Source organism: Glycine soja, chromosome 1, assembly GCF_004193775.1.
Source record: "Glycine soja cultivar W05 chromosome 1, ASM419377v2, whole genome shotgun sequence".
Classification (NCBI taxonomy): Eukaryota; Viridiplantae; Streptophyta; class Magnoliopsida; order Fabales; family Fabaceae; genus Glycine; species Glycine soja.
In genome coordinates, this window is record NC_041002.1 from 11,751,117 (window position 1) to 11,823,205 (window position 72,089).

At 35.9% G+C, this 72,089-nt stretch overlaps 1 protein-coding gene and 2 long non-coding RNA genes across 3 annotated transcripts; 1 reads left to right on the plus strand and 2 right to left on the minus strand.

Annotated features, from left to right (window-relative positions):
- Positions 1-20,602: 20,602 nt before the first annotated feature.
- LOC114407336 (LEAF RUST 10 DISEASE-RESISTANCE LOCUS RECEPTOR-LIKE PROTEIN KINASE-like 1.1) lies at positions 20,603-21,318 on the plus strand. The gene is made up of 2 exons (XM_028370437.1): positions 20,603-20,688; positions 20,760-21,318. The coding sequence occupies exons 1-2, from the start codon at positions 20,603-20,605 to the stop codon at positions 21,316-21,318; spliced, it is 645 nt and encodes a 214-aa protein (XP_028226238.1).
- A 1,651-nt stretch (positions 21,319-22,969) lies between these two features.
- LOC114403543 lies at positions 22,970-23,783 on the minus strand. The gene is made up of 2 exons (XR_003664666.1): positions 23,482-23,783; positions 22,970-23,199 (listed from the first exon to the last, which is right to left on the minus strand). It is a non-coding gene; the product is annotated as an uncharacterized LOC114403543 (long non-coding RNA).
- A 1,841-nt stretch (positions 23,784-25,624) lies between these two features.
- LOC114403588 lies at positions 25,625-26,183 on the minus strand. The gene is made up of 2 exons (XR_003664680.1): positions 26,012-26,183; positions 25,625-25,933 (listed from the first exon to the last, which is right to left on the minus strand). It is a non-coding gene; the product is annotated as an uncharacterized LOC114403588 (long non-coding RNA).
- Between the last annotated feature and the right edge of the window lie 45,906 nt (positions 26,184-72,089).

Sequence of the window (72,089 nt, forward strand, 5' to 3'; positions counted from 1 at the left end):
GATCCGTGAATCAAAGAAGATGGGAGGGTGAAGCTAAATGAGGAATCCCAACCCCACCAGTTGGACAAGTGACCTATCTTGGAACTCATTGGAAGGAAAAAGAGAAGTTGCTTATAATTCAAGTTTAGATATAAATGTTGATTTGTTTGCATGGTCAAAGACCGATATTCTTGACATAGATCCCAATTACCATTGTCACTAGCTATCGATATGCCAAGATGTCGAACTAATAACACAAAAGAAGAGAAAAATGGATGGAGAAAGGCGAAAAGCCATTCAAGAAGAGGTTGCAAACTTGCTTGTAGCTATCGAATGATGTGATGGTTAAGAAATCAAATGGTAAATGGATGATATGTATTGATACACCAACATCAATAAAGCATGCCCAAAAGATGCTTACCCTTTACCCACTATAGATCGAATAGAGGACGAGGCGACATGACATTGCTTACTTAGTTTTCTAGGTACGTACTCAGGATTCAATCAAATCCAAATGCATCCTAGAGATGAAGGAAAACAACTTTTATAGTCAAATCCGCCAATTATTGCTTCTAGGTTATACCTTTCGACCTAAAAAATGTAGGAACCACATACTAGTGTTTAATGGACAAGGTTTTCAAATATCAAATTAAAAGAAACATGGAGGTATATGTTGATGATATGGTGGTCAAGTCCAATAAACCTGATTCCTATGCTCAAGATCTTGAAGAACTATTTGCTCAAATCTGAAAACATAGCATGCAACTCAATCCAAAGAAGTGTGTGTTAGGAGTGAGAAGAAGGAATTCTTAGGATTCGTGCTCTCACATAAGGGAATACAAGACAACTTGAACAAGTTCTAGACCATCATTGAAATGAGAGGTTTGAAGAAACTCAAAGAAATCCAAAGACTTATTGGTCGGATAACCTCTTTAACGAGATTCCTTCCTAGAAAAGATGAAAAGGCCAAGCCTATCATGAACCTATTGAAAAGGAAAAAAAGGTTTCGATGGGATCAAGAATGTGAAGAGGACTTTCAAGACTTGAATCTAACACCAGCCAAACCACCACTGCTATCCAAGCTGGACACACAGAGGAAGTTAATCACTTATCTTTCAATTTCTCGTGAGGTCGTAAGTGCAACAACGATTCAAGAACAAGAAGAAGGAAACATCTTATCTACTTTGTTAGTCGAGTATTGCATGATGTTGAAATGTGATATCAATTGATTGAGAAGGTAGCTTTAGCACTAGTTCATGCAACAAGACGTCTTCGATAGTACTTCCAAAGTCACTAGGTGGTATTTAGGATTGATTGCCTAATAGCAAAAGTGTTGAGAAATCCTGAATTGGTTGGAAGAATGATGGCATGGTCAATTAAGTTTTCAGAATTTGACATTCACTATGAACCAAAGGGACCCATAAAAGCTCATCACTTGGCAGATTTCATTGGTGAGTTACATCCAATTGGCCACTTTGAAGACTAGTGGTGGACACTACACGTGGATGGATCCTGCAACTAGAAAGGATGCAGAGTTGAGTTCTTGTTAGAAGGACCAACTCAAATGACCTATGAAAATTCTCTCATATTTGGCTTCAAAGCTTCCAATAATAAGGTTGCATACGAGGGACTCCTAGTCAGATTGAGGTTAGCCAAAAAAGGTAAAGTGTTGGAGTGACTCAAAAGTTGCATCTGGAAAAATTAATGGAGAGTATCAAGTCAATAAGCCTCAACTTTTGATATAGTATCATGATTTCATGAGTTTGAAAGATTATTTTGTAGAAGTACAAGTAAGGCACATTGGTAGAGATTACTGAGGAAGGGCTGACGAGTCGGCTAGTTTAGCAAGTGATCGAAAGCTTGGTCAGTTGAGAACATAGATACATGAAACATTACTGAAACCAAGTACTCACTCAAACCAATTCATGAATGTCTCATCTAAAAAGAAGGAGTGGATGGTCGACATATTCGATTACCTTACTAAAGTAACCTCCCAGAAAATGCCTTGGAAGCCAAAGTCTTAAGAACTAAAGAAGCAAGATATGTCATAATAGTGGAATACCTTTACAGACGAGGGTTCTCAACACCAATACTCAAATGCCTAACTCAAAACTAGGTTAAGTACGTGATGAGGAGGTTGCATGAAGGTATTTGTGGAGTGGACTTAGGAAGTCAAACAATGGCAAATCGGGTGCTCAAGCTTGGACATTACAGGCCAACATTGAGGATATATTTTGTTGAATTTGTAAAATGACACATTCAATGCTAGAAACATGGTAACCTCATTCATCAACCTGCCAATGAGTTGCACATTTTTACAATCCCCTAGCCTTTCGCCATGTGGGCATGGATTTACTCGGGCCTTTTTCGTTTTCCAAAAGGCAATGCAAGTACCTACTAGTGGTGATCGATGACTGCACATAATGGGTGCAAGCTAAACCCTTAACCATAATCTCGGCTCACAATGTGCAAACTTTTTTGTGGAAGAACACAGTCACTAGATTCGAGATTTCCAATACAGTGATAACAAACAATTGATTACAATTTACATACAAGAAGTTGAATGAGTTTATGAAAGGGTTAGGAATCACACATTAGATAACATCAGTCTAGCATCCCCAAACTAATGGACAAGCAAAGGTAGCCAACAAAGTCATCCTAGCTGAATTGAAAAAGAAAATTAGCTTGGCTAAAGGAAAATGTGCCAAAGTGTTATTAGAAGTCCTGTGGGGAATCCAATGCACCCCACAGTCAACCACTAAGGAAACATCATTTCAGTTTGCTTAATGAACTGACACCCTGATCTTGGTAAAGATAGGATAACCTTGATTCTGACAGTTGCGACATGACGAAGTTGGAAACATTGACACCCTAAAGGCCGAACTCGACCTTGTGGAAGAAACTAGAGATCCAATAAGGATAACAATCGAAGCATGCAAGTAAAGAATGATCAAAATATTGAACACAAAACTAAAACCAAGGGAGTTCTTGGAAGATGACTTGGTTTGAGGGCATAGGGATATGCAAGGAAGAATTCCTGAGAAGCAAAATTAGCAGCCAACTGGGTTGAACCCTTTTGGATTCGGCAAAACCTCAAAGTGGAGCTTAAAAGTTAGAAGAAATTTCTAGAAAGCCCATACCGTGCACCAGGAACTCCACACATCTTAAGTTTTACTATAGTTAAAATTATGTATTCAATGGTGCACTCTTTTTCCTTACCTGGATTTTTTCCATATAAAAAATGTGTGAGGGCTTTTGTTGAGAATGTTTTGACGAGGCACCTCTTTTCAAGTTAATGAATACAAAAACCAGTTCAATCATATGTTGGTTATTTACTTTCAAGTAGAATCTACAAGGTTTCCCTCCCGAGTACACCTACTCGACCAAGGATTCACCTTTACTCTCTTTACAAGGTATCCTTCCCAAGTACACCTCCTTAGCCACAGATGCACCTTCAATTTCTTTATAAGGTTTCCCTCCTGAGTACACTCACTAGGCCAAGGGCATACCTTCAAATTCTTTCAAAGGTTTCCCTCCTGAGTATTCCTACTCGGCCAAGGATGTACCTTCAACTCGTTTACAAAGCTTCCCTTCCAAACACCATTCAACTAAGGACACACCTATTTATTTGCAATGTTTTTAAACACCCTTGCTCGGTTATGGCCATACTTATGCGCAAAACTAATTACAAAACATAATTCTTAGCTAAAATTATTGTTGTCATACTGATTAGGCAAGTTCGATTATAATCATACAAATCAACTACACTATCTGAATGGCGGAACTTGATCATAACAAACATAAAGCAAACACTTCATTAATAATGGAAATGGAATTATAAGACGGTGACACCAAAATTAAAAATAAAATGGCATTATCGACTATCTATTACAAAAGAAGCGGTCACTACTGACTAGACCCATGGTTGTTAACCTTTTCATCATCAGGATGCCTCTTTTCCTCTTTGGCAGAAGCAATATTAGTCATGAAGGTCTCAGTAGGCGGGGTAGGTGGACGGCTAGAGTGACGATTTTTCTTTGGAATGTCATTTATAGACATCAAAACTCCTTCATGCACGTCTTTAGAGAGGTCAAATTCGAACTCATCTAGGATTTCAAACTTAAATCTCACTTGACAAAGACCCTTCTCAAAACCAACCATGTTCTCCTTTATCACCATGTCACGAGCACCCCTTATAAGGGTCTAGTAGTCAGCTTTGTGTTTCTCTATCTTTGCTTCAGCCTTAGCCGTCGAGTCTTTCAACAAGTCTCTACCTTGGCTTTTAGGGAGTTCATGACATCTTTCTACCTCTTCAGCTTCCAATCCTAAGAAACATCTTTATTCTTGTACTTCTTAACATCAACCTTAAGATTGGTTTTTTTGGTGACCGATTGAGCGTTAGCCTCTAGAGCATGATTCTTTTCTTTATTTGTTTCCTCTAAAGCCTTCTTCAATTTGAATACCACTGAAGAGCTCCAAAAGATCATCTACTGCGCAATTGCACTAGCCTTAGACTCCAACTCGCAATGCAAGGCCTAGTTGGAGGCAGCGTTAGCATTCTATAGTATGTCTTTGCCATAGTTTGATACAACACTACTCGACATTACAAGTTGAGGTCACATTAAAATTTCCTTCCCCAGAAGAAAGGAAAAAGCATCAATGTGTTAAACTGATGTACATCAATTGAACCAGGATGGAAGGTCGCATTCAAAATTCCTTCACAAGAGTCTGTTGTTGTAGCTTCTATTGAGGATGACCCTCCTCAGGTTTTTTTCCCTTGCCTCTTTTTCTCTTGTCTTTTTTCTTTTGAGGAGGAGGACAAGTGTTGGTTGGAGAAGGGCGTGGAGAAGGAATTTTATGCATAAGACTAGCCATAGATACATTTCTTCCATTAACTCCTGCTTCTTAGCTTACGTTGGAGAAGTCTAACGTGTCCATCTTAGCAAATTTAAGGATTGTTGAAACAAAAATTCTTAGTCAAAAAACCAACACAAATAACTCAACTAATGCCAAAAAGAAATAAGAGGTACCTTCTAAGTCCTTTACCTATGTAGAAGACTTAAACATAGAAACAATCAACTTGGCCAACAACCTCTGAGGGACTCTATTAAGAAGGGCCAAATTATACTTCTCGCCTTTAGTCAGATATTCAAGAGGAAAGTAGTTGTACCGCCTTAGTACGTGTTTCCCATCGAAAGGAAATAGAGGTTTACCCTTGTTGTAAAAAAATTGACATAGTTGAGACCGGGAAGAATTAGAACATTAAAAGAACCTAACTTAAATTTTTATATGTAGTAAAAGGCGAAAATATTGGCCTTTCTTGATGTTGAATCAATGACATCATTCTAGATTTATCCGCTTGTCTAGTACGAAAGTGATGAAAAAACAATTTGCCAATCAACCCTATTCAAAAAAGTTATCACAAGGCGCCTAACCATTTAGATGAAGATTCAAGATCCACAACACACTCACAGTGAAGTCGTCAAAGGGAATACACACTCACAGTGAATTCATCAAAGGGAATTTCAATCTGAAGATCACGTAATATGAAATCGAACACTTAGAAAAAGTCCCTTTCTTGCACTACTTTACTAGCAGTCCCCCACACGGCCCAGTTGCATTCTATTTTGGCTTCCCTCCCATTATCATTACATAAAGCCTCACCATCCATCCTTTAGTCAGACACCACCTAAACAGATTCATCCACAACCTCTTGATGCACAGTTTGGAGATCAAAATTGTTATTTCCCAAAGACATTGAGCTGTCAGTGGAAGAAGTCCTCGTGTCAAAATATGAACCTGTGGACACTGACTGTAACACCTCAATTGAATCACACCAGAATGAGAGGGATCCAAAGGCTGTATAGGTATGGAACTGTACAGTCGAGGATGACTTAAAGGAATTAATTGGTATTATCTATACCAACAAGATGCATTTATTTTTTTGTATCTCATCACTTAAGAACTTCATGGTTAAGCATGTTTGGCTTAGATTAGTTATGGGATGAGTGATTTTCTGGGAAGTTTCCCCCAAACGATGTGAGTGAGGGCAAAACATACTAAAAAATTCTTGTGTTGGTTTGTGAGATCAACTATTGATCCAAGAAGCAGGCAGAGCTGATTTTCAAGGTCTCGGAAAAGGCTACCTATAAAGGGTATGAACGGTGAAGTGTTCTAACCTACAAGAATGTTGAGTGAAGTGTCACTGTATGAAGTTCCATAGTGTGAGAGCCATTGAGAAATCATGAATCAAAGATGTTACATTGACTCGTCATCATACCTGAATGTTTGCAATAGAAATTGATGGAAACCTGACCCCTTGGAATCCTTGGAGTTGTCGGCATTCGAATACAAACGCATAACTTAGAATCAAAATGTACCTTAAAATAGTTATTGGTTGTTTAGCTCAACACAGTCTGTGGCACAGAGACAATTTTAATCCAAGTAACAATGTGAAAATGACAAGGGCGAGTCTCCTTTTTATAAGAAAGCCCATAATGGTTGATAAGGCCTAAAACCCTTATAATTGTTAGATCTCCTCAAATCAAAAGAGAGCAAGATGATGCTTCGTTCCATAAACCCCAATAGCTACTTTCAAAAACATAATCACAAGAAGATGTAATGTCTCATGACCAAATCCCACAAAATCAAACTACCAACATGAACTAAAAGGCTTTCTTGTTTACTACACTCCTCGAGGCTTGTGGGGCTTGTATAGAGTATGGGTATCCGGCTAGGTCGAATACCAGGTAATACCCTTCATTTTTCCTTTAAAATATTGAATCATATAACATGATTCTTCTAAGTACTTAGGTACTCATCCTAGTTGAATGTCCATGTACTTCCTTCACCTTAACACCAATGGAAAACCATTTAGAAGTACTCGGGTACTTGGCTTAGCCGAATACCTAAGTATTTCCCTCACCTTGACACCATAGGTGATCCTTATAGAAGTACTCAGATACTCGACCTAGTTGAGTACTTGAACACTTCCTTTATTATAACACCATATGTGTTGCCTATAGAAGTACTCGGGTACTCGGTCTAGGCAAGTACCTGGTTACTTCCCTCACCTTGACACTGTAGGTGATCATTAGAGAAGTATTCTAGCTGAGTACTTGAACATTTCCCTCACCTTAACACCATAGATGCTCCCTATTGAAGTATTCGGGTACCTAACCTAGCCAAATACCTGTGTACTTCCCTGACCTTGACGCGATAAGTGATCCTTATAAAAGTACCAAGGTACTTGCCCTTGCCAAATACTTGAACTCCCTTAACTTAACACCAAAGGTAATCACTATAAAAGTACTCGAGTACTCAGCCTAACCGAAAACCTGAATATTTCCCTCAACTTGACATCAAAGGTAATCCCACTAGAAGTACTCGGGTACTCGACCTGGCCGAATAATTGAATACTTCCTTCACCTTGACATCAAAGATAATCCCTATAGAAGTACTCGAGAACTTGGCCTAGTTGGATAGTTGAGCATTCTTGCATTATCACCAAAGATTGTCTTGATAACCACCATTAGAGGTTGTCTTAGCCCTCTAATGATTAAAGGAACATTACCTAATTAGGTAATGATGTACAAGGACCTGTAGATCCATGGCCCACTAAGGTAGGTATAAAAAGTTATGGAAATATCGAAGTAAGGCATGTTCATTCTCATTTAATACCCTTATTTATTATTCTCAACCGAGATCTTACTTGAGCGTTGGAGTGCCTTTTGCAGGTACCCCACCCCTTGAACTGTCGAGTACTATATCGCCATAGAAAGAGATCCTCAAGAAGAAGACATAAGGCCAAAAGTTACCTATCTACCCCTATGTAGGTACCTATTTTATGAGTTGATGAAAGTTCTTTATGTTTTTCTTTCTTTATCATGCGAAATAGGAATTTCAACTGATTGCTTGCTTTCATTGTCTTTAGAAAGAAAAAATATTTAAGTTGTGTTTGGATAAGTAATTTGAAGAATTAACTGACTTTTTTTAAAACAATTAAAATGTTTGGTGGTGAAATATGTTGTTTGGATAAGAAATTTTGGGAAAAAAAATTAGAAGTCTAGGAATTTATAAATGTGTTTCGATTACTAAAAATTGTAGAATTTTGAATTCCATAAAAAAGAAAGAATTTAAAATTATTTATGTTTTTTTCTTCTCACATTGCCTTCTTTCTCCTTTTTGTCTTATCTCTCTCTTTCTTTGCATTTTCTCCATTATTTCCTTTTTTCACCCTCTTTTTTCTCTTCTCATTTTCTACTTTCTCTCTCTCTCTCTCTCTCTCTCATTTATCTATCCTTCTTCCCCCTCTTTACTTCAACTCTTTGTTCTTTCTCTCTTGCCCCTCTCTTTGTCTCTTAAGTTTCTTGTTTTATCTCTCTTCTCCCTTTTTCACCTTTGTGTCCTCTCTCCCCCATTTTTCATACTCTTTTCTCCCTCTTTTTGCTCTATCTTCTTTATCCTGTGTCTCTCTTCTCTCTATTTGTTGTGATAGTGGTGGTGGTAGTGACAATGGTCATGGTAGTGGATGTGGTAGCATGTTGTCATCTTAGTTGTGGCGACGCTGATGAGTTGATGATAATCTTGAAGAAGAAAAGTTATGTGATAATTGAGATTTATTATAGATTTATTTTTTGTGTGAAAAATCTTTAGAGATTTGATGGTTATATTAGATATTAATTTAAATTTTTAAATATTTTAATATCAACCATCTATTATTTTAAATTTTAATTTAAGGATTGTTATTAGTTGCTCTCATGTTCTTATATAAGAAAGTGTTCTCACAAGAATCATATTATATGGAGGAATATTTTTTCTTGGGAATATAACATGAGAATATTATTTCTGGGTATTATTAAAAAATATGTTTGGTTAACTATTAAAATTGGCTGGGATTAATTTTTTTGTATTCCTAGGAATGATTAAAACATGTGTTTGGTTGAGTTATTTTTTCCTGGGAATATATATTATAATTACTAAAATATCCTCATTACATAAACTCTCTTTACACGCCTCGTCCCCTCCCCATGTGTTCGACAATTACAATAATTGAAAGAGGAGCAAGAATTACATATTAAAAAAGAGCATTGGAGGGATAGCCAAAATTATCATAAAATGCTAGAATGAAATTGATAGTACATCGAATTCCGAGAACATTAATTGGGCCGAAATAAAATTTGTGGGATTGGAAAAATTTAAACACATTTCAAGAAGGAACAATGCAAGAATAATGTGATAGGGGTTAATAAGAGGGCATATATGAATTTTACTCATGAAGAGGTATTCCTGTCCCATGGGAATAATTTTTCCCCGCTTCCTTTACTGGGACTAAATATTGGTAGAACGTGGGATTATGTCTTTCTTGAGAATAAAATATACCCAGGATTAATTTTTTTTATGACTTCATAACAAATGTTGGATAATTTTTTTTGATCCTACATTCCTAGGAATAAAATAGTATGTGAAACAAACATCCTCCTATATATATATATATATATATATATATATATATATATAAAGAACTACTTAAAAACATGTTAGCATGGGGTTGTTCTAGCTTAACCAGAAGTCTCTTCGAGTTCTGGGTACACAGTTGTATTAAATACTTGGAGGGAGAGCTTTGTTGCCTATAGTGTGAAATAGAAATAAACACACTTAAAGGGGGGGGGGTGAATAGTGTGTATATCAAAGATATGATTTTTTGCAATATAAAAGCGAATATACATAGCAATATATATATATGTGGCAAGTTGTCCACTGAAGACAAAACTGATATTTAATGAAGATCAATATAATCGTCCAGTGAATAGATAAAAGAGAGTTCTTAAAATAGTGTTTCAAATAAACACTTGGTGTTAAAAAGGTGACAGAAAGTGTTATAAGAATACTCAATAAATTGTTATGGAAAGAAGTAAAAACACTTGGTTTATATTGATTCACTCAACCTGAGTTACATCCAATTCTCCTTTACTCACTAGTAAGGGGTTCAACTAATCAAAATTTGATTACAAAACAAGTATTCTAACTTGTTATTCCTGGCTTTACAAGTATTCTTAATACCACTTTTGGTACCTTCTTAGACTCCCCTTAAATCTAAGAAACCCAAGTATTATTTAATACTAAGTCACTCCTGGCTTTCACAAACAAAAGTTTGGGTGAATACAAGTATTCCTGACACTCAACGAGTGAATAAATAATTAAGCTCAAATACAAAATAACTTTGATTAGCAAAACGTAAACTAATGATAACTGCATATTAGTCATTTGGTGATTTCAATAGAGTTTTGCTTCAAATATTTTCTTGCTTTCTCTATCAAATTTTTCATTAAAAGCTTCCTGGATGGAGATGGCCATTTATAGACTTCAGTGAGGGATCCATTACGGGATCAACATTGATTCCTTGAAAAGACTGTTGTCTTACATTGATGGATAAGGCGACATGTCATGCTCTGGTTGGAGAGGAATGAATCATAGCACAGATAGTGCCATGTTTTTTCTTGTCCATAGCGAAAGCGACCTTTAAGAGAATATTCCACAAAAACCTTCTATACTCTTCTATACTATCCACAGCGATAGTCATGGAGGTGGCACGGGTGGTGGTCACGACAATGGCGGGGCTACCAAACATTTTGGTGGATGCAACGACAACCATGACAGTGGTCATAGCGGTGGTCAAGGTGCTGATGGTGACGAGTTAATGTTAATTGAAATGTTTTAGAAATTAATTGTTTTTATAAATCTTTTAGAGATTTTGGTTATATTAGTTTTTAATTGAATTTTAAGTATATAAATTTAGGCCTTCTATATATATATATATGGGGCAATTAATATCCACCCTAGTTGGTGTGTATTAACAAGCTCCACCAAAATTTCAGGACAAAAAAATATACAACTATCTCTTCTTTCCATTCATTTTTTAATGTCTATTATGGTAATTAAATATTTCTTTTTTTAAAAAAAAGTTTTTTCTCACCTTTCTCATGTTCATGTGTTATTTTAAAATTATATACATGGAGAGAGATCAAATTACACCATGTAAATTTTACCAACTATGAATTGTATCATCAATGACTTTACATAAAAGGTGAATTTTGTCAACTCATTCATTGAATTATAACTTTGTATTACTTTGATTGTTTATGTCAAATTTCAAAAATGATTAAAAGGTAATCAAATAATGAATTTAATGGTCATGCACTGACACTGTAAAATAGTTTTACACTATCATTCAATCACAAATCATTGTAGATATGACTTTTAGGATAGTTATCATAAAAGTCAACTAGCTTATCATACATGGTGAGTTGTGTAACGATCCACTGTCATTACATGGAACCAGAAACTATTTCAAGTAGAAGATTTTATTTTAATTCATTTAAAATTCTTTAATTAATTTGATTATTAATATACTTGTAAGCTTTTTGTGTTTCAAAGGCGAAAGGCTAAAACACACAACTCCAAAATAAAAAGTCACATGACACACACAACATCATAATAATCCAAATTTCCTCAGAGCATGCATATAAACCACACTATAATGATAAACTACAGTAAACAATTTAATTAACATAATTTAATTACAGTAAACAATTCAATTGTAAAAAAATCATATAATGAGAGTAAAATACCTGATCTGATAAACGCTTCACGAGATGTGTCAGCCAAGCAAGGAAGGTGTTAAGTGTCTGTCCCACTAAAATAACCTCATCAATGGGTACAGGAACGAGAGCCTCTGCATCTTTAACCTCCTCAACACCAACCTTCACTTGGCCATGCAACAAAGGGATGTTGTGAACCGCTGTGGATCCCTCATAAAATCTTCCTAGGGCAACCAGGCAGGAAAGATTTTCTTTGATGTACAATCCGCATTTGTCTGAGTCACCCGTGTCTGGATCGGTCAGTGAGGGATCAACATAACTCCCCTTTGTGCTGACACGAGCAGCTGAGGGACCAACCTCAGGCTCCAGAGGTAGTGCAAGTCCCTGTGATTGGATCTGTGATTGTAATTGGGACTACATCTGGTTGAAGGATAACATCAGCTGCCGAGTCACTTTTTATGTGATCAACTCCTCTAGCTAGTCCTTTATTTGTTGAGTCAGCTGCTCCAGTTCTTTGGGATCCATGGAGGAAGAACTGCGGGAGGTTCGTGGAGCCGATCCAAAGTATTGCTTTATGGTGACACTGGCTCAGCACGCACACGACCAGGGTGTTCTGGTTGCCCAATGGCAGCAGTCAGGAGATCCTGACGTCCATAGGGGACAAATGAACCCTGTGACGCCTGCTCCTCCAAAGAATCCTATACAGAACACATATATTTGTTTAGTCATTCACAAAATAAAAAAAGATAATTACAATTCTTAATTGAAAATGACTTACAATCTTCTCAGCAATTTCCTTTGCTGCCTCAGACGTCATCTGCCCAATTTTCTCGGTGTCGTCCCATCTTCCACTTCACGTGTCGTCTGATGGGAGATGGAGGGTCAATGACGCCCTCAATGCTTCCAGACTGAGCAGCTTCCTCAAGTTTTTTCTTTATCTTCTCAGCCATCAGCTTCTGTTCTAAATATTCATAACCCCCATGAGACAACACATGGGGGTCGGTGTTTTGCTTCTGGATGGCCTGTGCCTTTTCCCGCACATCCTGCAAAAATCGAACAGTAATGAAAATGATTACTACAATGTATTATAAGAACTGAATTTTTAGTGGAAAACAATTAAAATGGCAAAGTACATACCTCCCACGAGGGGTCTCTGCGGGTCTGACAAAACTGGGCCTATTTCTCCTTGCTAATGTCGTATTTTTCACAAACAGTGTCATCCACACTGTCCTTGTCGGCTGCAAGTGTCCATTTCCTCGTCAAGTCAGATTTAAACTATCTTCACTGCTCGCCGATAGTCTGAAGTACTTTCTTGTTTGTCCTACAGTCATAAGCTTCCGGGATATCAAATTTTGCCTGACAAACAATAAATTAGGTTTTATTGTTAGTAAATTATAAATTTTGGCTAATAAAGAAAATCAAAGATGAAAACTAAAATACCTAAATATCCTCCCATATCAAATCCTTTTGAGCAGCAGGGACTTCCTTCTAAGTCTCGTTTGTCACGTTGACCTTATCATGAGCGACAATCCCCAAATATGTTCTTAATTTCTTCTTGTGGGGACCGTCGGCCTTCCCGGTCGCAGGATTGACGTGGACCATTGGTCTCTCTGCCCCAGGTGGTCTAGTGGCCAAGGATCGTAGCTGTGTGGCTTTGCGTGTCCGCTTTAAGGTAGACGGAGACGCTAATGCTGTTGCAGGAGAAGGAGAAGGAGGAGAAAGAGGAGGAGGCGAGGCAGGTGGAGTAGCCATGGGCCTATAAAGAAAACAACTTGTGTTAGTTAACATTATGAAAAAACTGAATCAGTTATGTAAATGAATATACCGAAATGAAATACATAATTAGAAAATTACATTAGACAATGTTAATTAGTTCTCCTGCATCATGATCATTACGATTAGCATGAACGTTGTCAGCTTCTTCTCTGACAATGTTAGGAGTCATTTTTGTGGACAAAGGACTAACATAAGTGCCCATGTATGAATCATCATCTTCTACATTAACACCAATTTTTTTCCCGTGTAGAACCACAAACCACCTTTCATCACAAGGGTCTTGCACATAAAATACCTGTTTAGCTTGTTTTGCCATGATGAAAGGGTCATTGTGGTAAGCTAGTTTCTTTAGGTCTACCAACGTAAATCTTACATCATCGGTCCGCACACCGGTGTTGTCAACCCATTTACATTTGAAAACACATACAGTAAATTTGACATAGTTAAGCTCCCAAATTTCATCAATGAACCCAAAGTAAGGGATGGAAGCTACACAGGGATTGTCATCATGTACACTTGCGAAGTGTTGAGATTCGGTCCTTAGGGTGACCCCGTTGTTTTGCATTGTACTTTTCTCATCTTGTACTTTTGTGTAAAAGGAATACTTGTTTATGTTGTATCCTTGCCAAGTTATAATATTTCTTTTAGGCCCATATGCTAACTTTTTTAATGTGTTAGAAGCATTTTCATCAGCAAAGAATGTATCTTTAAACCAATCAAAGAAAGTCTTGTTATGCTTTTTCAAGACCCAGTTCTTTGACATTTTTGGATTACTTTGTTTGACTAAACCTTCATGCTGAAGTATGTATGGCAAAAATTCATTACGTTTATTCAACACATACAAGTGAGCTTGTAACAAATCTTCTACACTTAGAGTGATAACATGCAGTCCTCTTGAACCCTTACCGCCCACTCTATCGTCATGGCGAGACTCAGGAAGGCCAAGTGGTCTAGCCTTTTTAATGTACTCTGAACAAAATTCAATGGCTTCTTCTGCAATGTACCTTTCAACAATAGATGCTTCTGGGCGATGTAGATTCTTGGTATACCCTTTTAAGATCTTCATGTATCGCTCAATCGGGTACATCCACCGCAAATAAATAGGACTACAACATTTGATTTCTCTTACCAGATGAACAATTAAGTGAACCATGATGTCAAAGAAAGCAGGAGGAAAATACATCTCTAACTGGAACAGTATAATTATGGCCTCATTTTCCAGGTCATCAAACTTGACAGGATCAAGGACTTTGCTACATATGGCATTGAAGAAAAAGCGCAGGCGAGTTATGGCTAACCTGACTTTGTTAGGCAAAATGTCTCGTATGGCCATGGCTAACAATTGTTGCATCAACACGTGATAATCGTGAGATTTTAACCCTACCAGCTTAAGCTCCTTCACACAAGGCTCTTAATATTTGAAGAGTATCCTTGTGGGACTTTGACCCGGCGCAGACACTAACAAAAACCGATCTTCTCCTTTCAGGACAAAGTATGACAAGCTAGAGGCAAGTATATTTTTTTACCATCAGACCTTGGATGCAACTGCGATCGTATACCCATGTCAGCTAGATCTTGACGGGTATTCAGACCATCTTTCGTCTTGCCTTGAATGTTAAGGACCGTCCCAATGATACTATCACATACATTTTTCTCCACATGCATAACATCAATACAATGCCTAATATCTAGATCAGACCAGTACAGAAGATCAAAGAAAATGGACCTCTTCTTCCATATGCAAGTCTTACTTTTATCCTTCTTTTGGGTCTTTCCAAATATAGTATTTAGGTGTTGAACCCGCTGAAAGACCTACTCACCAGTCAATGTTATTGGCGCAGTTTCGTGCCTTTTTCAATCACCTGTAAGGGTGATGAGCTTTTAGAAAACGGCGATACCTAGTGTATAATGTTTTTCTACCATGTTTGAGTTGTATATAGCTTGTGTCTTCTTCACAGATGGGGCATGCATGAGGACCCTTAACACTGTAACCGCACATATTCCTATATGCTGGAAAGTCATTAATGGTACAAAAAAGCATTGCACGCATTTGAAAAGTCTCCTTGCGAAAGCCATCAAACACTAAAACCCCCTCGTCCCACAACTTTGTCAGGTCTTCAATCGACGGACTTAGATAAACATCAATGTCATTTCCTGGCTGTCTTGGGCCCGATATCATCATAAACAACATCATGTATTTTCGCTTCATGCACAACCAAGGAGGCAAATTATAAATTGCTAGTAGAACTGACCATGAACTGTGTTGAGTGCTTAAATTGTCATATGGATTCATTCCATCACTGGCTACTCCAAGCCTAAGATTTCTTGCCTCTTTGCCGAAATCCGAATACAAACATCAATCTTCTTCCACTGGGAGCAATCAGCCGGATGACAGACCATTCCATCAGAGTTTCTCCCATTTACATGCCAGGTGAGGTTTTTTGCGTCATCTCCATTAGCAAAAAGACGCTTAAACCTTGGAATGATGGGAAGATACCACAACACCTTCGCTGGAGGGCCCTTCTTTGAGTTTTCATCAGAACTGCAGTCATCATCATCCTTCACTTTGTACCGTGGTGCCCCACACCTAAGGCATTTGGACATTTGTTCGAATTCATGCCTGTACAGTATGCAATCATTCGGGCAAGCATGAATCTTCTGATACTCCATACCCATTAGACATAGTATCTTCTTGGCCTGATAGTAACTTTTAGGCAACGTGTTTTCCTCTGGAAGCAGATCGTGCACTACTTGAAGCAGTGAAGTAAAGATTTTATCACTCCACCCATGTCTGGCCTTGACATTAACCAGACTTAACACCACCGACAACAGCATCAAGGAATTCTTGCACCCCGTATACAAAGGCTTTTTGAATCACTTTGCAATCCTTCATACACAAGGGCATGTGCTTGCTGAAAAGACTCTTGTCCAAGGTCACAAATCATATCCTTCAAGCAATCTCCCATTTCTACATCAAACGGTTCGAATTGGGACCCACTCTCCATGTTTGTCAATTCTCCATGCCATATCCACGTGGTGTAATTCTTCATAATTCCATCACACAATAAATGCTCCCGTATGTCGTCTAGTATTTGTCATCTTCCGTTCAAACAATTGATGCAAGGACAATAATATTTTCTGTCCTCATCCGGTCAACTTCTTTCGGAGGCATATTGCAAGAACTGTTCGACGCCTTCCTCATATGCAAAGCTCATGAAAATTTCATTCATCCAACTTCGATCCATCTAAATAATAACTTTGTGATACTCACAAAGTTATTCGATGCATGAAAATCTAACTTTTTTATTATAGGTGTGGCCCTATCCCATTCAGGAAGACCTTTTTTTTATGGTAGCTTCATACGTGAAGGTTAATTCTATTTTGTTAAATTTGACAAAATTTCGAAAACATTTTGCATTGGTCTCCAAGTACACGACATGAAATCAATGAAATTAATTTGTCGATAATCAAGTATGCACTTAGAGAACAACTAGAAATGCATTGTACTGAAATTTCATCAAATTCAACAAAATATTGTTAACCTTAACGCATGAATCTACCATAAAAATATGAGTCTCCCCAAACTGTCCAAACGAACAATTCAAGATTGAATACAATGATTAATGCAAACTGTCCGCAAAAATCATTGCATTCAGTCTCAAATGGGAATCTAAGGTTCACTCATTATGAACAAAAGTTGTATCTAAAGCAAAGTACATTAATCACATACAACAACATACAAAAACAATCATAACAAAAGTAAGCATCAAAATTGATTGCAAATTTTCATACCTGTGATGATAATCAGTATAGTGTTGAGGAACGAATGTCATGATGAAGATGCAAAAAACTAGATAAATAGTGCCTACAATTTAAATATTTCATTGGTAAGTAGGTATATCATGAAGTAACACCAATGGACTTGCTGCAAGCTAGTCAAAGTTAAGGTATATTTTTTTAATTGTATTTGTCTGGTCAATTGCTTTAATTTTATTACTAACTTGCTTAAGGTAATGTATTTCTCATCATTTTCAGTCCTTAAGGTTTTGGGGTTAGGATACACTAATGCCTGTGTGCATATTAAGATATAGATAATCATGCATACATAGTTTCTCTATGATGCTGTTTTGGGGGGCCTTGTTTAGGGAAAGCACCCAGGGTTAAGTCCACTTTGAGGGTTTTCATTGGGGTGTAGGGTCTGGCCCTATATTCACTGTTTATGAACATTCCATTGGAGGTGTCGAAAGGGTAGTTATTGATGAAAACTAGATTCTGAAACGAAGCAAGGTTAGGAGAGATGCTGCAGATAGAGAGCTGAGGCAGATATCTTGCTCACATAAAGCCAGATATAGTACATTGATCAGTGTAAGTGATCAGCCAATTTGTGCATAATTTCTGACAATTTCATCTCTAGGCTACATATAGGGTACTACACTATTTAAAAGGCAGTCTTGAGAAAACAATTATTGTTTCAAAATAATACTCCGGTCTTAGAACCTTGCACTTAAACTATATATGGCTTAATCCTTGTAATTAACACCTTAACAAATTTTCATAAAAACATACATTTAAGCAGAAATTTTAGATCGAGTATATGGTAAAAAAAATCAGCAATTTCAGAGACATTCTCGAGTAAGGAAGCTTGAACGAATGTAAAAATTATCAATGAAAACTCACAACTTCAAGTGAGATTATCCAAACTCCTCAATTCTCTATCAGCTTGAAGCTTCTAGGACTTTAACACCTGCTCAGCAGCTGTATTTGGCTGTAGTGTTTTAATACAGGTTTTAATACATGCTTTACACATATACATGTATATATAAGATGATGAGAATCCTGAAACTGGCCAAATACAGGCTAAAGGCCCAAGTGGAGAAGGACGAAGGCCCAAGTGGAGAAGGATAAAGCTCCCGAGTGGAGAAGGATGAAGGCCTAGAGGCAGAGACACTATCAAGACTATTAATTGTTACTGAAGGCCCAAACTAATTTAAAGGCCCAAACTAAATATGTTTTTAGTTATAATTTTTATTTATTGTAATTTTGGTCCAAACTGTTTAGAAGGTCCATGTCTATTTTTATCTTTTTGTTCAGATACACTATAAGTATTGGTTTTTATTTTCAATAAAGAAAATTTTGGCATTTGATAAAATTTGGTGAGAGTTTCTCTCTGAGTTCCTTGTTGAACCAATCTTAGACTTATCAAGGTAATCCTTGTGGCGTCTACCCTGACTTATCTTCCTTCATCGAAAGTGGCGTCATCCAAACCTCCATAGCCTGTATCAAACAATCCACTCCTACTCAGGTTCACATCATCTAGTATCAGAGCTTCGGCTCTTGATACAGGTTTTATCCTATCCTATTTTTTTTCTTTTCTTTGTAATTTGTCCAGGTTTGTGTTTTGTCCTTGTTCTGTTATTTGTTTTCTTGTTTGTGTCTTGTTGCGTTCTTGTTTATCTTTGTTTCGTTCTTGTTCTTATTCTTGTCACGTTTTTTGTTATTGTTTTTGTTTCTTGTGTCTTTCACACTTTGTGTCAAAAAAAAAGTTGCAGAAATTTTGAAAAATAAAAAAAGTGGGTGTTTGATCTTTGAACACGAAATTGAGGCATTTAGAGGTTTTTTTTTTAAAAGAAAATCGTGGATCAAATCCCCTTATCTAGATTCTCCTTTGAATTCTGAGCGTTTTGATATATAGTGGGCCTCAAATGGACAATCGTAGCAAAAGTTATGAGCATTTGAAGTTTACTTGTCATATCTGTTATCTTATCTGTTTATCTTATTTGTTATCATATCTGTTATCCAAATTAAATCTAATTCGTTATCCAAATCTGATCTATTATCCAAATCAAATCAAAATTTGTTATCCAAATCAAATCAAATCTAATTTGTTATCCAAATCAAATCCAATCTGTTATCCAAATCAAGTCTAATTTGTTATCCAAATCAAATCTAAATCCAAATCAAGTCTAATTTGTTAACCAAAATCAAATATGATTTGTTATCCAAATTAAATCTTCTATACAGTCTATGATAATTAAACTGTCTTTCCTGTTATATACCTTGTGTGTCTAATTTGATTCATCCAAAAACTCTACAGCCTGTATTAAGCGATTTTCCCCGTAAGGTTCACATCATAAGAAGTAGTAACAATATGCTTTACCTGGAGTTGATATAATGAAACAACTTCCACAACAAGGCTAATGGACAAACCAAGTTCAACTACAACAAACTAATTCAGCTTTACCTGGAGTTGATATAATGAGTAATGGCATTAGAAGAACTCAAAGCCAAACCAAGTTCAACTACAACAAACTAATTCAGCTTATGCTCAACCAAAGTATGTGAAACTACTTGTTGGCTATAAAAAGTGTTACTTATTCATGTGATAGGCAAAGAGAGTTGTAAGAGGATAATTCTTGTTTCTATTCATGATTAAGATTCACCAAGCAGATATAGTGTTCTTTCTCCGATGATTGCTATTAGATAAACAATAGATTTGTTAGAGTAGAAAGGTATGAATACTGAATATTGAATTTTCAATTTTAGAATGAATATTGAATTTTGTAGGCAGACAATAAATGTATAAGTGTAGCAAGGCTTTCTTATCAATGGTAACTTGCAGATGCTAAATGTCTTAAAGCTTAGAGGTATGACAGAATGGATTTTTGCTGAGTTATTGTGAGTCAGACTAAGACCAGATTAGCTGTTGGGTTTCGATGCTCCATTTTAAAGAAGGAACAACAGACTGTTGTTGTGTGTATGTGGTGTTTTTAGGGGAAGAAATATTCTTCTACTAATCCTCCAGTAAGGGAAGCAACTAGCATTTGGCTATGTAGCTCAAAACAAGAAAACATGAAAGAAAAAGCAATACATTTGTTTAGCATTCATATTCTTAATTAATAATAATACCCAATCTATACTTAGATACATAATATATAAAGTGTATTAATAGATAGAACAAAATAAGTGTGTAAGTGGAGCAAACCTTATATATCAAAATAATAATAATATATTAACATAGGAGGTGCATCTTCTTATCATTCATGCATTTCACACCAATAAGGTCTAGTACTTTTTACCTTTATGCTTCTCATGTATGGTTAATGTCACTATTTATTATCTATGCTTTTCCATAAAATATTTGCCTAAATAGTAGGAGTGTAGAAACAATTGGCGGAGATTTGTTAGTTTTGGAGCACAAATCATTAGTTTTGTTCTTTATCTCCATACTTCTAATATCATCTACCGTGATGTCAAAACCAACAACATTTTACTTGACATTAGTGTTTCGATTAAGGTACCAGGTTTTGGGTTTTCAAGATTGCTCCCCAATGATGTAAGCCATGTCTCCACAGCTCCACAAGGGTCTCTAGGGTATCTTGACCCTCAATATTTCCAATTGTACAGGCTCAAGGACAAGAGTGATGTGTATAGCTTTGGGGTTGTACTTATTGAGCTGATATCATCCATGGCAACAGTTGATGCAGCCAAGGAAAGAGATGAAGCTAACTTGGCAAATCTTGCCATGAAAAAGATGCAAAATGTAAAGCTTAGTGAGCTTGTAGACCAATCCTTTGGGTTTGAGTCAGACCAAGTAGTTAAAAGGATACTAACTTCAGTAGCAGGGTTGGCCTTTCGGTGTGTGCAAAGAGACAATGAATTAAGTCCTTCTATGGATGAAGTTCTGGAAGCACTCAACAATTTTCAAAATGAGAATTATGAGTCTGAGAATCTAGAGAAAGAAGATGATGATGGTGTTATCTCTTCCACTTCATCCACCGAAGTACATCCACCCCAGCCAGCTTCACAGGACTCGGGTCAAGTTGGAATTTTAATGAATAATAAGCTACCAAGTTCACTGAATTCCTTGACTGAGAAACTGGAAGGGTGGTACGTGGATCTAGAACTGGCTAAAAGAGTTAGAATCATGCATATACAAGTTTTAATTAGTTATGAAATTTTATAATAGTCAAGTTAAAATTTTAATAGCTAATACACACAACATATGTTAATTATGTCTTTCGTGCGTTCAACTTAGCTTAATTAGAAAATCCCATTATATGGCCTTCTAAGCTAGGGGCACTGTACCCTCCACTTAACCTGGTAGTTCAGCCTATAAAATTAAGGGATATTCCTTACATTTTGCAACTTTGACCAATTATACCTTGCTTGTTGCTTCCACCAAATATCTTTTTTCTACAAAATATGTTTCACTCAATATTAAAAAAAGGTCGTTCCCAACATGCTGCAACTACAACTTTTGAGCAATTGTACCTCGATGTTTCTATCAAATATGTTTCATTTAATATAGCAAGTAGTTCCTTAGCTGACTATATTTTGTACAAAACAACACAGACATATTTCTAAATTTTGATGCCCGTAATTTTTCCCCTTACATTCCCTTGTCACAACTCAATTTCAAGCCATGGTTGGTATACACAAACTATAAACAAAAACTACTTGGCCTGGTAAGCCTATCTATCATAATAATTCATTAAGAAAAATAATATCCCAAGAGAATAGAATCATGAACAAAATTTTGAAGAACTGAGTAGGGTATTTTTTATAAATGGGTAGAAAAAAGGGAAGCACGAAGTATGGTGGATTTTGCATGTAATTACATTTACATCTCATGTCTTCTTCCATCATTCTCTACTAGAATCACTACACTATCATACTTATATATATTTTCACTAAACAAAAAGGCTGAAGGAATCACTGAATACTCAATTAAAAGCCTTTAAATCATGGATTCGAGTCAACAACAGATTCAGTAAATCACTAGAAGTTACTAACAATAACAGGTATCTCTGGGAGTTACAATCTTACATTCTTTGAATTGTTACAGCTATCAAAATTTGAAGATAAAATGATAAAAAAAAACTTACAAAATCAAAAGTGGCAAATGGAACAACAAACTCCCGAACCCACTGGACAACCACTCTTGCAAATTGTGTCTTCTAAGTCGGTTCTAGAAGGCCTTCTAAGACGGTTTTGAACCGACTTAGAACATAGTGTCGTAAATTGGTACTACACTTTCTACATCGGTTTATGAACTGTCGTAGATAGTAATCTTTTCTAAGACGGTTATTCAATAACCATCTTAGAATGTTAACCTTACAAAGGCAGTCCTCACAGTCAACCGTCTTAGTGACTATTACTTTCTAAGACGGTTTTCAGGACACCCGTCTTAAAATGGAGTCCACAACATGTAAAATCTAAGACAATTATTAAATAATCATCGTAATATATTTGAGATTCTAAGTCGGCTATTTTTAATAACCGTCTTAGAATACCTTTTTTGAACTTAATCTTCTACGACGATTATTCTTATGACGGTCTTAGTTTCTCGATTATTCTAAGACAGTTATTAAATAACCGTCTTAGATAGTTTTTCTTTTGCTTTTTTTCGATTTTTGATTTTGGCTTTTTTTGTTATTAAATAATCACCCTGGGAATATTGTCACGTGTTAAATTTACTATCTTAAAAATTTGCAACAATTTATAAACCATCAGGCATAAGTTACTTTTTGAAATAAAAATTAAGGCTTTTTCCAGCCAATTTTCACTTTATAAACCATCAATCATCCAACAGAAACAATATTGTCAACCTATTATAACATACACTCAATCAAAATCTTTATTGCATAAATAACCGAATAATAAGTAAATTGTCTGACATATCGAGCAACTATTGGGAGAGGGGAACAACTACTATTAACTCCAATGACAGCCAAAATTGCAAAAACTAGAGCACATAACATTATATTTAAGGAATGTTTGGACTAATTGGTGCACCATAACCACCGGAACCACGACCAAAATCAAGCCCTCCACCAGGACCACCCTGCAAACAGAGTTAAAACATATACATATAAGGAAAACTTGACATGTCAAAGTAGGCCATCACAAGAACTTCTACAAATTCTTTATCAAAATCAGGACAATGCTACTTCACAGATAAAAAAGAATATGGGTTTTCCTAACTAGAGATTAGAGAAATATCAAAATAATAAAAATTGATAAAAATAACAACACATTTTCTCTCAACTTGAAGTCATCATGCCCAACTCTAGCCAAAACTTTTAGTATGATTTGATTTTTGCACTGGTAAAAGCAAATAATATACCTAGTTTAAGTATGAGGATCGAAAATGATAAGAGGGCCAAAATGTTGTCCAGAGAGCAAAGGAAGAAGCTTCTACATAAAGACTATAGTCTAAAACTCTGAAGGATAACAAGGACACTAACCAATTTGCCACAAATTTAATTAAAAAGCCATAATGGTGAGTAAGAGTTTCCAATTACTGCAGTGAATTTAGAGACAAGTTTTGGTTCATTGTTGAATGCATAGGGCATGACTATAGTCTAAAACTCTAAGAAAACCATAAGAACTGAACAACAAACTGAACAAGAAAACCATAAGAACTGAACAAACTTATAAAATATAACATGATTTATAAATAATCTTATACCTTAACTATGTGATAAAAGTTCAATCCTTCACCTGTAGGCATTGGAAAACATTTTTTATTATTAATTATTAAATTCAATTAAACCACATCTCAAGGCAACGGGTATAATGGTTCCAGAAAATGGCATCCCCTGACCCTACCCCCAAAATAAAATATGAAATTGTTTGGTATAGATAGCATATTCTCTTTGTTCCCCAAAGAAGATTCTCAAGACGTTAGAGGCTTGTGATGATGGAGTAGGTATTATTTTTTTATTAGTGTGATGATGGAGGTATTTTAAAGGCTTAGTTGTATTTTTTATTTTAATTTTTTTATAAATTTTATTTTCAACAAATTAATTTACTACATTTTATTTTTAATTTATAAAAAAATTATGAATTTTACCTTCGATCATTTATTTATTAACAATTACAAAAGTTTGAGGTAAATTTTGTTTAAAAGAATAGGAATAAAATTCGTTAAAAATTAAAAAAAAATGTTGTAAAATTTACCCAAAAAATTAAGAATAAAAAGGACAATTATGTTATTACTAAAATAATCAGAATAAAATTTATAAATTTGTTAAAAATTTTACGTCAAATTCATCTTTTTGAGGTAAATTTCTCAAAAAATAAAAAGTTAGAGATAAAAAAATAATTAAACATTTAAACCTATTTTAAATTGTGTTTTTGGGTTCTGTTTGAAAATTTCGCTTTCTTTTGTGAAGGAAGTTTCATTCTTTCTACAATATTGATACAAAAATTATATTAACAAATTATCCAACAGAAGTCAGATTTTTTTTTTCAAGAATAAAAAATGCATATAAAGTGGTTAATGTAATTTCGATTTGAATCGAGCAATGCATAAATAATATTAAAATGTAAACATTATGTTTTACTCTTCAGGAAGTGCCAACAACATATTTTTCAAAACACAAATTTTATTATTAGTTAAAAATTATTAGATATTATATTATTAAAAGAGAAACTAGTTAAAGACAAACTAGAACCCACAAGAGTTCATAATTTTCCATAAATTATAACCAATAATAAAAAATATGTTCAAAAAAATATGTTCAAATATCTAAAACAATAATGTAAACTTTTTTAATTATCGGCAATAAAAGAAAGAGAGGGCCCATAAAATTAAATGAAAGGAGGCATGAATGCTATGTATAGTATAGTAATCATTCGGTGATGTGGACCAAAAAACACACGTTTTAGAAGAATGGGTTAGTATTTCTTTTAGTATGTAATCAATCATTCTATCGGGTATTTAGCCCATATTCAATTTTAAAAAATCGTCTCTTCGTCATTGTTATAAACTATTGAGTTATATATAAAATGTAAGAATTTGAACGGGGCAATAAAAAATGTAATTCATTTTTATATAGGACTTTTTTAATAAAAAGTAGCTTGACGGTAATAAATATGAAGGATTTGACATGTGACACTAATTTTGACAGATTTATGATATAAAATATGGGAAATAATTAAAAATGATAATGATCTCTAACAAACAACTATTATATATGTCAAATTGAAATTATCAAGAACATAAATGTAAATATAAAGAATAAATAATTAGATTCTTTATTGTTCTAAGTCTTTATACAAGGTGTTAGGAAGAAAAATTACGCATATGATTCATCGGAAATCTTATAGATAAAATATAGTACATAAGTTAATATAATATGTTTATTAGAAAATATCTGACAATTTATACAACTAAAATTAAGAGTGTAATTTTACTTTCCAAATTTTATGAAAGGAATTTTCTCTCAGAAAACATAGAACAAATATTTATAAATACAAAAATAAACATTCAATTTCAAACATTGAATTATTTATAAATATAAAAATAGTCATTTCCACTGCCTTTCTTATTTCCTATTACAATAGAAAAACAAGGAAAATTAAATAATACTGTATTCATTAAATAAAAATGAGTCTTTTGCGTGGATCTCCACGGTATCCATCACGGTCACTGCCGAATCTCCTCTCTCCGTCAAAGCGAGATGGGCCTACTCTCTGGATTTGAATCTCCTCTCACGGTCAGTGCAGATTCGGCACATCAATCTCTGGGTGCTTTGCCACATTGAAGTCCTTCTTCGCAAAGCAAACTCCCTCTAAATCAAACAAACACACCTTACAATTTTAACAAAACCGTAAAGCACAACAGGAGACAACAACGTTAACTAACGAACCTTGGAAGATGTATTTGCAGATCTCTTTACGGTTCTTCTCGAGAATGATCTGCACAAAACAAATCAAATTAGGGCAAGCATAAGTTGATTCCACCATGGTTGCTACGGTGGGTGAAGCGGCAACGAAAACAAGCTCAGTTGCTGCTACCACACCGCGTGATATAAAACCCTAATTCTACTTTTTTCCCATTTTATAATGAACCTCCCAATGAGTTACGGCTTACGTTTTGGGCCTATACATGGCCCGAGTTTGACAAAATCCCTAAAATGTCATTTTGACAAAAATATAACAAAATCATATATGGGGTGATTAATTTTAAATGCAAGTTATATTTTTTAAAAAGAAATAAAATACTAATTAAGAGGTGTGTGGATAATAATTAATTTAATTAAGAAAAAAAATAATTTAATTAAGAAATTAAAAAGAAATAGTAATATTTTTTTATAACTAAATTATCTTAATTAAGACATATATATGTGTGGATAATAATTAATTTCATTATTTCAAATCAGAATATATAATTATTCAAATTACCTCAATTATTATATTTATATAATTCTATGAATTAAAAATATAACAAGTTTCTCTAAAATTTTCTTGCTCAAGTGCATAAAATGTCCCTATAATTTTATTATAACAAGAAATTTAAAATAATCTTAATTACCTTAATTAAAACATATACCAATAATGACTTTAATTATTTCCAATTAGAAAATATACTAATTCTAATTACCTTAATTACTATATTTATATAAAAAATTTAAAACCATCTTAATAACGTTAACTAAAACATATACCTGAGTTACTAATAATTGATTAAATTATTTCAAATTATAAGATGATTCTGATTACCTTATTTACTATATTAATATAATTCTATGAATTAACAAATAAAGAATAAAATCTCTAAAAATGAACAATTTAATTGCATAAGTTTTCCCTCTCAAACTTATTTACTTTTATTATTATTATAAAGATAAAGATAAAAAATATTCCTAATCATACCATAAGATTACAATCGGTGCATAAAAAACTCATTATAAAATTATGATTAGCAAGTGTACATATAAATTGTTTGACTAACCAGATCAAGAAAGAAGATCCGAATCAGATCCAAGCATGAAAATATTAATAAGAACATTATTCCTGCCACAACTTGGGAATATTAAGAACAGCAACACTGCTACTATATATATATATGTGTGTGTGTAAATATTTATATTTCCGACACTATTTGTCCGTTTGTATCCTATGTCTGGTATCAGAGCCTGATGGGGAAGTAGGAATACTGTCCGTAAGGACGTATGTTAACAAATTTTATGGATCTGACACCTTGTATAGTATGAGTCATATTTTATTTTAATTTGTACAGTAGATACTTGAACAATACTTCCTGGAAGTACAGCAGTCTGATATTTTAGTTGAATGGTACTGTAGCAGTAAGACCCGTGATGGATAAAGGGCAGTAAGGCTAAGGTGTACTGTTTAACCAAAATATCAAGACATAATATACTGGTAGCTATAGGATTGCCATTCAAACCATTTAAAAAAAAAAGAGTTTTTCTTAAAAATAATTCAGATCCGAAAAATTTTGTTACATATTTACTTACGGAGATATTTCTATGGAACCAAATGAGGGCGAAGATATTAGAGGATTTTATAATCATGTCTAGACTCCTACGTTCTTTTTTGCGTATTTCCTTTCGGTCTAATTCCTCTTCATCAACTTCTTCTAGAAATTCAAACTTATTAAGTGATCAAGATAACCAAACCCAAGAGGTCGCCCCTAAACACAATCTCTTCGATGAGGAAGTCCGATTCGAAGATATCAATCAAAACATGGATGACTGGAACATCCCAGAAATCCCTCAGGATCAACTATACGTTCCTGAAACAATGAAAGATAAGCACAACTTTGATTATATAATCAAAACGATAGAAAACAATATTCCTCTAGGGCAAGACAAAGGGGAAGAATTCCATTTACTTTCAAAAAATTCAATTTATGAACATAGTCGAAAATATAAATATTTACACATCGGCTGTGTACAAGTAGCCATCAAGCCCCTAATAGACATGGGCATAGATGCAGCAGTGTTAATGTGTCTAAGAGATATTAGGCATAATAAATTTGAAGACTCCTTAATTGGAACAGTCGAAACCAGCCTAGGACAAGGTCTAGTATATTTTAATTGTTATCCAAATAAAACAGTGAGTCTGATGGACAGAAACATTCTCGACTCTATGTTCTTAAACATCCACTTTCATGACCTTGACATGAAAGAAGGATCAATCCCAGCGGCTTTGATCTATAGGATCCAATATAAGGTCATGAACACTTGTGCCTCTAGAGTCCTGTTGCAACCACAAAAGGGAGAAACAACCTTATTTATTACAGATATGACAAAAGCCAACGTCTCTTTAAAAAGAATAATAAAATGGGATGAAGTAACTCTCCCCGAAAAATGGGTCATGGAGAAGGCCACACCGTCTGATCCCCGACCCGCTCCAATTATTGAAGATATTAAACAGGATAACTCCGGAAAGGTAGAAATAACCTTCAATAGGAGAAATTCCTTCTCATCAAGGATAGAAGCCTCTAGGTCTGAATATGAGTTAGCCAGAAGGTCTTTTTCGGTTAGAACCCGTTCAATCCCAGTAGGACTAACCAGATCTGAGTTACATAACCAGTTCCCTACTGTAAACCTCCAAGGACTAGATACCACTTCTAGCATACCAAGAACGACCTACAACCAAGATCAGGAGGACGACCAAAAGTCGATCCAATCCCTAACATACTCTTCTATGGAACCTTATGATATTATCTGACAACTTTTGCATTGATAAGGAAACCCTTAGGAAAGATTTTTATTCTCCGGCGAATGAGCCTCAAAGGAGATGGTTTTTCCAGAATTACAAGGGTATAAACAGAAAACAGATCCAAGACAAGTTCTACGAATTTGTCGAAAGGGTCAAAGTTAATGTCCTTTTCTTTGATTGGTTCCATGCTTACACCATCAAAAAAGATATAGATTACCCATGGAAGCAAGACATCATAGGTGATCCATCGACAAACGTTATAACCAACTGGCAAGTAAGAGATGGTGAGATAATCCAATCGGAATTACCTCCCACGACCAAATATCAACTCCCGAATATCAAAGATAGTAACAACAAACTTGTAATGGCAACCCCATTCAAAACAAAAGATATTAATAAGGAAGTAACCTCTGAAGATATTAGAAGCCTAATGGAACAGGCAAACTACACCAATAAATATTTACAAATTTTAGGAGAAACCATTAAAACTAAGGTAGTTCCTAAGCAAAAATCGGTTGAAGAAGCCTCTCCAAGTATTCCCATTGAAAAACCACTGTTCAAACCTTTCAAAGTTAGTGAGAAAGCTAAGCGAAAAATTAGAGAACTTAGGAAAACTAAATCCTTATTTGAAGGAGTAGGTGACAATCATAGTCAATTACTAAACAAGATTGGTAGTTTACTTAAGGTCATTCCGGAAACTCCCCAAACCTCGGAAAATACTTCCAAAATGGTAACAAGAAGTACCTCCAAATTAATTAATGTTATTAATGAAGATAGTGACCAAAACTCAGATAACACAACTGAGATAGGATCAGTGTCAGAAAAGAATATAAATCCAATTAATTCCAAACATTGGAAAATACCTTCCAAATTATATTATCAACGTCCAACTGCCCCTGACCTTCTATTAGAAGAAAGAGGAGAAAACAATTTCAAGAGTTTTAGTGCAAACAACATCTATGAATGGAACATAGATGCACAAACGGAGTATAATATCATGAATACACTCCAACATATGACCATGGTGGCTACAGCTTACCAAACCTCCCACGAATGTTCAGAAGAGACCATTATAGACATCTTAGTGGTAGGATTTTCTGGACAGCTGAAATGATGGTGGGATAATTATCTCACTAATGAGGAGAAATCAAAAATTTACAGCGCAGTCAAAATGGATCTCAACGGAAAAGTCATTACTAATGACGATGATAAAGAGATTCCTGACGCTGTCAATACCTTAATTTTTACAATAGCTCAACATTTTATTGGAGACCCATCCTTATGGAAAGATAGGTCTGCAGAATTATTATCAAACCTTAAGTGTAGAACCTTAGCAGATTTTAGGTGGTACAGAGATACTTTCCTAACTAGGGTTTACACCAGAGAGGATAGTCAACAACCATTCTGGAAAGAAAATTTTCTAGCTGGTCTTCCCAGATCATTAGGAGACAAGGTTAGGGATAAAATTCGTAATCAATCTGCCAATGGAGACATTTCATATGAAAACTTAAGCTATGGTCCATTAATTTTCTATGTCCAAAAAGTAGCCTTAAAAATCTGCCAAGATGACAAAATTCAGAGGCAATTAGCCAAAGAAAAGGCTCAAACAAAGAGGGATTTAGGTTCCTTCTGTGAACAATTTGGCTTACCAGCCTACCCAAAACAAAAGAAGAAACAAACCTCTAGGAAAGAAATCCAGGATCATAAACCAGCCAATAAAAGAAGATTTTCAAAAAGAAGATACTCTCAAAAACCCTCGACTAGTAAGGAAATAGAAAATCCTAGGCAAAAAACAAAATAAAAAATAACATGCTACAATTGTGGAAAACAAGGCCACATTAGTAAGTATTGTAGATTAAATAAAAAATTAAGAAATCTTAACCTAGAACCCACAATCGAAGAACAAATAAACAATTTACTCATAGAAACTTCGGAGGAAGAAACAGAAACTGAAACTTCATCCTCCGTACTTTCTGACGAAAATCTAAACTTAATCCAACAAGATGATCAATTATCATCAACGGATGATGATGATAAGCAAATCAATACTCTAACAAGAGAACAAGATCTCTTGTTTGAAGCAATTAATTCCATCCCTGACCCCCAGGAAAAGAAGGTTTTTCTGGAAAAACTCAAAAAGACCTTAGAAGTCTAACCTAGACAAAAAGATTTTATTACAAACAACAAGTTTGATGTAAGTAACATACTCAAGAGATTGGAAAACTCTTCAACCAAACCAACGACTATCGAAGATCTCCAAACAGAAATAAATAATCTAAAAAGAGAAGTATAAGAACTTCGTCAACAACAAGAAATTCATCAGATCATTCTTTCTCAACTTGAGGAAGAAAGTGATTCTGAAAACACCAACAGTGAAGAAAATCAACCAGAAAATCTAGAAGACGATATGTTTATGGGATTAATCAACAAGATTAAAATCCAAAAATTTTACATAAACATAAAAATAATTATTAATGATTTTGTTCTAGAAACAATGGCCCTATTCGACACAGGGGCTGACTCAAACTGTATTTTAGAAGGATTAATTCCTATAAAATTCTTTGAGAAAACCTCGGAGAAACTTAGTACAACAAACGGCTCAAAATTAAAAATTAACTTTAAGTTATCAAATGCAATTATTGAAAACCAAGGTCTTAGGATTAACACAAACTTTCTTCTGGTAAAAAACCTTAAGAACGAAGTAATCCTAGGAACTCCCTTCATAAGAGCTTTATTTCCCATCCAAATATCTAATGAAGGAATAACTACAAGTTATTTAGGAAGGAAAATTATATTTAATTTTTCTACTAAACCAATCTCCAGAAATATAAATTTTATAGAAAATAAGATTAATCAAATTAACTTCTTAAAAGAATAAGTATCATTTAATAATATCCAAATACAACTAGGAAAACCCCAAATAAAGGAGAAAATCCAATCTTTATTAAGTCATATAGAATCAACTGTTTGTTCTGAATTGCCACATGCATTTTGGGGCAGAAAGAAACATATTGTTGATCTTCCTTATGAGAAAGATTTTAGGGAAAAACAAATTCCCACAAAAGCTAGACCAATCCAAATGAATGAAGAACTCCTTCAATATTGCCAAAAAGAAATTAAAGATTTACTTGATAAAGGTTTAATTCGGAAAAGTAAAAGTCCATGGTATTGTGCGGTTTTTTACGTCAACAAACAATCCGAGATTGAGCGAGGAACACCCCGCTTAGTCATAAATTACAAACCGTTAAATCAAGCATTACAATGGATCAGGTATCCTATTCCAAATAAAAAAGACCTACTTAACAGATTAAATTCTGCAAAGGTATTTTCAAAATTTGACATGAAATCCGGATTCTGGCAAATCCAAATCCAAGAATCAGATAGGTACAAAACGGCGTTTACTGTACCTTTCGGGCAATATGAGTGGAATGTAATGCCATTTGGACTGAAGAATGCCCCTTCAGAATTCCAAAAAATCATGAATGATATTTTCAATCCTTATTCAAAATTCGTCATTGTTTACATTGATGATGTTTTAATCTTCTCCCAAGATATTGATCAACATTTCAAACACCTCCAGACTTTTATCCATATCATTAAACAGAATGGTTTGGCAGTCTCCAAATCAAAGATCAATCTTTTCCAGACACGGATACGATTCCTTGGGCACAATATATACCAAGGCACAATCATCCCAATAGAAAGATCAATAGAGTTTGCCAGCAAATTCCCTAACCAAATCTTAGACAAGACCCAGTTACAACGATTTCTGGGGTGCCTAAATTATGTAGGAGAATTTGTCCCCTATCTAAACAATATTGTCAAACCATTACATGATAGGCTGAAAAAGAATCCGCCTCCTTGGTCTGACCTCCATACTCAAACAGTCAAAGAAATCAAAGTCAAAGTCCAATCCATAAAATGTCTGTATATTCCCATTCCACAGGCATTCAAAATTGTCGAAACTGATGCATCAGACATCGGTTACGGTGGTATCCTCAAACAACAAATACATGGTCAGGAACATGTCATTGCATATACTTCAAAACATTGGAATCCTGCACAATTAAAATATTCAACTGTTAAAAAGGAAGTTTTAGCAATTGTTTTGTGCATTTCCAAATTTCAATCTGATTTATTGAATCAAAATTTTTAGTAAAGGTTGACTGCAAATCAGCCAAAGACATTTTATAAAAGGATGTAAAAAACCTTGCCTCAAAACAAATTTTTGCAGGATGGCAAGAAATTTTAAGCGTCTTTGATTTTAACATAGAAAATATCAAGGGCTCTTCAAACTCTCTACCTGACTACCTCACCCGTGAATTTTTACAGAAAATTCCCGATGCCTCCTAAGGTGTCTAGCTCCTCTGGCAGAGGAGGAAAATCCGATACTAAAGGAAAAGATGTTATATTGGCTCTACCAGAGCCAATAACCAAGAAGGCAACTACATCATCATCTTCTGGGTCACCTACTCAGATTGGGTCATCAACCCAGAAAGGAAAGCTTGAAGGGTCATTGACCCATATAACTACCGTTAAACCTGAGTCATCAACTCAGGAATCCCCAAAACCAACAACAACAAAACAGACCGTGGCTGACTATGCCTGGTTAATACAAACTCTCTTGGCCTTAGAAGACATTGGCCTCACCAGAGTACCAAAATTGGCCAAAAAGACCTGGGCAGAAATGGCCTCAGAATCAGACGATGATTCTGAAACAGACCTGCAAAAACAAATCCAAAGATCCAAATAGACCAAAACTGTCTGTAACCAAAAACCAAGCCAACCGTTGACTCAACAAGAATCAACACCACAACCCAGCAATAGCTATATTTCAAAAAAAAAATTCTTCAATGTTTTACAAATGGAACCAGAATACTGGGACAAGAATCCTTTCAAGGCAACCGCCAAAGTATTCCCCCCGGGATTCCATTATAGGCCAACAGCCACAAATAAAACCAGAAAATTCTAAGAATTCATTCTAATAGATACAAACTCAGTATCTATTAAACACTTTAAAGACCCCAAAGATCCAAATCTAAATACCCATTCCACAATCCAAATCCTCAAAGTTATGCAGCCACGACATTATGGCTCAAACTTAAACCAACCCAAAAAAATTTCTGCAGCTTTTGATCTTGCAGGATATAATTATTGGGACTACATTGACGCCTGGACCAATGTGTTCTGGCATCAAAATAGTAAATTTAAGAATTCATGGCTAATTTACTTCAAGAATAACACTGTGTATAATTTTCCAAATTGGTTCCTCCAATGGTGGAACTACTTCGGACCAATTCCGCAGATATTTCCAGAAGAAGTCCAACAGGGATTCCAACAATTCAGCAAGCTCTTCAATAGCAAGGAATCAAGAATTCTGGCAGATTTAAAGTACTTTTCCAGTTTTGCCTTGTCATGGATCTTTTCATGGCAATACAGATATGGAAAAACCGAAAACAGCAAACAGTATCCACCATTGCAGAGACATGCCTTTGTAAAGTGGTGGTCACAATTCGATACCTCAAAGGCTGCTCCAGAACAAGTCAAGAACTGGTTTCAGAGCAACCCTGAGTTTCTCAAGCCTACTGATCCAGAGACATCTTTGTTTCTGAATCAAAAGTCACAACTTGCAGCATTCTTAGCAAGCTCAAAATCTAAAGAGAGTCTTGCTCAGAATCTTAAGGAAGTTCTCCAACTACTTCAACAGGAAGAAGAAGAAGAATCCCCCAAGAAGGAAGCCGAATCATCCGAGAATAATGATGACCAAGAAGATGATCCATTCTACCAGAATGAGGATGACTCTTTTGGTATATCGTTAGACGATGATTAGTTAGTTGTAATAATCATGAATTATTAACTAATTTTTCGGTTCCCGCTAATAATGTAATTTGTAAAAGCTTTTGTAACAGTTCTGATAAACATTACCGACACTATTGAAACAGTAAAATATTGGGTCTATTTAAAAGAGTCCTTGTTCCCTTTGTGAGACACCCTTTCAGATAGTCTCAAAACCAGGTTTTAGAGATAGAAGCTCTGCCTAGGGAAAACCTCTTTGTAAGCTTTTATTTCGATTTCAATAAATTCAAAGTTCCATTTTGCACATCTCCCTTCTCCCTTCACTGATCCTGTGCAGCTCTGTCGCCGCTTCGATTTCTTTGTTTTCAAAAACCTGGGTTTGTAAGCCGGATTCCGGTGTGCCCTTGATAATTGTTTTACATATATTTTTATTTGTCATATTGCATTACTCTTACTTCCTATCTGTCCGTCTATATCCTTTCCGCTGATATATATATATGTAACAACAGGTGAAGATATCAAACAACAGGTGGCATACCAGTCGAGCTTGTTGAGGCAACTAAGGTCAGCATCTAAAGATTCTAAACTTGATTTGGTTTCATAACTAGTATAAGGTGCATTGATTATAAAAGAGATTCAAAAAATCATTTGCAGAAATCAAGTTGTAATCACAAGTATACATATTAGGAATAAGGCAAATAACATTTCAAATTATAATTAACATGATCCTATCAGGAATAAGTTGACTTTTATGTTCACAGCATTTCCCTCCCTACGAACTCACCAATCCAGCAAAAAAACGAACTCACGAAGCCGATTTTAACATTCTAAAGGGAGAAAGGTTTGAGCAAGATGAAGGTTTAAGCACCCACGTACTTAAATCGTGGAAGTGACAAACACGAACTCATGGAGTAATGTAGTTGCAGGTTTGCCATTTGCGGCAGTCACATGAACTCGTGGAGCAATTTGCGGCACTTAATGGCAAGTTGAGTGGCACGGTGAGGAGGAGATGACGAGCCGGGGGGTACTGAGCGATGAAGAACAAAGGGAGAAAAGGTTTTGGGGTTTTACCTGCAATGGCAGTGACGACGGTGGCGATGACGGCCTAAGGGTGGCTTTACGAGACTCAGCGAGGGGGGTTTGTGAGGGAGGGTTTGCGAGAGACTGAGCGCAAAATGAAAGGCTTTTTAGTTTGTAAGTTTAATTAAAACTACAACATCGGTTTTTAAAAAAAACGATGTTAACATATCCTCATTAACATCGGTTTTTTAAAAAATCGATATTAACATAGACCTGTTAACATCGATTTTCATAAAACCGATGTTAGCTACATCATGTTAACATCGGTTCTTTAAAAACCGATGTTAATGAGGCTATGTTAACATCAGTTCTCTAAAAACCAATGTTAACATCGGTTTTTAATAAACTGGTCTTAATTACAAGTATGCCACCGCGTTTGTGTTAACATCGATTTTGTCAAAAACCAATTTTAACCTAGTGATGTTAAATGTATAATTTTTAGTAGTGACCATCATTATCATTAGTCCATCAATCATCAGACATTAAACTATCTCCATGAGACATCAAGTAACACATCATTCTCAAGTCACAATTATTAACGCACATGTCTAACTATCATGTTATGTCATGCTGACTCTTTACCCCTGAAAGATTTCACCTTGAGTGATTAATCCAAGTACATCCCTTAACATAGTTACACTTTGACCATTCAAAAAGGCTCGAATTAACCCTATGGAGGAAGTGTGATTTTATCAAAAATGAATGAGAATTGATAATGGCTTACCTCTAGTAAGGCTTGCAATGACCTTAACCTAGTTAGGGATTCTTCCACCCATCCATTCTATAGGCCCTTTCATCGTTAGCCACCACCACCAACCCCCAATACTACAACACTATGTTGAGGGCCTTCATAGCACCCCCAACTTATGTGCCTACTCACATGCAATGTCATTCATCAATGCATACATGTTATGATCATTCAAATCAATATCATACATCATCACAAATTCATTCACCAATCTCAACACCATAAGAGGTTATAATATCATAGATTCACCATTCATATGTTCATCAAACTTATGAATCCACCTATAGTTCAATAAGCATAGCAAGACATTCCAACACCTTGAATTCTTACAAACAACTCACCAAAAACTCATATGAATGTATATCTAGTTATCTAAACATAAAGTTAACTCTAATCATAAAACACGATCATCTCAACTACATCTCATATCATCATCAATTCATTAAGATCTTAAAACGAATAATTTACGCAAGGAAAATGAACTTTAATCACATCCACATAAAAACTGATTTTTAAATTGGACGGTTCTCATCAGACGCAGTCACTGGACACAACTAGTTGGAAGCAACTAGCTGGACACAAGTCACTAGATGTAACTCGTTGGACACAAGTCATTGGACGCAACTAGTTAGAGATATGTCACAAGACCCAATTCACAGGACGTAAGTCACTCAATGTAACTCGTTGGATGCAAGTCACTGGACCCAACTAGTTAGATGCAAGTCACTAAACACACAACACTTGGCGCTTAACATTGGATGCTCAGCATTGGACGAAAATTCTACATAATTTTGAAATTATGTAGAATTGTTTTTCATGGCTTCCAAATCATCTCAAACAAACCTAAACCATTTTCTATCAATTCCAATACATAAACAATATCAAAACCCTTTACAAATCGGAAATTTTCATCAATATTCATCAAATAATCAAAATCCCCAATTTCAAAATTCAAAACCTTAAAGGCCCAAACTTCCATTTTTAACAAACATGATACATTCTCGAGCAACATTTTAAACCAATCCAAAACGACCTAAGCATAGAAAAAAGGTAAATCTTCCCTTACCTCTGTAGAAGCAAAAATAGAGATTAGTGAAGAAAGAGGAGAAAATGATGAACTTCAGGTCCAAGATGAGATCTTTTCCACCATTCCACATCAAATACAACACAAGGAGGTGACCCATGACCTGAAAACGCATAGAAACCTCATGTAAGAACCCAAAACAAGATTTCTCATTAGCTCCCATGAGGAAAATGGAAGTAAAGGAGGAAGAAGAAAGGTTCTTACCACACTAACACCAACAAGGAGAGGACAAAGGAGCTTCCTTTTGCATAAGGTGGGCCAAAACTCAAGCTCCCAAGAGAATGGTTCTCTTGGACAAGGAGAAAAGAGTAAAAAATGATATTTTTTTATTTAGGTTCAGATTTCTAAAGGGTTTGTGAGGATTTTATGACTCTTTAACTTCCTTATTTTCAGACCCCACACTTCACTAAGCTCAACACTCATTTCCCATCACTCAAAGCCTACTCATCTAGGCCCAATTTAATTTAAATCGTGTTGGGATAGGAGAGGGGCAAGTCTAAATATCGTTATTAAGGATGAGCATGGGTCAAGTCAAGTTAATTATATCCAGGAAATTTTTTTATCATGAATTGTTTTTATTTGATCTGATCAATTTTTATTGGTATGTTTAAATTGAATTTTGCCTAGTTTAAGTTTGAAATCTGACCCAAAATAATCTAGTTATAATCAAATTAGATTGGATTGAATCATCAGAATTATCATTAATATAATAAAAAAAATGAAAAATGAACATATTAGAAATGTGATTATGATATTATGCAATTTTATACATTTAATTCAAAAAATATTTTTTAACTAATAGTTGAATGCAGTAAAAATATCTAGTAGGGTCGACCTAGTGATGACGAGTTGAGATAGAATGCATGAGGTCATAGGTTCAAACATCAAATATTTTGTATCTTTCAGTCATTTGTATTGCTATTTTTTAAAATTTCATTTAAGTCCCTGAAATTAATCTTTTTTTTTATATTATGGTCCAACAACAACAATATTATAATAATAATAATAATAATATAAGTTAGGAACCAAAATGAGCAAAAGAGGTTAATTTCATAGATTTCAATGAAATCCTTAAAAATTCCAAGGATTTTTTTAATGTTTTTATTTATTTTTAGTAAAATTTCTTTTCAATTTTAGAAATAAAATAACAATGAGATACGAATTCAAAGACTAAAGTAATCATTTACTCAACAAATTATTACCAACTTTCAATAACCGTAGTAATCATTGATTAACAGCTTTAAAATGAAAAATACAATAAAATTCTGTTAGACTAAAAGACCAAAACTCTTAAAATATATATATATATATATATATATATATATATATATATATATATATATATATATATATATATATATATATATATATATATATATATATATATATATATATATATAAAATTAAACATAATAATTAATTAGGTGAATTAGATCAAATTTTCAAACGTAAAATTTGAAATATAATCCAAACTCATTAGATTTATAATTTTTTTAATGTAATTCAAACCAATGATACGAATCGATATGAATTTTTCAGTTTAGATATATATGTTGGAAATCATCCAATTATCAAATTGATGGGGAACCCTGGCCACTAAGGCACTAATTTTTAGGACACCCTAACCTAACCTACACTTCACCTCACGAGGGAACAATTGTAAGTATACTTTTATTGTCACATTCACATACGGAAAAATGGTATAAAAATGTTTGTATATGGCACGTATGGACGTGCGTGTGTAAAGGAAGAGAGAAACTTGAAGAAAAATGAAGTGGGTACTCTTTAGGGTTTGAGTTGACGGGCTGTGCAATTGGATGTTGGGGTGGTGCTGGGGCACTAGCTAGGCACACAGCCAGCACCCACGCTTGCTTTGCTTTGCTCGTGAACAATTGGACCCACTCAGAAAACAAACATTATTTCATGTTACACTGATATTATTATCCTTTGAAATGAGGCTTCTTGTTTTGGTTGGTGCATGCAATTGGGCATTGCAAGTGATAAATGGTTGGCACAGAAATGTGCAGCCGTTAAATCGAGTCCTCCTCCGTACCATGCACTCTCCGTTTCTTTTGTGGTGTTCACTTTTTTATACATATCCATATATAGACCATTAGAGAGAGAAGAATAGAGCATCTATACAAAAAAGGTTCATTTCTTTCTTGGATTTAATTTAACGTTAGAAAAGTATTTTTCTTTTTTATGCATTCAATTGGTTACCAAGAGAGTCTGATTGAGTGGGACGCAACGTGAGCCATTGTAAATTTCATAGTTTCTTTTTTTAGCGGCAAAAAGAAGTATATTAATATAAACTTACCAGTGGTACCATAACAGTTGATTTACATGATATGCATTTGCTTATTTTGATGTTAAAATGCTTGCATTTATTTGTAAGATAAATTTGAGATTTGTCACTTAGACATGCTCTCATGTGAATAAGTGTTTTTTTTTTTTATATTAGTGATAATAAAGTTTTAACTTAAAATTTCATATAGAATATTTAAATCCTCTGCCTCTAAATTGACCCTAAAGGTTATGTGAATATGAGATTTTACCTTCTCAACAGTTTTGCTAGATGATGAGAATTAAAAGGTTAATTAATTTGCAAGTGGTTTGCTCTAATTCATGATAGACATAAGCGTAATTTCTTCATTTTAGTTCAGGCTTGGGATTTTTGTATCACCTGAAGAATTAGTAAAAATAAATAATAATGATCGCAAAAAACGTTCCGAATTTTGTGATAGTTAAATAATTATTTATTCGTTTCAAAAGGTAATAAATAATAGGCTATTGTAATTAGGAATATTAAAATCTGAACATTGAAATGACAAAATTAGGGCGTACTTCCTAGGTATGGGTCAATATGAAAATGTAGGAATCTAATGGTGCAAGATTTAAAAGATGGCCAAGGACGAATACTTTTTTTCACCTTTATTTATTCTAAGTAGCTTTGCTGCTTGCCCGGGAAATATTGATCCTTTTAGCTAGGTATTTGATTGATAGGTGCATGCATGTTATATCATTGACAAGCAAATGCCTCTAGTCTTGACAAGTTTCAAATTTAGCCAGGATTGTAAGTTCACCATTTTCAAAATGCTCGTTTGCTGTTATGAGAATCATACTAGCTAGTGTTGCGCGGTTTAAAAAAAAATCAGAAAGAAAGAGAAAGACTGGCCGAGAGAGACAGTAAAAATTAAACACGAAAAAAAAACATATAAGTTGTGTCCGGCCAACAGCCGACAGTTGGCTAGACGGATATATATATATATATATATATATATATATATATATATATATATATATATCTATGAAAAATGTTATTCTCATAAGGGATTATGTTTCACTTGAACAAATGTAAGATTTTTAGTCTTTCGTGTTTTTTTTCATTTTTATAAAATTATTTCTAAAAATTTTAAAGCTTTTATTTTTAATCTTGACCGTCAAATTCTATTAAAAAATATTAAATTGATGACATCATTATGTGTCATATCAATACAAGTGTGACATTGATTATAATGCTATCATGATTATAGTTGAGTGACTAAAAATGGAAAAAAAATGTATATATATATATATATATATATATATATATATATATATATATATATATATATATATATATATATACTAAAAGAAAAAAAATATTAGGAGGATTAAAAAAATTAACTCTTAAATATAATGTGTTTAATTGAAAATTAGTGATCATGCTTTTTCTAAACTTTTATTTACTTTTTTTTTCCTTGCCAACACTATAAAGTCACTCAAACATTGCATAAACATCCCAAACTCTTTCACTCACCATATATACATTATTCCTTCCCTCTCAAAAACACACATACATAAAAAAAAACAAAACACACTCTAGGCACTTTGTAGGGAGGGAAGCACGACGAGTGGAAGCTACCATGGGTTAAATGGGATGTCATTCGCCAGCCAAGGAAGTTAGGATGTTTAGAGAGAAGGATGTGGTTACACTTTTAATAATCACTTATCAGCAAATTGCATTGAGGAGTCTTATTTAGAAGGAAGTTTTGTGGGTAAGGGACCTTGAAGCTAAGTATGGCCAATTGAGAGAGAGGTTGTCAAAGGCTCAGTGTGATCAGGGGGCCTCTTGGTGGAAGGATCTTGTTTAGTTCACAAAGGGAGGGGCGACCACTAGTTGGTTTGAATCCAGTATTAGTTGCTTTATTGGTGTGGGGATATCAGTTAAATTCTGAAGTGGGGTGTGGTTGGGAATGCACTATTGATGGATAGGTTTCCAAGGCTCTTCTTTGCTTCTTGAAAGTCAGCGAGGTGGGGTTAAGGAGTCATGGGAGTGGAGCTTAGTATGGATGATGTAAGCTCCATTTGAGCTTGTAGGCCTAGGATCTTCTTCATCAATGGATTCTCTTGCTTCTTGAAAGATGAATGCCAGCGGAATGGAGAAGGAAGAGAGAGAGGAGACGCCACTTCAAGGAGAAGATGATTCTAGAAGAAGCTCACCACCATAGGAGGCCATGGATAAGAGCTTGGAGGAAGAAGGAGATGAATGAAGGGAGACGAAGAGAGGAGCACGGAATTTTGTGCTCTAAAAGAGCTTTGAAATCTGAAGTTTAATATTCAAATGATCAAAGTTAAAAAAATGCGCACATATGACCTCTATTTATAGCCTAAGTGTCACACAAAATTAGAGGGAAATTTGAATTTCAATTCAAATTTTACTTGAATTTGAAATTGAATTTGTGGAGCCAAACTTTGGAGCCAAAATTTCAGTAATTATGATTAGTGAATTTTAGTTATGGTTCAGCCCACTAATCCAAGATCAATTCCAATTGTAACACCCTGATATATATATATATCTATATATTATTAGTAATTATGTTTGATGTTTGATTATTTGTTGCGTTATTTTCATCTGTAATTATTTTTAAGGAAATTAATTTAGTTAATAGAGGGGTGTGGATAGATAAGGATCTAGCTTCTCAAAGAAGTCTCTTGAGAAAGCTTCTCAAAGAAGCCACGAGGAAGCCTCTTAATGAAGCTTCTAGAGAAAGCTACATGAAGCTGCTTCGGTAAAAACGCTTCCCAGCCTTCATTAACCGTTGGATCTTCTCGAAATTTGGTCTGCAACTTCACAAAACACCTTTCCATGATCTGACCGTTGGGATCTTTGAGAAGATATCTGGAGTGTGCTAGAAGCCTCTTAATGAAGCTTCTAGAGGAAGCCTTTTAATGAAGCTTCTAGAGAAAACTACATGAAGCTGCCTCGGTAGAAATGCTGCCCAGCCTTCGTTAACCGTTGGATCTTCTCGAAATTTAGTTTGCAACTTCACAAGACACTTTACCATGATTTAACCGTTGGGATCTTTGAGAAAATATCTGGAGTGTGCTAGAAGCTTCCGTTCCCGAGAGCATCTCTTATTTAAGCATTTCAGCCTTTACTTTCTTGTAGCTTAGGAAAAATGCCATTTGTTCTTCTTTCTTTCTTCCAAATCCATTTCTAAAGTTCCAAGTACTTTCTCCATCACCCACATCCACCATTAGCCACCACAAACCATCATTGTTCTCCATTGAAAACCCACACCGAGAGGAACCCTTCAACCGAAGCAGAATTTCCAACTTGGCTTGCGGTTTCGGTAGAGAACGAAAACCCTAATCTGATCTTTCGTTTTCTTTCGAGGTAACCATGGTTCTATGCTTGTTTCTTGTTAGTTTCATCTTGTCTTTGCATCTTTTCTAACTTTGCAACCGCCATTGCATGTCTTATGCTTCCTTTGAAAAACCTTAGAGAAAGAGACTTTGTAAACGTTATCCTTTCATGAAATGCATGTTATTTTCGTAACCTACACTGAACCCCAGTCACATTGGCGTGGTCGGAATTTCCAAATTACGTTCCTTTGTAAAACCTGAAATACTCTCAGCTCTTTCATGTAGTGATGTGGGTGTTTGACCCAGAGCACTGTTACTAGCTTTGTTTTCTTAAATCCATACTAAGTCTCCTTCGTTTTGGCATGGTAGAAGCTTGTGTGGAATCGACAAGCAAGGACAAAAAGGAATCTTCAAGTAACGTGACGAGGAATCCGTGGGGTAGCTCACTATAGGTAAGGGGAGTTTATTATAAAATTTACCGATTTAACACCATAGTTAGGGTCAGGGAACCTAGCTATGAGGATATCTGCCTATCCCTGTTGCATGCTGATTTTTCTTCAAAGAAAATTACGTTTTAACTAATGGGATGCGATATATATATATATATGTATTGTGATGAATGATATTGTTTTGATTGTTTGAAATGTGTTGTTTGAAGACCGTGCGTGTGGAAATGATATTGTTGTGTTTGTTTGAATTGTTGTTGATGTTGCTATTGAGGATTTTAATTGATATGTGATGATAATGATAATTATGATGATATTGATTTGAGATGATGTTGTTAATAAAGACCATGTAAACATGAATTGTTATTATTGATGAATATGTGAATATGAAATGAGGTTGTCGTTGTTGTTGATAACGTCATTGAGATGAGATGATATTTATGTTGTGAATGACATGGAAATATGATTTGTTGATTGATGTTGGAAATGCATTGGCATGTGCATGTTGTGTATGTTCGTGGGGGGCACTGTGCACTGACCTTTCAGGGTCTTTGGCACTAGCTTTTGGCCACGTTCATACATTGGATGTTGTGTATGATCGTGGGGGGCACTGTGCACTGACCTTTCAGGGTCTTTGGCACTAGCTTTTGGCCACGTTCATACGTTGGATGTTGTGTATGATCGTGGGGGCACTGTGCACTGACCTTCCAGGGTCTTTGGCACTAGCTTTTGGCCACGATCATACGTCGTATGAAGTGTATGTCATGGGGGGGTAGAGTGCACTGACCTTGTCGGATGGCCCAGACGTGGGTAACTAGCGTGGTTAGAGAATCTAAGCATTCCCGAGGGGATGCTTAGGTGCTTTAATTGGTCCATGGTCTTTGGCATTTACCTTTGGCCGTGATCATAGCTCATACGACACAGGAAATAGAGTAATTGTGGCCAAGTGTACTTTGTACTAGGGGGCTGTCACCTGGTAGGGAACACCTTTGGGCTCCCAGGCTGATCACCTATGGGAGGGGGGCTGTTACGTGCACAACCGGGTGGTCTCGACAAACTCAGCACAGTTCCCTAAGTGAGAGTGTCGTGTGGACACGCTTAGGCTATTTCCTGATATTTGGTTGTTGTTGGTACGTACCACATTGCATCTGAGTGTTGAGTTAGGTGCATGCATCATTCTGTGCAGTCTTGATTGGGTCCATGGATGGATGATGAGTAATCGTTGGATGTGAATGATGAATATTTGTTGGATATGAGTGTTGAATAATGATTGTTGTGTATGCTTATCATGTTTGCCTATGTTCCTTGCTAATTGTGGTTATTTGGAATTGGTATTGGTTCTTTTATAATAAACTCACCCTTGCAATTTTGTATCGTGTGGTTGATACCTGTGATGATCACGAACCTTGTTCATGGGAGCAGAATGGCAGTGGCAGGGTGTAGGGAGTAAGATTCTGGTGAGGAGCCGCCGAGCCGACGTGATGACGTTGGCGTTATTTTGGGAGAGAGTTGTGTTTTGTAATCAACTCCTCCGTAGTTGGTTTTTAAGTTTTATTTTGTTGAGTTAAAGATGTAAAACTGAAATTTTAATTATATATATATATATATATGAACATATTTATTTTTCGTTATGTGTATGACATGTACCGAATTATTGTTTCTATGTAATTATGCATAATCACTTAAGTAATGGCGTGTTGTTGGATGAATTTATGTTGTGACAAAATCACTTCAATTTTCATAATAAAAAAATTAAGGGAGTTCTTTTTATAAAAATTGAAATTATCAAATATTAGAGTGTGGATACCGTAGCGACGAGGCGGGTCGTTACACCAATATTTTCCACTAAGTGTGCTTAGGTGTCATGAGGCATGTAAAGCATGAAGGACATGCACAAAGTGTGACTATATGATGTGACAATGGGGTGTAGTAAGCAAATGCTCACCTCCCCCTCTAAAAGTTAATTGGATTGGGCTTCTACCAATTCATTTAAATTTATTTCCAACCACACACATCAAATATTCACTTAGTGCATGTGAAATTACAAAACTACCCCTAATACAAAAACTAGTATAGGTGCCCTAAAATACAAGGGCTGAAAAATCATATATTTCTAGGGTACCCTACCTACATTATGGAGCCCTAAATACAAGACCCAAAATTAATCATACTTAGTCCATGGTCCTGAAATCTATCCTAAGGCTCATGAGAACCCTAGGGCCTTCTCTTGCATCTTTGGCCCAATCTTTTTGGAGTCTTCTATCCAATTCCCTTGGTGGGTAGGATTGCATCATTCCTTCCCCCTTGAAAAGGATTTGACCTCAAATTCAGAGGTTCTTGAAACTCATTAATTCTTTCCTCAACACCTGTAAAAAGAATAAAAACATATGTATTAGTGATGTTGGGTACGTTAGAGTACGATAAGGACTGAAAACCCCTTTCCTGGCCATCTTCCCATAAGAGAATATAGTTCTTCAACAACTCAATGAGTGGTGCTACAAGTATAGAAAAATATGAGACAAACCTTTTGTAAAAGTTTGTTAAGATATTGAAGCCCCAAATTTCCCTTATACTTGGTGGAGTAAGCCACTTAGGAATGACCTTTATTCTCTTAGGGTCTATGGGAAGCCTTTGATCACTATTTAAAAAGTTAAGGAAAGTAATGGAATAAAACATACCTTTTTCTTTATTTTCATGTTGATTATTCCAACAAAAAATTACGACAAACCTAAGGTATCCCACATGAGCACCTAGGTTTGCATTGAAACAAAAAATAAGAACAAACCTACCTAATGAGTCCCTATGTACACAAATCATGAAGATGTTGGGTGCATGAGTGATTTTACAAAAGAGTGTTGCACCACTCAACACATTCATCATACCACCTATCATAAGGATTTGGTGCCTAATAATACCTATTTTAGGCACCAAAAAAGCACAAGGATTTAAGCTCTTGCGAACCAAACCCTCATCCAACAACTCCTTTACTTGAGGAATAACCTCAAGCTCAAGAGGTATGGCGGTGCTAAGGGATGTTTCCCTTGATAGGAGAAGGTAGAAAGATTGTTTAAGAAGGAGTGCTATTTTAATATCACCTTTTGTTGCAAAATGATTTTCCTTCTTAACAATCTTCTTGGAAGAATCCTTTTCCTCCTTTTCCTTCCCATTGGCCTTTGAAGACAAGGCCTTACTATCCTTCTTTTTCTTTTGTTTTTCTAGTTTTTCTTCCTCATCCCTCTTATCTTTCATAGTTAGTTGATCTTTGGCCACCTGTGAAGGTGTTTGAGGATGCAACACAAATTTAGTTTCAAGATGGGTGAGGGTAATTTCATTAGTTAGGCCATTGTAAATGATCTTCCTACCAAATTGTCATGGCCTTCCTAAAAGAATATGTACTGCCTCCATGGGAACTATATCACAATTAACTTCATCCTTATATGTCCCAATGGAGAAAGGTACCTTCACTTATTGGTTAACTATCATTTCCCCTTGCTCATTGAGCCATTGAAGTTTATAAGGTTTTGGGTGGGGAATGATAGTGAGGTTCAACTTGGAAACTAATCTTGTGCTACAACAATTGCAACAAGATCCACTATCCACAATGAGAGAACAAGTTTTATCTAAAATTTTTCATCTTGTATGAAAGATGTTTTCTCTTTGGGATTGAGATAGATCACAATATTGACCTCCAAGGAGTCTTCTAACCATTAAGAGTTCACCTTCTTCATGGGGGTAGACTTCCTCACTAGACTCTTCACCCCTTACTTCATCTTCACTTCCACTAGAGGAAGGGCAAGAAGTAGTCTCCTCTTGACTACTATAAATGTCTTGACCCCTCATGATCATGGTTTTCTTTGTGGGGCATTGAGAGGCAATGTGACCTTTGAAGCATTTAATGTTGCTAGTCCTTTCTTGGGAACTAGTCTTAGGGGTGTATTTCTCTATGGTCTTACCCTTATCTTCCTTGGGTTTTGAAAGTGCAGCCCCCAAAATTCCATGGGCTTGGTCCTTCCTTGGATAAGAGTGAGAGCCATAAGATTTTGAAGAAGGCTTTCTTTCAAGTTGTTGCTCCACTCTTATACAAAGTTGGATTAGCTCATCTAGGTCCCTATATGGAAGGAGTTCAACCTTGTCCCTTACTTCCATATTAAGCCCACTAAGGAACCTAGCTATGCTTGTTCTTTCCTCCTCCCTAACTCCAACTATTAAAAGGAGTAGTTCCATTTGTTGTCTATATTTTTCAACACTCATACTCCCTTGTTTAAGCCTTTGGAGCTTGTCCATAAGCTCCCTTTCATAGTAGGAGGGAATGTGCCTCTTCCTAAGGGCACTCTTAAGATCATTCCAATACTCTACTGGAGGATCCCCATGAATCATTTGTTCCCTAACAAGGGAAGTCCACCAATAGAGGGCATACCCTTGAAAGCTAAGAGTAGCCAATGGAACTTTTCTCTCTTCGCTAATATGATGGCAAGCAAAGAGTTGTTCAACCTTCATTTCCCAATCTAAATAGGTCTCAACATTATCTTTTCCATGGAAATATGGGAGGCTAATGCTAACCTCTTGAAGCCTTCTATCCTTTTCTCTTCTTTGGGAGTGATGTTTAGTATGTGAACTATGGTGCCCTCTATAATAGTCGCTAAGTTCTTCACTTAAACTCTTGCAAGAGTCATGACTACAATAAGAGGCATGTTTTTCTCTTTTCATTTCTTTCATTATTTTTCTTTTTTCTTCCTCTCTTATTTTCTCTCTTTTATCGTGACTTATTTCTTCCACTCTTTTTTTTCCTTTTTCTTTTCTCTCTTGTTTTTCTTTCCACAACTTAAGGGATCTCAACTCATCTAATATCTTATACAGGGGGTCCTTAGGAGTAGAACCCTCACCATTAACACTAGATGAAGAATGAAGACTCATGTTGGTTCCTAAGTTATGGTTCTTTCTTGTTGGGGGTTTGAAAACAAAAGGTAAAAGAAACTATGGTTGAAACTAGCCAAAATAAACACCAAAAGAGGTGTGAAAGATAAGGTAAAAACTAATTGGTAAAAGGCAAGCTATCTAGGCGGTTTGACAATGGAGGGTAAAGGAAATAAGCTATGAAAGTAAGCAAGAAATTAAAGTGCAAGAAATGCAAACTAGGCGGATCCTAAGAATGTTTGGATGACCTCATTTAAGTTTCCCAACAAAACACTCACTATCCTAAGAGAAAATTGCCTAAAATTATTACACACAAATGGAAGTAGGGTGACCTAGTGGAGGCTCCCAACTTACTTCCAATGAAAGGCCTTTTTGTTACAAAATTTGAAAGCAAAGCAAATTGTCAATTACAAAATTACAAAGACAAAAAAGTCCTCAATTGTGGTGGCTATTCTCTCTTTAGTGTTTCACTCAATTTGGAGTGCTTCTTATTCCAATAGCTCTTAAGGTGGTTGGCCCCTTGCTTCTTGACTAAAATTCTTCAATATATGGCACCAATCCTCCTTCCCAATTCCCTATATGGCAACTCACAAACAAGGAAACAAAGAGACAAGCAATAACCAAAGACCAAAAAAAATGAAATGAAAGCTAAACCAATAGATTTTTAACAAGACAAATTTTCAAGGATTATTCAACAATTAAAGCAATGAAAAGCACAAAAAAAGCAAGCTAGGACTCAAAGAGAAACTTAGAATGACTCTAGAGTAGAGTAGAAAAACTAAAAAAAAAAGACTCAAGAAACCTCTAGTTTTGACACTTGTTTTCACAATAATTTTCAATTGAAATTTCAGAACTAGGATTGGTATAAAATAGGCACCAATTATAGAACAAATTTTGAGCCAAAACAACAAGCACACTTTCCTTTCACTTTTTTTTTCCTGGACACTGATTTTTCTGCCAACTAGTGTGATTTTTCTTATTTTTTCCTTTAATCCAAATCGCTTGGTTCTTTTTTTATAATTTTGGTCCAGATGTCTAGAAAAATCAGTAAAACTTTCAGCTCAAAAACCATAGTGACCAATTCCCAGTAGTTCATACAAGTTCGTATGTTCAAGCTGCCAGCACCAGCGATTTCAACCTAGAAATCAAGAGTAGTGTTTATGTTGCTTAAGACTTGGATAATTACAATTTGTGTTTGCTTATGCTCAATTATCTTGAATAACACAATTCAAGAGAGCTTAAGACTTATTTGATTCACAAATCCAGCCACAACTCAGCACCACAACTCAACTTCATCATAGGCATCATGTAGGAAACTTAGAAAACAAAAAAAAAAAAAGAGTTCAACAACAAGACTACTTCTAGGAATTGATTTAGAACATGTTATGAACTAAATAACATGCATGAATTAGACTCAAAATTCAAAATATAGGCTAAGAATGGCAAGAATACATGAACAAATGTATCTAGAATTCAATCAACAAAATAAAAATTCAACACAAACTTAGAACATAATGTGACAATTACTATGACTAAACATGAGTCTAAGACAACATGGATTAAGTGATTTACACTTAGATTTTTGTGTTTTTTTTTCTAATCAATATTTTGGAAGAAAATTTAGATCTAAGGTTCAGCACAAGAATATTATGAATGAAAAATGATAGAACCTAAAATCAATACAAAAACATGATTCAAGAGTAGATATACAAAATTTGAACCATAGAAATGCAAGAACAAGTATAGATCTAAGATTTAATCAGATTATTTTTTTTTTGAATCTACTCTAAACAGCACCAAACCACAAGACAATGGAGGATATACATGGAGAACAAGATGAAGAACAAGGAATTAAAGAGAATTCACTGAACAAAAAGATAGAGGTAGCAAAAGAACATCACCTAGATGAAGATGCTCTTGATACCACATGATGTAAGCTCCATTTGAGCTTGTAAACCTAGGATCTTCTTCATCAATGGATTCCCTTGCTTCTTGGAAGATGAATGGCAGCAGAATGGAGAAGGAAGAGAGAGAGGAGACACCACTTCAAGGAGAAGATGAGTCTAGAAGAAGCTCACCATCATAGGAGGTCATGGATAAGAGCTTGGAGGAAGAAGGAGATGAATGAAGGAAGAGGAAGAGAGGAGCACGAAATTTTGTTCTCTAAAAGAGCTCTGAAATATGAAGTTTAATATTCAAATGATCAAAGTTAAAAAAATGTACACACATGACCTCTATTTATAGTCCAAGTGTCACACAAAATTGGAGGGAAATTTGAATTTCAATTCAAATTTTACTTGAATTTGTGGAGTCAAAATTTCACTAATTATGATTAGTGAATTTTAGTTATGGTTGAACCCACTAATCCAAGATCAATTCCAAGATTTTCCACTAAGTATGCTTAGGTGTCATGAGGCATGTAAAGCATGAAGGACATGCACAAAGTGTGACTATATGATGTGGTAATGGGGTGTAGTAAGCAAATGCTCACCTCCCCTCTAAAATTTAATTGGATTGGGCTTCTACCAATTCAATTAAATTTATTTCCAACCACACACATCAAATATTCACTTTGTGCATGTGAAATTACAAAACTACCCTTAATACAAAAACTAGTCTAGGTGCCCTAAAATACAAGAGCTGAAAAATCATATATTTCTAGGGTACCCTACCTACATTATGAAGCCCTAAATACAAGATCCAAAATTAATGAAACCTTAATCTAATATGTACAAAGATAAGTGGGCTCATACTTAGCCCATGGGCCCGAAATCTACCCTAAGGCTCATGAGAACCCTAGGGCCTTCTCTTGCATCTTTGGCCCAATCTTCTTGGAGTCTTCTATCCAATGCCCTTGGGGGGGTAGGATTGCATCAATGGAGGAGGTCTTTAATGGAGTGGGAGAAGCAACTCTTGGAGCAACTACATTTGAAAATTATATCGGCTAGGCCAAGGAAGGATTTTTCTAATGGGTGATTATGTAGGCATGGGTGGAAAGGGGATATTCAGCCAATGACACATACATACTCTTGCAAGGGTTGAGGAACTCATAAAATTTCCTCTTTTTTTCATCTCTGTGGAAAACAAAGGGACCTTCTAAGTTTATTGCTTTTGCTTGAAGAGCTATGCTGGATCAAATTCAAACTTAGGAGGCTTTGGTGAAAAGGGATGTTGTTGGGGAACGACAATCTCTTAAGTTTGTTCTGTATTTGGGAACAGGAATCCTCTATGCATGTTTTATTCTCTTGTAGGTTCTAATATTTTCTATGGAAAGGTTGCTACACTTGGCTTGATTTTCATCTTTCACTGCCTATGAGTTGTAATGATCAAATTTTGTAACATTTTGAGCTCATTAAATGCTCCAAAGGGAAACATTTTTGGATAGTTGTCTGGTCGACAGTGTTGTGGTCCTTTTGGCTAAACAAAAGGGAGGCAATCTTCAAGGGAACACATCTAGGGGTACAACAAGTGGGATGAAATTGTCTCCAAAGTATGGAGTTGGATCAAGGCAAAGGCACCTAGGGTGTTGATCTCCTTTTTTATTGGAATTCCAATCCTTTGTTATGTCTTAAATCTATATTGTAGTATTGGGGATGATTTCTCTCATAGGTGGAGTTTTTGTGTTAGGGATATCACCTCCCCTCCAAGTGGAATTGTTTTTGGTTCCCTAGTATGGGCTGGTGGTTTGTGTTTTGTTGGTTTCGTTGGCTAGAGCAATGTATCTGGGCATATGTTTGTATATGTTGTTAGTTGGGCTCTCTTCACTTCTGGTGACTTTAACCTTTTTACTTAATAATATTTCTTTGGCCTTCCTAAAAAAAACATTCAAGGCCTTTTCGACATGAACACACACATGAATAATAAATTTTTCACTTATTCTTTTTTTCCTCACTCAACACTTACACATTCATTTTTTACACACTCCCTCATTTTGTTTATCATCATTCATAGTAGATAGGGGTGAAAATAGGCCATGTGCCTTGTTAGTTCTATGACTTGGCTTGCATAATGCCTAGCCTGGTTTGGTTTATTAAAAATGTTAGATTTAGATCGTAAGCCCTCGATAAACCCTTTGGCCTATTTTTACCCCCATCTATTATGAATGATGATAAAAGAGTTAAGACAAAGTCCCTCCAAAAGCTAAGATTTTAATTATAACAAACCACTAAGAAGCAATCTCAAGTGCTCTGATGGTAGCTACTAATAATTGTCTTGAGTGTTCTTAGATAAGACTGGACAAATTCATAAGCATGAAATATTTGAGAAGCATAGGCCTATAATAGAAGATTTTCAAAACATAGATTTTGTAATCAAAAGCGAGACTACCAAAAGGAGAACTATTCAGAAGTTGGAAAGACAATCCTGTTTTTTGGGTCAATGTGCAAGTATTGGAAGTTGTGTATGACCAAAGGTATGATGTTAGGGGTAACTTAAGCCAAGGGATGGATATGAGAAGCTACACATGACTTAAAGATCATCAAAAGTTATGCTGCAAAGATGGTTCATGAAGACAAACATGTCTCACCATCCAAAAGCACAAACTAGTTGAAGACATACATCACTGCTTGGAAGCACTAATTCTGAAGTTGTGAGTTCCTCATTATTGTTGATGATTCTCAATCAAAGGAATGCAATAGAGACAACATGTTCTAGTCAAAGAACAAACAATCAGTAGTAGAATGAAGATTGAAGAATATTACACTGCAATTAGAAAACATCTACAAAACACAAAAAACTTCCCATGATTCAAAATAAAAAAATCATGAGGAACCACAAAGATCAATAACTAGCACTCAATGATTCTTTCATTAGAAACATTTCAACCAATCGTGCAAATATCAAAGTATCTCGAGAATATCATCTCTCAAGAGACTTGCAGGTCTCACTAGATCCAACCCCAATAACTCTAGATTTAGCTACTCCTAGCCATTAAGTTGTAATAAATCCATATAGGAATGAAGAATTGAGAAGAAGAAGCCATGACAGAGCTTTATAGGTCGCTATCAAAGCTATTATAGAGAAAAAATATTTTGGGAATGGTGATAATCGAAAAGTCCCATAGCAATTGCACAAAAATCCATTAAATAAGGTTCAACATGTACCAAAAAAAAAAGTCATCACATGCAGACTGATGCTTAAGAGCACCTAGAGTGGCGCTTAAGCGCACAAACAAAAATGTTGAATGCCTCCTGACCAATTGTTATTTCTATTTACCGCATTCTTTCTTTTGGCGCTTAAGCATGAACAACTTCAAGCTTTAGTGCCATTTGCTTCTTTGCAACCACTTGCTAAAATCTTGTCCTTTTTGCCTCTTTTGCTTCATGCTCCTTCATCCATCATCACTTCACCATGATCCTATAATCCAAATTTAACCTTAATTAGTAGAAACTTGATTAAAAAAAATTATCCTAAGAAAAACTTATTTATTTACAACTAAACTATCAAAAAGAGCAATTAAAGACTCCAATGAATTGATATATTAAGATAATTGCTTCCAAAATAATCATTCAAATGAAATTTAAAAGGAAACTATCAATGTGTAAGCTTGCAGACAATGGAGAAGAGCAAAAATGAAGAAGACAACTCAAGGACAGTAGAAAATAGAGGTTGAAGATATACAAAATGATTGGTTACAGGGACTTAGACAACTCATGCAACAATTTGAAAGTTGAATTCAACCTCCAACTTCCACAAAATGGATAGCTATAGATCTCTCTATATTTATCAAATTTGAAGAAGCAACTTGCAAGGAAGGAGTGCCAAAATGAGAGGGTAACAGTAGAAAGTTTATGCATAATACCTTAACAAAAGTAACTTCCTTAGCCAAAAACAATCTAGGTGGAGCCAATAGAGCCAAATCTGTAGGAGTGTCTAACTGTCTGTAATCACCTTCATATGAGAAGCCTTAGTAGAAGGTATCCCAAAAGGTGCAGTGTTCATCCCCTAGGTTAGTGGGAAAGAAGAAGAGTAATTAGGGGGATTACTATTTTTAAAGTTGAAAGTGAACACACCAGGTGTTGTGTGAGCCTAGTAGAAGTTGTTATTGAGGGTGTGAAGCCTGAGAGGCTTTTTAAAAGAATACTTGGGTAAAGTTTGTAGAGGCTTAGAGAATACTGATAGTGAAGCCTTAATAGACTTTTAGAAAGAATACTTGTGTGAAGCCTAGAGAAGCTTTTTTAAAGAATACTTGGTTGAAGCCTGAGAGGCTTTTCCTAGGAATACTTGAGATGAGTCTACAAAGGCTTAGAGAATACTTAGTGGAACCTATAAAGGTTTAGAATACTGGTTGCAGGAGCCTGTTGAGGCTTCAGGAAAGAAAATATCACGGTTGAGTGCTTGGTCTTAGTGGAGAAACCCTACAAGTGTAGGTATTGGATGTAGCTCAGGTTAGGGTGAATCAGTATAATTCCTTGGTGTGTTCCATTCCTTACTACTCATCATTTAGTATAACTGTTGAGTGGTTAAAGTTTATGTTCTGAAAAACCTTGTTTTGAAAAGCTTAATTATGATATTTTATCCAAAACTTTATGTAACACAATTTTAACATTCAAAAGCAACACCTACTCTGAGCAAGAAAAGTAAAAAACTAGAATTTGTTGTATAAAAAAAAATGAGATTTTGGAAGTAGGTTGTGAAGCAATAAAATGCAAGTTTACTAGGAAAACCCATTTAAAAGAAAAATAGTATTCGAAAACCAAATTTGGGTACAGGAGTCGATTATGTGTAATGAATGTATTAGCATCCTATGGCATTTGTCCTAAGTCAATTACCTCTAATTAACTAAACAACTTATTAGTAATTTTTAAAATATTTATCTCACCCTTAAACACAATTAAGAATTATTTATAGCACAAAGTGAGAATTTATTTATTTTATTATTTACATTTTGGTGAATTTTTTATTTTTAAAGGGAACCGACTCAATAATTGTGATCTCTTGATCCTACATACCTCTTGATGTAATGTAAAATCAAAGTCCACATAATTCCTGAATTTGTGTTTTTAAACTCAAAATGAGAAGCCCTTTCTTTAGATACTTCTCCTATATTTACAAGGGTACAAGATATTTGTAATTGCAATTTTGTCAATCATGTTTATTTGTCTCCATTTGGCAATGGCAGTGGATGCTAGAGGCTAGAATAGAAGATAGGAAACCAAATTAGCTGGAGCCTCAGGTGGCACATCAGGAATTGCTTGTGGCTAGAAAAGCCATTAGGTGTTCTTCGATTTAGAGGGAGTCTAAGGGTGTGTCAGAAGTTTCTAGAAGTATACTTGTATAGTTAAGAGTGGCAGGACAAAATACTTGTTTTGTAATCAAAATTTTGATTAGTGGAACCCTTTAGAATTGCATAAAGAAGAACTGGACATAGCTCTGTTTAAGTGAACTAATATAAATAAAGTGTTTTATGCCTCTCTTAAGCAATTTTATCAAGTATTCTCTTAGCTTGCTTTGTCACTTCTTCTCACCAAGTGTTTATCTGAAAATGTTTTTTTTTTAATATTGTTTTACATTTACTAGACAAACAACCTTTGTTTTCATCAAACTTGGTTTTCCTTATCAATGGATGACTCTAGTGCATATATCTTTCTGAACTTGTGATAAAGTTGTTTATTTAACAAAGAGTTCTTATAGTTGATTAACACACTATTCAATCCCCCTTCTAGTGTGATTTGTGTTATTTCAGGGCAAACCTGGCTGAAGGAGACGACATAATTGTTGCAGTCATTTCTCAAGTCAATGTTGTGACCAATGTGAGCAAATGGGTGGTAGACTCTGGGGCTACTAGGCATATTTGTGATGATAGAAATGTGTATACCTCCTACACTGTGTGAGGGATGGAGAAGAACAAGTTTATGTTGGTGATTCAAAGACTACACTAATTCTAGGAAAAGGAAAAGTTCTTCTCAAGCTCACATTTGGGAAAACATTGGCTTTGAGTGATGTACTACATGTTCGCACCATCAGAGTCAACTTGGTCTGTATAGCACTGTTGAGAAAGGTTGGGGTGAAAGTGTCCTTTGAATTGGATAAAATTGTTATGACTAAGAATAATGTGTTTGTGGGAAAGGGATATTATGATCAATACATTTTGTAGTGAATGTTTATGAAGTAATTAATGGAAATGCATCTACTTATGCTCATATGGTTGATTCCTATGATATGTGGCATGCTGGATTAGGACATATGAACTCCGCTTATGTTTTTAAATTGTAACGACTAGGCTTAATCAACATGCATGATAATCAAACTAAAGAATGTGATGTATGCGTTGAATCAAAGTTAACTAAACCATTTGTCCTTTTGTTCAATGTGAAACCAAATTTCTTGGCTTAATTCATTATGATCTTGCTGGTTTAAAACAAACTATGTTTAAAGGAGATAAGAGTTATTCCGTAACCTTTATAGTTGACTTTTCTCAATATTCTAAAGTTTACTTGATTAAACATAAAGATGAAGCGTTTAACATGTTTTTGTCTTATAAAGCTATTGAAAATCAATTAAAGAAAAATAGACGAGAACAAATTGATCAAACTCAATATGGCCAAATCATTGGGAGCTTCTACATTTAATGAATTTCTCTAAACCTGATATTGCATATGTAATAGGTAAATTGAGTAGATACACTCATAGTCCTAATTAGGACCATTGGAAGCAATTGCAAGACTCTTGAGACATTTGAGGGGTACCGTGGATTATGGTATCAAATACAGTGGATTTCCCTCTGTACTAGAAGGGTATAACGATGCTAATTGAATCTCTAATTCAAACAAGACAAAATCTAGTACCTATTATGTACTTACACTTGGTGGTCATACAGTTGCATGGAGGTCAGCCAGAAAAACTTTTATAGCTGGATCAACAATGGAGTCAGAATTTGTTGCTCCAGATATGGTTGAGTGGTTGAAAAACTTATTGGCTAACATTCCTTTGGGAATGAAACCAACACCATCAGTGTCTATACATTGTGATTCTCAATCAGCAATAGTTGTGACTAAGAACAAAACCTACAATGGGAAAAATAGACATATACAATTGAGATATAATATGGTAAAGCAACTGCTAAAGAATGGAACAATTTCCATAGATTATGTGAAGTCAAAAGAAAACTTAGCATATCCTCTAACAAAACCCTTGATGAGAAATATGATATTAGAAACATTGTGGGGAATGTGACTTAAGCTAATTGAAAATAAACAATGATGATAATCCGACCTTTATGATTGGAGGTCACATGAAGAAGGTTCAATGGGAAAAACAAATCATTTGTTAGTTCTGCTAGCACTAAGATTGATTCAATCAAATTTCAATTTTATTCTCTTCCTATGCTGCAAGAAAGTGCTAGATGTTGCATTAGAGAGGCTAAGCGTTATAGTTAAGTTTTATGAGGTTATTAGGAAACTTAACAACCTGTAAAACTTTTAATGATTTTCTTATCCCTTGTGGGTGGTGTGTGATTTGCATCAAACACTTGATGATGAAATCACCTATATGAGTGTCAAGTGGGACTATTTGCATGAGATCATCGTAAGATCTCTAGAGCACTAATGAATATCAAACACACGCATGATCTAGTAATGCAACACAATGACAACGACAAGAATTGTGGGGGGTATAATGTAATTGGTAAACCACTAAAACACGCCAAGTGTTTTAGGTTCAATAGCTTGCTACACCTACTACAGTGTGTGTAATGTCTTACTAGTCTAGGCCTGGTCGATAGCCTACTACACCAAGTTCAATAGCCTGCTACATCAGGTTCAATGCATTATATTTCTTCTATTCTTAAAATGTTTTCTCAAATGTTTTATTTAGCCTTTTGTATTGTTGTAGTTTGAAATATATCACAAAAAGCCATGTTCCACATTACTTGGGATAACTTTGGTTCATGTGTCTATATACCATTTGTAATATGGGCTTTACACTCACCCCCCCCCCCCCCACGCGTGCGTTAATGGGCAAGTTTTATGCTATTATTTAATTAAATTTTTTTGAGAAAATATTGTGAGCTTACCCGAAATATATTGATTTCAATGAGATAGAAATTGATTTGACTCTAGTGCAAATATCATGGGATCTTACTGTTTTAATTTGTGATATTATTATCAAATCAATTACCGCATTAATTTCAAATTATATTACCATTTTGCATAAATGTGTTTTATTGCTGGTTTAATTCTCTGATTCATTTTTTTTATTTTCATACTCCCCTCAGACCTTATATATACCACATTTTAGACCTTGTTTCATACACACTACAACAACCTCTTGTGTTTTTCTATGGCCAAGATTAGATTTTGTGGTGTTTGATTACTAGAGGGGATATCTTGGTGGAGTGTATTCTTGCTTGAAGCATAAGCGTGTGGTTTTTTATGTGTGTTGATTACAATGGGCTAAGGTTGTTTATTTCCACACTAGATGGATAGCTATACTTGATTTGTTCTATTATTTTTGGACCACATCTTGTGGCCCAAATTGATTAATATATTTTTCCTTAACAATAAAACAATGTCTCGTGATAAAATATTCACACCCATGAGTGCCAATTTGGTTTACAGTATTATAGATGAACATAAAATAACAAAATGTTCTTTGGAGTAATCATGTTCTTTTTGTGATTACGATCTTATTACTTGTTAGAATATAAGGGTGTTGCAATTTATTTATCCTAGATACTTATGTCATGTATATTACCCTCTCCGAATTTTAGATTTTCTTTGGGTGTTTAATCGTCTTATCAATACAGTTGTAACATCCTGGAAATTTCTACCCGGAGTTTACGGAAACGATGTATTTTGAATGATTATATATATAAGTATTATTCAGTGTCTATGCCTATATGTTCTTGGTAGAAGTAGGAATAGTGGGGGCAAGATATGCGGGTTAGGCTAATTAAGGAAGAGAAATCCATAACTGGAAGGTTATGAGTTAATTCCTAATTAATTAGTTAAAAATCATCGTTTTGCGTGCGACTTAGAATTTAACGAAACCAACCTCTGAACCACGCTCGGGGTTTTATTCTGAGCGTTTTGATATATATATTGCTTGCTTTCGAAAACTGGCCCCGACGGACGCAGAGAAACGCGAGAAACTGGAACCAGAGAAATGGCACGCAAACCGAGGCAGGATTTTTAGCGTTTCAAAGGTCAGATTTTCCTCACTTTTGTGACTGGGTATGGGTCACAGTCAAAAAGAGAAAGTGGGCCCTTTTTGCTCCAATCAAATAGGGACATGTGGCAGAGCTTGAATAAAATAATGGAAAAAGGGAAAACCCTTTTTATTTAAGACCAAAAAAGCTTTTCTCTCTCCTCACTCAGCCAAAGCAGAAATTCAGAAGCCTTTTCTCTCCCTCTCTCACGTAGCTTTCTTCTTCCTCATTCACCATTGAAGCTCCACACAAAGCTTCAACCTTTGGTGCTCATTTCTGCCCCAAATCGTGAAAGGAGAGCATTTTCGGGGTCGTGAAGTGCGTGGCTACGAGTGGGACTTCGAAAATCCAGGTTTGGGTGGACTTCTTTCTCTCTTAAATTTCGTGGGTATGGGGTTTTGGGGAGATATGATGGGTAATCTTGCTAGGGTTCTACTGTGTGATGATTATTTGTGAAGACATTTGTTGAAAGCTTGTTGAAATTGCCATGTTTGGATGAGTTAAACATACCCATTCTGTTTTAGGGTTTTTGTGATGATGTTTGTGATGTTTATATGCTGAAATTGCTGATGGAAATCTGTTAGACGAAGGGTAGAACTAACCTAAGGTTAGAAAGTGAGAATGTGATGTTATGAGTGGAAAAAGAGTGAGACTTTGAGAGTTGGAAGGCTAAGTCTGAATTCTGTGGTAAATGGAGGTTAAAGTGAGTTAATACTAGCTTGAAATGTCATTTAGGACATGTGAGAAAGGTTAGGCTGAGCTGGAGAGAAAAACAAATGACCAAAGTGAACCAAGAGCCATTTCTAGGGCAAAATTGGGTGTTGAAGAGTCAAATTTTGATTTGGTGGAATTTTAGGTGTAAATCCAGTTTGGGCAAGTTTAGATTGACGTTATGGACTGGTGTGAGGTGAGAGTTTGCCTCAAATTTACCTCATTCTAAATTTCACCTTTCAAACCTAGAAAAGCCATTGAATGGAGGGGTGTTGGACACCTAGATTCTGTGTTGCTGTGCTTTAAAGCTTGAATTTGGTTTAGACATGATTGATACATGATTTGGGACTTGTAGGAATTGATTTGGGCAAGATTGGATGAGAGGAAGTGTGATTTTCGAAATCTGCACTTATGCAGAATTTTTGCTGTGAAATTGTGCAGCAGAATTTTGCACAAGTGCAGAAAAATGCTTGTGTGTGGTTGGCTGTGGAAAGTCTAGTGCAGAATGTGTTCTGGATGTTTGCTAGTAGATCCCAACGGTCAAAATGTAGGCTTATGCACTATAGACTTCCAGTAAAATTTTGGAGTCGATCCAACGGTTAACGAATTGGATCGAAGGAATTGTTACTGTGGTCTTTACGTGAGAAAAGCTGTGATTTTGGTTGATGTGTTGAGCAGAGTTTTCTGCCTTTGCTCTGTTTTGCTTGGCTGTGATAGCTTGTGCTGTTTGAATGTTGTTTTGCTTGGATGTTGTGGAAGCTTAGGAGGATTGATGGGGACCCGGTGTTGAGAGAAACGAGGATATGGGCTACGTGGGAGTACGTGAGCTCAGTTGGAGGTGGGCAACAGGGGATGGTGGGTTTATGCGCGCATTGTGGATGTGGAAAACTTGTTGTGCACCATCGCCCGACCGCCACCTAGTACCACATGTGATGGGTACCCCATAATCCTACAAGCTTGAGATGAGGAAGTGTTGAAGGGTGAAACTTCCTGCTTTTATTGTTGACCACAGAGTGGTACCTGGAGATATGTCGCGGGGGTCAGGAGACCTTGGGGACGTCAGGTGGGGTGCTATTGCCCAAAACCAAGCTTGACCAATCCCGACCCAACCCGGGCATAGTCGGTCAGTGAGAACCTGTGATGTACCTAAGTAGGCGAGCTCCTGGCAGTCAACAGATAAAAGGAAAACAAGACCACAAAGCAAGGAGGCTTGTGGTGGCTGGCCAGCTGTGAATTTTGTGTAATATGTGAGATATGGCCTCTGGTAATCGATTACAAAGGGTGGGTAATCGATTACAAGGCTTAAAAATGAAGACACGAGGCTAAGATGGTCTCTGGTAATCGATTACCACGGGGTGTAATCGATTACCAGGCTTGAAAACGAGGTCAGGAAGCTAAGGAAGCCTCTGGTAATCGATTACCAAGGGGTGTAATCGATTACCAGGCTTAAAAAGGGAACTGGGAGATGGTGGAAGCCTCTGGTAATCGATTACCAGCCTGTGTAATCGATTACACAGAGGAATGGGTCACTGGTAATCGATTACCAGGCATGTGTAATCGATTACACAGTGCATTATTGCATATTTCATGTTCTGAGGCTGTGTAATTCAAGTTTAGCCTCTGGTAATCGATTACCAAGGCTGTGTAATCGATTACCAGAGATGGAAAGTCTTAAAATACCCCTTTTACTTGCATGTAGTGGTTATGAGACAAATCGTGTGTAGCGCAGTTAGATTCTTGTGAAAGAGTCTACCCCTTTCTCTTCTTTCTTGTAGATCGTGATGGCGGCGCAGCTAATCCGTGATCGAGTAGAGATGGAGTGCCTAGAGGGAGCTTGGGAGACCCTCGAAGGCAACACGAGGTGTCGATTTCGGGGCACCATTCGATTCACGGCTACTTCTTTGGTGCATCCAGATGAACCTGCACGGACGCTTCAGCGCACTGTGGAGTGGATACTACCCACGCCTACACCATATCGTCTAGTGGAGCCCGTTCAAGTGATCGAGGTAACGTCATCCGAGGAAGACCCTGAGGAGGACCTGGAGGAGCTACCTCCTGAGCCTGCTGTGGATGCCCTTGACTTTCTAGAGGGTGATGAGGATCCACTTCTTGAGGTGGATTCTCCCGAGGAAGTCATGTCGGCATCTGAGGCAGACTCTACGGAGGATAGTGGCCCGAGGGAGATGGCGATCAGCGGAGGCTCTTCATCCTAGTGGACGGCTTTTTGGATTAGTTTTGTATACTTTTTGAGGGTGGGTGTATCTAGGACTGACTGTTAGGTTTACTCTTTTGTTTTTGTATGGGTAGACCTGATGTATAGGAGTTTGATGATTGTACACTTGTGGCTGAAGCCACCACTATGGACACCTTTGCTCTGGATGACACTATGTATTTTGTAAAACTCCCATATTTTGGACAACTTTAAATGATGAATGCATTTATGATCGATCTTGTTATTTGAAAAGAAATCATTAGCAACTTTATTTGTAAAAGAGTTTATTGACTGTATTTTACCCTTTTATTTTCACGTGACGACCTAAAGTAATGGCTGGTATATTCTTCCTTTTGAAACAGCAAAATAATTTAGAGAATTATGAGCGGTAAGAAAGAAATGACTCCGAATAGAGTTGTGAACTGGCCATTCAGGACTCTATAGTGAGGATTTTCCTTCTAAACCTAGTTATGGTGAAAAGAGAAAGAAATGAAAAAGAAAAAGAAGAAAAAAAAAATTTACCATGGTTTTTGTTATTTAAATTATTTCTATTAAACCTTGTGGCCCAAATTGATTAATATATTTTTCCTTAACAATAAAACAATGTCTCGTGATAAAATATTCACACCCATGAGTGCCAATTTGGTTTACAGTATTATAGATGAACATAAAATAACAAAATGTTCTTTGGAGTAATCATGTTCTTTTTGTGATTACGATCTTATTATTGTTAGAATATAAGGGTGTTGCAATTTATTTATCCTAGATACTTATGTCATGTATATTACCCTCTCCGAATTTTAGATTTTCTTTGGGTGTTTAATCGTCTTATCAATACAGTCATCTTAATTATTATTGAAATTAAGCTCATTAGTTATTAATTGCAACTTTGTATTTTGCCTTAGTCATTTGAAGAAGGATTGTTGACACTTTTGGGCAAGTAAATTAAGTTCATTAGTCATTGGTCTTAGATACAACTTTGTATTTTGCCTTAATCATTGGAAGAATGGTTTTTGACACTTTTGGACTACTAAAGAAGCAAGGAGCTTACTTGATAGTTGATATGTATCAACTTGTCATTTATCAACTATAGTGGAAAATATGATAATAATAATAACAAAAATTGTATTTTTTTCCTTGTGTAAAACATGATATCCAAACATATATAGTATATCACCTTGAAATTATGATGTGACTTAGTAATTTGGTTAAATACCATAATCAGATCGTTTTAATGGCGACTTCATAAGTAACTTCCCCTTAACTCAACAAGTTAGTTAATTAATTATAATATTTTCATGTTTTAGACATCATTAGGTGGTTAAGATTAGGTTTATGGGCCCTTAATATGATTTTTTTTTAATCTTAATACAGTGGTGCAGTGGGCTAGCTCGTAGGACTCAGTTTTTTAGTAATCACTAAAGTTCACATCTCTCACCTTAATTGGTTGTTTACCAGCGGTTTGCATGATTCAACGGTAAAGCAACTTGCAATTGACTTTGTTCCTAACTTGCAAAACCAAAGAGAGTACAAATATATATGTGGAGTTTTAATACACTGAGGTGAAAGAGCTATGATTGTCTCAAATAGAAAATATGAGGGAATTGTGTAAGAATGAAGAACAGATAAGAGTATCAATAGTCTTATATGTATATTATAAAAACTAATCAAACATGAGTATCTAGAAATGTTATGAGCATAGGAATTATATTCAAAAGTAAAATGATCTCAAATATGGTAGAAAAGTGAAAGTGTGTGTGTGTATATATATATATGAAAATCATTAAATAAATTGTTATTTATCTAACTAAAATGATTTTTTTAAATATTAAAACTATTAATATATTTTTTTAAGTATGATTTGCAAGAGTTATGACTACTATAGGAGGCATGTTTTTCTCTTTTCATTTCTTTCATTATTTTTCTTATTTCTTCCTCTCTTATTTTCTTTCTTTCATCTTGACTTATTTCTTCCACTCTTTTTTTTTCCTTTTTCTTTTCTCTCTTGTTTTTCTTTCCATAACTTGAGGGAACTCAACTCATCTAAGATTCTAGATAAAGGGTCTTTATGACTAGTACCCTCGCCATTAACACTAGATGAATGATGACTCATGTTGGTTCCTAAGTTGTGGTTCTTTCTTGTTGGAGGTTTGAAAACAAAAGGTAAAAGAAAATATGGTTGAAACTAGCCAAATAAACACTAAAAGAGGTGTGAAAGATAAGGTAAAAAAACTAATTGGTAAAATGCAAGCTATCTAGGCGGTTTGACAATGGAAGGTAAAAGAAATAAGCTATGAAAGTAAGCAAGAAATGTAAACTAGGTGAATCCTAAGAGTGTTTGGATGACCACATTCAAGGTTCCCAACAAAACACTCACTATCCTAAGTAAAAATTGCCTAAAATTATTACACACAAATAGAAGTTTGGTAACCTATTGGAGGCTCCCAACACACTTCCAATGAAAGGCCTTTTTGTTACAAAAACTTGAAAGCAATGAAGGTAAGTAAATTGCAAATTACAAAATTACAAAACGGTCCTCAATTTTGGTGGTTGTTCTCTCTTTGGTGATTCACTCAATTTGGAGTGCTTCTTCGTCCAATAGCTCTTAAGGTGGTTGGCCTCTTGCTTCTGGACTCAAATTCTTCAAGGGATGGCACCAATCCTCCTTCCAATTCCCTATATGGCAACCCACAAACAAGGAAACAAAGAGACAAGCAATAACCAAAGACCAAAAAAAATGAAATGAAAGCTAAACCAATGGAGTTTTAACAAGACAATTTTTCAAGGATTATTCAACAATTAAAGCAATGAAAAGGACATAGAAGCAAGCTAGGACTCAAAGAGAAACTTAGAATGGCTCTAGAGTAGAGTAAAAAAAACTGAAAAAAAGACTCAACAAACCTCTAGCTTTGGCACTTGTCTTCTCACTAATTTTCAATTGAAATTTCCAATTATAGAATAAATTTTGAGCGAAAACAACAAGCACACTTCCCTTTCACCTTTTTTTTTCTGGATACTGATTTTCCTGCCAACTTGTGTGATTTTTCGTATTTTTTTCCTTTTATCCAAATCACTTGTTTCTTTTTTTATAACTTTTTTTCAGATGTCTATAAAATTCAGTAAAAATTTCAGCTCAAAATTCGAAGTAACCAATTCTCAGTAATTTTTACAAGTTTGTATGTCCAAGCTGCCAGCACCAGCGATTTGTTTCTTTAAGCATGATATATTGATTGCCTTGGGCTTACTTTCAACCTTCCTATGTATGTTGAACTCACTAGGATTGTTTACCACAATTTTAGGAGTTCAATATTCACTTAGGATCAACATTTCAGCCAGCAATTCAATCACCAAAACTCAAATTCACAATAGACACAATCATAAGGAAACCTAAAAGTTCAAGAAAAGGTTCACAATCAAATACTCTCTAAGAATTTTGCATGAACATGTTAAGGACTAATTAACATAAAAGATTTGACTCAAATCAACTAATAGGCTAAAAGAATTTCATACACTCATGAACAAATGAGTTAGACAAAGAAACAAGAAAAATAAAATTCAGCACAACATAAGAAATCTTATGTGACAAGTTTCATGACTAGACATGACTTCTATGACAAAACTACAATAGGTGAACAAGTCACTCTAGATTTTTGAGGTTTTCTTCTACTTTAATGTTTTTGTAAGAATTTTATGGTTTAGGTTTCAGCCACAAAAAATAACAAGACAAAACTCAAAGGAACCTAAACTCAACACAATTCATGGTTCAAGAACAAGAACAAGAAATTTGAACCATAGAAAATCAAATCTTGCTTCTATAGCAAGTTTAATTGGTGGAAACTCTAAAGAATCATGTTAACAACATTTAGAACAAGACATGTGAGGAGATACATGGAGAAAAATGAAGAAACAACAATGGAAGAGAAGGTAAAGAAAAAAAATTAATGGAGGTTTAAGGAGCACCTACTTGAAGCTCTTCTTGTGCTCTGATTACCACTTGATGGAAGCTTGCTTGTGGGGCTTCTATGGAGGCTGGATCTTTGAGCTTCAATGGGGTCCTTTAATGGTGATTTTCCACCATGGAGATGCAGCGGAAGACAAAGGAAAATAGGTGAGAGGAGGCGCCATCCATTAAGGAATAAGCCATGGAAGAAGGAGCTTCACCACCAAGATGAGCCTTGGATAAGAAGCTTGGAGAGGATGCTTCAATGGAGGAAAAGAAAGAGGGAGAGAAAGAGAGAGGGGGGGAGCACGAAATTGAAGGAATAAAAGAGGTATAGAAGTGGAACTTTGAAGTATGTCTCACAAGACTCTCATTCATCAAAGTTACAACAAGTGTTACACATGCTTCTATTTATAGACTAGGTAGCTTCCTTGAGAAGCTTTCTTGAGAAAACTTCCTTGAGAAGCTTCTTTGAGAAAACTTCCTTGAGAAGCTAGAGCTTAGCTACACACACCCCTCTCATAACTAAGCTCACCTCCTTGAGAAGCTTCCTTAAGAAGATTCCTAAAGAAGCTAGAGCTTAGCTACACATACCTCTCTAATAGCTAAGCTCACCTCCTTGAGATGAGAAGCTAGAGCTTAGCTACACACCCCCTATAATAGCTAAGCTCACCCCCATGACAAAAAACATGAAAATAACAAAAAAAGTCCTTATTACAAAGACAACTCAAAATTCCCCGAAATACAAGGCTAAAACCCTATACTACTAGAATGGCCAAAATACAAGGCCTAGACGAAGGAAAAACCTATTCTAATATTTACAAAGATAAGCGGGCTCATACTTAGCCCATGGGCTCGAAATCTACCCTAAGGCTCATGAGAACCCTAGGGCCTTTCCTTGGATCTCTAGCCCAATCTACTTGGAGTCTTCTAGCCAATGCCCTTGCGGGGTAGGATTGCATCACTAACTGTGCTGCACACGATGCGTCTCATAAACACTACATGCAATAAAAAGGGGTATTTTAAGGCTTTCCATCTCTGGTAATCGATTACACAGCCTTGGTAATCGATTACCAGAGGCTAAACTTGAATTACACAGCCTCAGGACATGAAATATGCAAAAATGCACTGTGTAATCAATTACACATACCTGGTAATCGATTACCAGTGACCCATCCCTCTGTGTAATCGATTACACAGGCTGGTAATCGATTACCAGAGGCTCCCTTAGCTTCCTGACTTCGTTTTCAAGCCTGGTAATCGATTACATCCCCTGGTAATCGATTACCAGAGACCATCTTAGCCCCCTGTCTTCATTTTTAAGCCTTGTAATCGATTACCCACCCTTGGTAATCGATTACCAGAGACCATATCTCACATATCAATAAAGTTTCACAGCTGGCCAGCCACCACAAGCCTCCTTGCTTTGTGGTCTTTGTTCCTTTTATCTGTTGACTGCCAGGAGCTCGCCTGCTTAGGTACATCACAGGTTCTCACTGACCGACTATGCCCGGGTTGGGTCGGGATTGGTCAAGCTTGGTTTTGGGCAATAGCACCCCACTTGACGTCCCCAAGGTCTCCTGACCCCCGCGACATATCTCCAGGTACCACTCTGTGGTCAACAATAAAAGCAAGAAGTTCCACCCTTCAACACTTCCTCATCTCAAGCTTGTAGGATTATGGGGTACCCATCACATGTGGTACTAGGTGTCGGTCGGGCGATGGTTCACAACAAGTTTTTCCACATCCACAATGCGCGCATAAACCCACCATCCCCTGTTGCCCACCTCCAACTGAGCTCACGTACTCCCACGTAGCCCATATCCTCGTTTCTCTCAACACCGGGTCCCCATCAATCCTCCCAAGCTTCCACAACATCCAAGCAAAACAACATTCAAACAGCACAAGCTATCACAGCCAAGCAAAATAGAGCAAAGGCAGAAAACTCTGCTCAACACATCAACCAAAATCACAGCTTTTCTCACTTAAAGACCACAGTAACAATTCCTTCGATCCAATTCGTGTACCGTTGGATCGACTCCAAAATTTTACTGGAAGTCTATAGTGCATAAGCCTACATTTTGACCGTTGGGATCTACTAGCAAACATCCAGAACTCGTTCTGCACTAGACTTTCCACAGCCAACCACACACAAGCATTTTTCTGCACTTGTGCAAAATTCTGCTGCACAATTTCACAGCAAAAATTCTGCATAAGTGCAGATTTCGAAAATCACACTTCCTCTCATCCAATCTTGCCCAAATCAATTCCTACAAGTCCCAAATCATGTATCAATCATGTCTAAACCAAATTCAAGCTTTAAAGCACAGCAACACAGAATCTAGGTGTCCAACACCCCTCCATTCAATGGCTTTTCTAGGTTTGAAAGGTGAAATTTAGAATGAGGTAAATTTGAGGCAAACTCTCACCTCACACCAGTCCATAACGTCAATCTAAACTTGCCCAAACTAGATTTACACCTAAAATTCCACCAAATCAAAATTTGACTCTTCAACACCCAATTTTGCCCTAGAAATGGCTCTTGGTTCACTTTGGTCATTTGTTTTTCTCTCTAGCTCAGCCTAACCTTTCTCACATGTCCTAAATGACATTTCAAGCTAGTATTAACTCACTTTAACCTCCATTCACCACAGAATTCAGACTTAGCCTTCCAACTCTCAAAGTCTCACTCTTTTTCCACTCATAACATCACATTCTCACTTTCTAACCTTAGGTTAGTTCTACCCTTCGTCTCTAACAGATTTCCATCAGCAATTTCAGCATATAAACATCACAAACATCATCACAAAAACCCTAAAACAGAATGGGTATGTTTAACTCATCCAAACATGGCAATTTCAACAAGTTTTCAACACATGTCTTCACAAATAATCATCACACAGCAGAACCCTAGCAAGATTACCCATCATATCTCCCAAAAACCCCATACCCACGAAATTTAAGAGAGAAAGAAGTCCACCCAAACCTGAATTTTCGAAGTCCCACTCGTAGCCACGCACTTCACGACCCCGAAAATGCTCTCCTTTCACGATTTGGGGCAGAAATGAGCACCAAAGGTTGAAGCTTTGTGTGGAGCTTCAATGGAGAATGAAGAAGAAGAGAATGACAACGTGAGGGAGAGAGAGGGCTGTCTGAAATTTCTGTTTTGCTAAGTGAGGAGAGAGAAAAGCTTTTTGGTCTTAAATAAAAGGTTTTCCTTTTTTTCTATTATTTTATTCAAGCTCTGCCACATGTCCCGATTTGATTGGAGCAAAAAGGGCCCACTTTCTCTTTTTGACTGTGACCCATACTCAGTCACAAAAGAGAGAAAAATCTGACCTTTGAAACGCTAAAATCCTGCCTCGGTTTGCGTGCCGTTTCTCTGATTCCAATTTCTCGCGTTTCTCTGCGTCCGTCGGGGCCAGTTTTCGAAAGCAAGCAATATATATATCAAAACGCTCAGAATAAAACCCCGAGCGTGGTTCAGAGGTTGGTTTCGTTAAATTTTAAGTCGCACGCAAAACGATGATTTTTAACTAATTAATTAGGAATTAACCCATAACCTCCCAGTTATGGATTTCTCTCCCTTAATTAGTCCAACCCGCATATCTTGCCCCCACTATTCCTATTTCTACCAAGAACATATCTATACATATACACGGAACAATACTTATATATATATGTATATAATCATTCAAAATACATCGTTTCCGTAAACTCCGGGTAGAAATTTCCAGGATGTTACATGTAAGCTAGATTTTGAAAATCTGCAAAATTATGCAGAAAAGCTGCCCAATTATGCAGTAAATCTGCCAATTATGCAGGAAAAAAAAGCTGGTTGTACAGTGCTAGTTTATGCTGTCACGGGAAAGGTAGTATATCTCGTGTTCTAGACATTCTTTAGCAGATCCCAACCGTCAAAACGTAGATTTCTGTATTAGGAACCCCCAGTTAAATTTTCAAGGCCATCCAATGGTTAACGAATCGGGGATGAGGACTTTACTGAGGTATGTTGGTAGGAAAAACTCTGGAATTCGAATGAATCTTGTGTAAAGATTTCTGCCCCCACTCTATTTTTTTTCCAAGGTAGTTTCATGTCAAATGGAATTGAATTGATTTGACAATGTGAAGGCTTGGAGGGGTTGATGGGGACCCGGTGCTGAGAGGAATGAGGAAAAGGGCTACGTACGGTACATGAGCTCAATTTAAAGGTGGGCAACTAGGGATGGTGTGATTATGCCTGGGCATGTGGAAATGGGATATTTGTTTCGCGCCATCGCCCGATCTCCACCTAGTACCACATATGACGGGTGCCCCATAACCCAATAAGCCCTATGTGAGAAAGCGTGGAAGAGTCAGTCTTCCAACTTTTATTAGTTAACCACAGAGTGGTACATGAGGATATGTCGCAGGGGTCAGGAGACCTTGGGGACGTCAGATGGGGAGCTATTGGCCAAAACCAAGCTTGGCCAATCTCGACCCAACCCGGGCATAGTTAGCCAGTGAGAACCTATGATGTACCTCAGCAGGCGAGCTCCTGGCAGTCAACCAATAAAGGAACAAAAGTCCACGAAGCAGGGAGGCTTGTGTGGCAGTTGGCCAGCTATCTATCTTGTGTTTTTATCTGAAAAATTCCCTCTGATAATCAATTACAAGACATTGTGTAATCGATTACAGGGTTTAAAAATTGAAACAAAACGTTCAATAGCTACTGGTAATTGATTACCATTTGTGTGTAATCGATTACACAGTGTTATATGCTGCTGGTAATCGATTACCATTTATGTGTAATCGATTACACAATGTAAATTTTAAGTTCCAATGTGCAATGGCTGTTGTAATTCACTTTTGGGCACTGGTAATCGATTGCATACTTTGGTAATCAATTACCAGAGAGGAAATCTCTTGAAAAAGACATTTTGACTGTGCGTAGCCGTTATGGAACGCATTGTATTGTTACCTGTGTAGTTAGATTTTTTGTGAAAGAGTCTACCCCTTTTCTTTTATCTCTTGTAGATCGCGATGACAGCATAGTTGATCCATGATCGCGTCATGATGGAGTGCCTAGAGGGTGTTTGGGAGACCCTCGAAGGCAATGAGAGGTGCCGATTCCGTGGCATAATTTGACTCACTGCTACTTCGCTAGTACATCCAGAGCAACCCGCACGCACACTTCAGCAGCCTGTGGAGTGGATACTACCTACGCCAACTCCATATCGACTAGTTGAGCCTGTTCAATTGATAAAGGTGTCATCCTCTGAAGAGGATCTTGAAGAGGACCCAGAGGAGTTATCTCCTGAACCTGCTATGGATGCCCCTGACTTATCAGAGGATGATTAGGACCCGCTCCCTGATGTTGATTCTCCAGAGGATATTATGCCAACATCTGAGGCAGACTCTACAGAGGAGAGTGGCCCTGGAGGGACAGCGAATAGTGACGACTCTTCATCATAGCAGACGGCTCCTTAGATACTTTTGTGGGTGGGTGTATCTAGTTCAGACTGCTAGGTTTACTCTTTTGATTTTTGGGTGAGTAAACCTCTTGTATAGAA

Excerpts from the sequence above, each read along its gene's own strand:
- LOC114407336 (XM_028370437.1), top strand. The coding sequence starts at position 20,603 with ATGTCAAAACCAACAACATTTTACTTGACATTAGTGTTTCGATTAAGG. Across the intron at positions 20,689-20,759 it reads CAAGATTGCTCCCCAATGAT|GCTCAAGGACAAGAGTGATG; the intron begins GTAAGCCATGTC and ends CCAATTGTACAG.